The sequence below is a fragment of the Aristolochia californica genome, unplaced genomic scaffold (assembly GCF_029961685.1).
Source record: "Aristolochia californica isolate CCGP_79_NKW_82.1479 unplaced genomic scaffold, dmAriCali1.0.hap1 SCAF_2, whole genome shotgun sequence".
NCBI classification, from domain to species: Eukaryota; Viridiplantae; Streptophyta; class Magnoliopsida; order Piperales; family Aristolochiaceae; genus Aristolochia; species Aristolochia californica.
The window spans coordinates 8,449,451-8,521,539 of record NW_027181881.1 but is presented as its reverse complement, the minus strand read 5'-3'; the positions used below and the strand labels follow the sequence as shown (position 1 = coordinate 8,521,539).

Genomic DNA, 72,089 nt, shown 5'->3' with positions numbered 1-72,089 from the left:
CAGTGCCTTCCCGACGACAGAGCTCAACGGCTCTTTGTCATTCGAGGTTCTAATATGGTATCAGAGCGGATGATCCGCAATTTCTGATTTTCTTTCGGACGAAGGCTCTTCCTTCGCCTCTTTCACCTCTTTTCTGCTATTGTTTCCAGCGGTTTCGCCATTATTTCCGACCAAGGGGTTTTCATCCTCTGTTCTGAAGGGACTCTGCGATTCAAGCTATTGGGAGGCTCTTTTTGGTGTTTCCGAAGTCTTGATTCCGTTGGTTATTCCCGGCAAAGAAGTTAGCTTCCGTTACCCATTTATTTTCCCTCTGGATTCCGTTGTCGAGAGGTTGGGTTTGTTTGCTGCGTTCGTTCTCTGGTTTTTGGGCGCCGATTTTGGACATTTTCTTTGAAGAGGTATCATTTTCTAGATTTTATTGTTGGCCAAGAGGTTCGCACCGGTTGGATTTCTCTGGCTTTCTCTAGTTGGCCGAGAAGTTAGCGTCTTCAGGCATTCCCTTTAAAAATCTCGAGGGCAGTGGCTACTTTGGGAGTTTCTCTGGATTATTTCTGCTCGAATTTTTTTCGAGCTCGCTGGTGGATCCTGAGGTCGCGTAAACGGATTTGATTTCTTTTGGAGAGCTTTGGTGGCAGATCTGATTAAAAAAAAAAAAATTGGAGCTGCCTTGGTGGTCAGTGCTCCATGGAAACTTATTCATCTTCGAATTCCGGTTTGCGTACCAGTTCGACTCATTCAGTTTTTGACAAATCATCAAATCCGTACTATATTCACACTTGGATAGCCCAGGGCAAGTCCTTGTCTCCCAGCTGCTTATCGGTGAAAATTACACTAGTTGGAGTCATATGATGTTTATCGCCTTATCAGTGAAGAACAAAGTAGGTTTTGTCGATGGTTCCATCCTTGAACCTCCAAGTGCTGATCCTATTCTGCTCAACTCCTGGACCCGGAATAACAATGTGGTCATCTCTTGGATCTTAAATTCCGTCTCCAAGGAACTCTCTGCGAGTGTTATTTTTGCTGCCTCTACTCGAGAAATTTGGCTTGATCTTTGGGATTGTTTTCAACAGCGGAACGGCCATCGTATTTTTCAGCTTAAACGGGAATTGATGAACTTGCATCAAGACAAGGATTCAGTTAGTACTTATTTCACCAAATTGAAAACCATTTGGGAAGAACTGCGCAACTACCGTCCTCATTTTTCTTGTGGGAAATGTTCTTGCGGTGGCGTTACAAATCTTAATGATCACCACCATATGGAGTATATCATGTCATTCTTAATGGACCTTGATGACTCTTTTCTCCCATGTTCGTGGTTAGTTTCTCCTCATGGATCCGATGCCCCCTCTTAATCTTGTTTTTTCTCTGGTTGTCCAAGAGGAACAACAACGACGAACTACTCATGCCTCGGGTTCGAATACTCCCACTGACACAATGGCATTTGTGGTTAAATCTGAAAAGAACGAGGTTAGTAAATCTGGGAACAACAACGACAGAGGTTACAATGCTCCCCGCCATCCGCCTTACCATACTTCCCGGACTCAAAATTCCAGTGCTCCTCGGAATCAAAATAAGGACAAGTATTACTGTACCGTCTGCAAGACTGCTGGCCATACCATCTCTCGTTGCTTCAAGCTCCATGGCTATCCGCTTGGATCTACATTCAACACCAAGCAAAATTCTCCTGCTGTTGTTCATCAAGTTTCCCTTGCTGATGCTTGCCCTGGTTCTTCTTCTGTTGGGGGTTTTATTCAGCATCTGGACCCCACTCAATGTCAGCAACTCATATCAATGCTTTCTACACAACTGAGTAGCTCAGCAATGGTCACCACTGCTCCAAACTCTTCTACATCCAGCTGCTTGGTAGGTGCTTGTTTTTTTGTATCCTTACGTCCTCTAAGTTCTTCCACTCCATTCTGGATTGTCGACTCAGGACCTACTCGACATATTTGCTCTCAAGTCCATGTTTTTATCTCCTTGCATGATATCCCTCATACTACCGTTACTTTGCCCGATAATTCTCATATTTTGGTCCATTTTGCTGGTGATATTAAATTGCATTCTCACCTTGTACTTAAAGACATACTATATGTTCCTCAATTCAAATTCAACTTAATCTCTGTTAGTACTTTAGTTACGGATTCTGGCCTTACAGTAAGTTTCTTTCCTGATTGTTTTGTTATCCTAGATCTCTCCACCCAGCGGACGATTGGCAAGGGTGACAAAGTCCAAGATCCCTATGTCCTTCATGCTCAAAATTTGTCTTCTGCTTCTCATGTTTTTGTTAACAATGTTTCTACCCATGTTTGGCATAATAGGCTAGGACATATTTCTTTCAAGAGACTTGATTTTTTGAAGGATCAGTTGCACTGTGATGTAACTACATTACACAAAGCAAATCCTTGTTATATTGGTCCTCTTGCTAAACAACGTAGACTATCTTTTGAATCCCATAATCATTTATCAAAATTTCTTTTTGATCTTGTGCACTGTGATATTTGGGGACCATATCAAACTGTCTCTTATATTGGTCATCATTTTTTCTTAACTCTTGTTGATGATTGTACTCGATTTACTTGGATTTATCTATTGAAGACTAAATTTGATGTTATTTCTATGATACCGCATTTTTTTAACATGGTTTCTATGCAGTTTAATGCCAAAATAAAAAAATTTCAATCTGATAATGCACCTAAGTTATCCTTTGTTGATTTTTTTCACGCTCACGGAGTTTTGCACCAGTTTTCATGTGTTGAAAGGCATCAACAAAACTTGGTTACTGAAAGAAAACATCAACACCTTTTGAATGTGACTCGGTCCTTGTTTTTTCAATCACGCATTTTCGTGTCTTTTTGGACCGAGTGTATTCTTATTGCGGCTTTCTTGATTAATAGAACTCCTTCTCCCCTCTTGCGACACAACACCCCCTTTCATTTGCTCTACAACCACTCTCCTGATTATTCCCTCTTTCGTGTTTTTAGATGTTTAGATTTCGTTTCCACCTTAGCTGCTCATCGCCCCAAGTTCCACCCACATGCTCGAATTTGTGTTTTTCTTGGTTATCCAGCTGGTGTGAAAGGTTATAAATTCTATGATGTTGAGACTCACCAAGTTTTTCTTTCAAGAGATGCCATGTTCCATGAAGAAGTTTTCCCTTTTCATACTATTACCAGTTCAGCTCAACTTACTGACCCCTTTCCTGATTTCGTTCTGCCTCATTCCTCCCTCCAAGCTCTGCCTTTTCCCGACCTTGATTCTTCCCATATTCATGATTCACCAATTATTTTTGGTGTTCCAGTTGATGATCCTTCACCTCCTACTCTTCCCACACTTGTTCCTTCCTCCTCTACTAGTGCTCCTCTTCGAACATCTACTAGGACGACTCATCCACCTCATTACCTGCAGGATTATCACTACAATTTAATTATTGGTTCTTCATCCTCTGCTTCACCCCGTACGTCTTATCCAATCTCTAATTCCATTTCTTACCATGCCCTTTCTGATTCGCACAGACATTTTTTGCTCACCCTATCTTCTCAAGTTGAACCTCAGTACTATCACCAAGCGGTGAAATGTCCTGACTGGAGGTTGGCTATGCATGATGAGTTGGCCGCTCTGGAAGCCAAAAATACCTGAATCCCTGAATTGTCACTCCTCTACCTCCTGATAAACATACCATTGGCTAAAAATGGGTCTATAAAATCAAACTTAATTCTGATGGTTCTATTGAGAAGATAGGGTCTATAGGCTATAGGCTAAATGGGTCTATAGGCTCATTTGGTAGCTAAAGGCTACACCCAACAAGAAGGTTTGGACTTTGTTGACACTTTCTCTCCAGTGGCCAAATAGTCACTGTGAAGGTTCTTCTTGCCCTTGCTGCTTCCCACGATTGGCATCTCGCTCAGCTTGATGTCAACAACGCCTTTTTACATGGTGATCTTTTTGAAGAAATCTATATGGATCTTCCTCTTGGCTACCTTCGACAGGGGGAGTCCTCTCCTTCTTCCACCAGACTCGTTTGCAAGCTTCACAAGTCCCTTTATGGTCTCAAACAAGCTTCGTGGCAATGGTATTCCAAATTTTCTCATGTTTTAATCAATTTTGGCTTTCTCCAATCAAAATTTGATTACTCTTTCTTCGCCAAAGGTCATGGTTCCTCCTTTGTTGCACTATTGGTTTATGTGGATGATATCATCCTAGCTGGTCCTTCCTCTAGTGTTATTGCTGAGCTCAAACATTTTCTGCATACTCAGTTCAAGCTCAAGGATCTTGGTTGTCTTAAGCACTTCCTTGGTCTTGAAATTGCTCAGTCCAAGGCCGGTATTGTGCTTTCTCAATGCCATTACACCTTACAATTACTTGAAGACTCAGGTTACCTAGCTTGTAAACCTACTCGTATTCCCATGGATCCCAAGCTTCATTTAATTGCCACTGACGGTGACCTACTTCCTGATATAACCCACTATCGGCGGCTTGTTGGGAAACTATTTTACCTCACTTTATCTCGTCCCGACATTACTTTTGCCATTCACAAGCTCACTTAATTTATGGCCCATCCCCGCCTTCCTCATCTCCAGGCAATACATCACCTGCTTCGTTATCTCAAGACCAGTCCTGGTCAAGGTTTGTTGTTTTTTTCTACTTCTTCCTTGCAGGTACGCGCCTACTCTGATGCTGATTGGGGATCATGCCTTGATTCTCACCGATCTACTACAGGCTTTTGCATCTTCATTGGTGATTCTTTGGTCTCTTGGAAGGCCAAAAAGCAGACCACCGTCTCTCGCTCCTCCACCGAGGCTGAATATAGAGCACTTTCTTCAACTGCCAGTGAACTTATTTGGTTACAGCAACTGCTTCAAGATTTTCAAGTCAAAGTCGAATCTCCTACGCTGCTATACTGTGACAATCAAGCTACAATACATATTGCTTCTAACCCTACATTTCATGAGCATACCATACATATTGAGATCGATTGCCATTTTGTTCATGAATGGGTTACTTCGGGCGTCCTCAAGTTACTTCCCATTTGTTCTCCGTACCAATTAGCTGACATGTTCACTAAACCTCTTCCCTCTACTCACCTTTTTTCTTTGTTGTCCAAGATGGCTGTCAAGGACATTTATAAGCCACCTTGAAGGGGAGTATTAGAATGTATTTTACTTCTTTAATTATTTTATTATTTCGTTTTTATGTAATGATTGTATTTTACTATTTTGCCCCTTATTATTTAAAACCCCGTCTGTATCCTGTAAATGACATAAATGAGAAAACAGTTTTCTCTCCCATTTTCGTCTTCTCGACAGTGCCTTCCTGATGACAGAGCTCAACAGCTCTTTGTCATTCGAGGTTCTAATAGAGACTTCCTAAAAACAGCAATGAGAATCAGAATGGAATGTTGATCAAGCGACGAAAATAACTTTCGAAGATAGCTAAAATTTTTGGATTTGTAGAGACTTCCACTTTTAACGTCCGACTGCTCAGCGGTGATGAAGACGAGTGAAGAGTTTCCAAAAACCAGTAGTGGAGATATCTCCCGGCGAATCAGCAGTAAATCTTCCTGAATAGAGAAAATATATTCTCAACAATCGTCCCGAAATAAATCAGCAATAGAACGTAAGATGACAGCAGTAAGCCAGATTAGCTGGATAAACTTCTGAAAAGAACACTTCCAATCATCTCAGCAGTTCTGAAGATAAATGGATTGACAAAAATGATGGTTGACCAGCAAAGAGTTTTTGAGAACTTTCCGAATGAAAAATCAATCCAGCAAAAGTTTCCAAAATGGCTGTGACGCTGGAGATCCTTCTGAATAGAGCAAGATCTAATCAAGATTGAAAATAATCTGCCCTAAACAAATCGACTATAGAAGATTAGTTTTCGGATAAAAGTAGCCAAGATTTGTTTCCGCAGCTGGTGATAGACAGGTGATAGGATCCTACTATCGTGACAAGATGTAGATGATGGGAACCTCCACTGGGGATGGAAAGCTGACAGTGGTAATGGCAGTGACTTCGGAAGATTAACTGGCAAAAAACAACGACACAACAACTTTCGTAATCAACAGAAAATAATCTTCCAAGGATTGTAGAGAATCCTCAAAGAAGCAGAAAATCTTGCGTTCAATAGGTCTCTCACAGTAGTCATGAAGTAAACTTTCAAAGTTAGAGCACTTGCTGGTTCGTTGTCTTCGTCACTGGAAAAATATTGAGATTATTTTGAGGCCAGATAACCTGAGTAACAATATAAAAAATAAAATGAAGTTCCAACAATGACAAAAAATAAAAGAAAAAAAAGGGTTTCTCGAATTCTAAAAAACATACTCGAGTCCTGAAAATCAATGCTTTGGTACTATGTTGATTTTCAGGACTCCATCGATTTAGCTCATGGAGAAAAGAAGAGAGGGACTCATTGAGAGAAAACTAGAGGAAGAAGAGGTTATGGACTTAATCCAATCCCTCCCCCAAAAGGTATATTTATAGGTATCAAAACTACCAATATTACAAGTATACACTTTACCATAATAAGAGTGAATAAGAAACAAGATATTTAAACTAATAACATTAATGTCACCCTAATTACATCATATATTCCAACAAACTTCAATGCCCAAAAAATAATTAAGAAGTCCAAGATCTTTGGTTTTAAATTCATGACATATCATGTTTTTGACTTCTTGTATGCAATTTGCATCATTTCTAATTAAGACAATATCATCAACATACACAGCTAATAATACTTTTCCTTTCTAGGTATCTTTAATGAATAACGAATGATCTATGGAGCACTGACGAAATCCAAAAGGTAGTAGTGTTTGGCCAAATTTGTCAAACCAAGCCTGAGGAGATTGTTTAAGCCCATATAAGGATTTTTTTAAGCGGCATACAGACTCCCGCTCAATAACATAACCAGGTGGTTGAATCATATAAATTTCCTCACATATATCACCATATAAGAAAGCATTTTTTACATCAAGTTGATGGATGGGCCATGAAGAGTTAGCAGCAAGTGATAACAAGATACGTACCAAATTTAACTTGGCAACAACAAAGAAGGTCTTCTCATAATCCACTCCATAACATTTAGTGTACCCTTTAGAAATGAGGTGGGCCTTAAGGTGAACTATGGACCCATCCAGATTATGTTTGACTGTAACAACCTATTTACAACCCACTGGTTTCTTACCTATCAGAAGCATTGCTAAGGTCCATGTCTGATTTTCATATAAGGTTGGCATTTCCTCATCCATAGCTTCCTTCCATCCTGGATGTTTCACGACCTCCTGATAGGACTGCAGAATAGAAATGGAAGAAAGAGATGCAAGAAACTGATAACATGTGGAAGACAACTGATGGTCAGACATAAAGTTGGAGATAGGAAGAGAAGTAGTGCAAGTGCGAGGTTCTCTTCTTAAAGAATAGAGCTGAGTATCAAACTGTGGACCAAATGGAATAGGACAAGAATGACTTACCTTGGATGGATCCGAAAACTCCACAGGTGTGGTATTGGCCGATGCTTTGAGGGGCAGAGTAACATTGGCATTAAAAGGCATAAATGGATGGGGAGTTGCCAGAGGGAATGAAAGATCCAAAGGAGCATCATTCAAGGAATAGAATGAGGTGTCCTTAAAAAAGTTCACATCCCTAGACACAAGTAACTGTTGAAAGATAGAATTGTAACATGTATAACCTTTCTGGGTGCGAGAGTAGCCCAAGAAGATGCACTTCATAGAGCGTGGGGCAAGTTTACTTTTTTGAGGAGATGTGAGATGGACAAAACAAGTACTCCCAAAGACCTTCATGAGAAGAGAAAAAAGGGTCTTCACTAGGAAATAATACGGTGGAGTCTTATGACCAAGTACAAATAAAGGTAACTTATTGATAAGAAAGCAAACCATAAGTATGGCATGAGGCCAATAAAAGTAGGGTACCTTCATGGAGTAGAGGAGGCCCCAGGTAACCTCAACAAGATGGTGGTTCTTTCTTTCAACAACACCATTACGTAGAGGAATGTAGGCACATGATGTTTGATGGATGTTAAGTTGGGTCCAAGGCCCATCCCAAAATGACTAACCAACTTAGGAAACCTCTTTTCCAAATAATAAACTCAAGATCTTTGTACTCAATAATCCATGTGGGACTATTCCTTAACACTCCCCCTCACGTGTAGACCATTTTTTGTGGCTCTACAAATGGATAATTTGGGAGTAGACAGTTTAGGTGTAGACCTTCTTTTGTGGCTCTACAAGTAGATAGTTTAGGTGTAGGCCCTCTTTTGTGGCTCTACAAGTAGATAATTTTTAGGTGCAGGCCCATATATGAGTACCTACTCTGATACCATGTTAAGTTAGGTCCAAGGCCCATCCCAAAATGACTAGCAAACTTAAGAAACCTCTTTTCTAGCTAATAAACTCAAGATCTTTGTACTCAATAATCCATGTGGGACTATTCGTTAACAATGGATAAGGCCATTATATTGCCAGAAGGATTGAAATTCACTAGACAAGTACACTTTAGCATTATCAGACCTAAGTACATGAATTTTCTTGCCAAACTGGGTTAATACCACAACATGAAAGGCCTTAAAGATAGAAAAAAATTCATATCGTTCTTTAAACAAATATAACCAAGTAACTTGAGTAAAATCATCAACAAAGGTAACAAAATATTTAACTTGATAAATGTTTGAGATACTCCAAGGTCTCCATACATTAGAGTGTACTAAAGAAAAGGGAGCAACACTTTTATTGGTAGGTCGGGGAGAATATGTACTCTTCTGGTGTTTGCTTAATTGACAAACTTCAGAATTTAAAGTAGACAAAGACTTTAAAGATGGAAATAAATGTCGAAGAGAAGATGTAAAAGGATGGCCAAGCTGGTTGTGCCATAATTGTGCCTCAAATGGAGAGGATAAAAGTGTAGCTAACAGAGGCATGTCCAAGTAAAACAAACCCCCTTGTTCATGGCCTCCACTAATCACCCGTTTCGTTGTTAAATCCTAAAATACACAAGAAGAGGGTGAGAATGTGATGAAGCAATTGAGATGTTTTGTGAGCTGACTTACCGAGAGTAAGTTTAAAAGGAAATGAGGATCAAATAGGACATCTCGAAGTGGGATAGAAGGTGTAATAGAAGATGACCCCTTGCCAAGTACTTTAGTTTGGGAACCATTAGCTATAGTAACAAACTTATTGAGAATACATGGAGATAAAGAATTTAACATATGTTTGTTACCTGAGAGATGTTTGAAGGCCTCTGAGTCTATTATCCAAGTTGACAAGGAGGTGGAAGAAAGCATAATTGAAGCAATAGTGATAGAAGCCACAGGTGAGGATGTAAGGGAAGACCCCATTAATAACCTCCTTTTCTAAAAAAGTTTCATAATCTTCACGACTGAGAGTCATCTTCCTGGTTTGTGGTTCAGCCTTTTCTTTCTATTTATCATTACTAGCAGAGAATGGGGTAGCCATGGCCCATTCCGGTTTGCCATGAAGCCTCCAACAAGTTTCCACAAGGTGGTTTTGACCACCACAATAAGTGCATACTCGAGGCTTTGTGTGAGAGGAACTAGAACCGGTTCTACCATCTCTTATTCGACCTCCTGTAGATGAAGCATCATTATTTGAGTTAGGAGACAGATCAGGAATTCACAGCAATATGGCACTTATACATCAAAGGAAGGAAGTGCGGAGGAGTAAAGAAGTTGAGTCTTAGCAACTTCAAGGTATGGCTTGATATTTATCAAATAAATCATTGTCGCTAAAGCTTCCCTTTGCCTTTCTTGAACCGAAATATTGGTGGAGTATGGTTGAGTGATCTTCCACTCTTGAAGTAAACATTGAAATTGAGCCAAATAATCGTGAAAATTGTCTATTTGCTTTGTATTGAGCATGTTTTGCAATACATCTGTTGGAAGATAGGCCCAAGCCCATACGACCAAGGAAGGCCCACATATCTAAGAGTATTATAAGATGGGTCATACGACCAAGGAAAGCCCACAATATGGGCCCAAGAACATAAGAAGTAGGACCCACCATGATTACCACGAGCTGACATCCTTATCACATAAGTTGGAAGATCAAGAAGGACTCTCAAAGGCATCTTTATCTTATAGTCACGTCCTAGAAGAGTTCTAGTTTGAGTTATGTTTGTCTTTTATCTATATTGAGTTATTTAATTATACTAGGACTTGTCTTTAAGGGTTAGAGTTTGGGTATAATTGGGACAAAGGTAGTTTTATTGTAATAGAACTCTACTACCTTCCTCAATTATAAATAGAGGTTTATGTACTCTGATTATAATAAGTTAATAGAGTCAATGAAGTATTTCTCTTTTCCATAAATTCAACATGGTATCAAAGCAGGTTCTATGAGTTGACTTGGTCAACCCACTGAGATAATGAGATCCTTTCTCTAAACCCTAAACCCTAAGTCTAGGTTTGTAGTTATTTTTTTCAGTCCCTACACCAGTAGATTTCTTTGCATTTTTCACCTCTATACTAAGATTTTCATATTTCAAATTATATATTCACAGAAAGATATATGAGTCTAATTTCCAAGGAAAAATGATTTTTTTCCAATCATAGTTATCTACAGAAAGATATCGATATTTGAATGAATGAAGGTCAGATTGCAAAAAAGGTTCAAACAGCAAAAGGATGATTCTGCTTCCAAGGTATTTTATGCTCTCAAGAACTAGACTTTATATGGAGAAAAATATATATCAAAATAAATATCTATAAGTCTATAATTTTACCTATTCAACCAATTTTTTATCTGAGTTATCTACAAAGAGAAATCGATATTTGAAGCAACAAAGGTCAGGTTGCAAAAGAGATTCGAGCAGCAGCAAAAAACTTCAACTTCTGAGGTATTTTATGCTATCAAGAAAGAGACTTTATATGGAGAATTATATATCAAAAGAAATATATGTAAGTCTATTTTCTTACCTATTCAAGAAATTTTCGCTATGATTTTTTTATAAGGAGATATTGATCTTGAAAGAGTCAATGGTCATGTTGGAAAAAAAGGAGAAACATTACTTAGTTCGGCCAAATGACAGAGACCAAAATATTTAAGATTATTTATCTTCTGATAATTATATTTTATGAAGAGAAGTTATTCTTAGATGAAAATTATTTAATTCTAGTTTCATAATGAGAAAATTTCATGTCAATCTGATCTATTTTTATATATATTCGCATTGGAAGAATCAAAGGTCATGTTGGAATTCTGTTGTATTGAAAAATCCGAATTTATGCCAATTGTTTTGCATAACTTTTTGAGTTGATATATCAGAAAAATATCTCACTTCTCCCTGGTTTGAGGGCTTATTTATACATCTCTGCTATTTAGGCTTATTGCTACATCTATGATATTTGGTTAAAGCTGAGATCAATGCCATTACTCCCAGCTTGAGGGAGAGAAGTAGAAGAAGTACAAGAAAGAGGTATTTTATTCCTTATGTTGTGGAGAAGTTTATGTGACAAAAATATTCAAGAAATGGGGAGCACAAAAGATGAAGCTTATGCATATAAGAAAAAATATTTATATCGAATTATGATTATTTCATGAGTCGTTCTACGAGGTTTATTATTTGGTTCGTGTTATATGTGTTGGAAGATGGTCGGCTGATGCTATTATGTCTCTTTGGATAAAACATTATTATTGAAGAATAGGTGACATCAGTACCTTTTCTCATACCATAATTTATTTGACTCTCAAAAATATCATGGTTGAGACACCATGAGAGTCGGTGCCCGGATTGGGACACCATGATAAATTTAACTCTAAAAAATGCCACAATTGGGATACCATGAGAGTCGGTGTCCAGATTGGGACACCATTATAAATAAACCCACTACCCCCTATAATGGTTTTTATTACTCCTACCACTTGAGAGTCGTTGTCCTGTGGAGGGATACGGTGGTGGACACTTCAGATCAATGGCGATAGACACACTAGCTACAGAAGACGGAGTGTGCTCTACCTCTAGCATTAGGACCGGAGTATGGAGCAATGTCTTATAGGCTAGAAGTGATTTTTACTGTCACTTATATTATGCCAGCCGGGACTCATGGAAGGAAGCAACAGCGTGGGAGGGGGGGGGGGGGGGGGGGGGGGGGGGGGGGGGGGGGGAAGGTGGAAAAAGAAGATATATTGAAAGATATGTCATTTTATACAAAAAGATTATATACATCATTTGTAGCAAGCTAGGAGTTCATGTTGTTCTCTCACCCCCAGCTTGAGGGGGAGTGTTGGAAGATAGGCCCAAGTCCACACGACCAAGGAAGGCCTACATATCTAAGAGTATTATAAGATGGGCCACACGACCAAGGAAGACCCACAATATGGGCCCATGAACATAAGAAGTAGGACCCACCATGATTACCACAAATTGGCATCCTTATCACATAAGTTGGAAGATCAAGGACTCGCAAAAGCATCTTTATCCTATGGTCACGTCCTAGAAGAGTTCTAGTTTGAGTTATGTTTGTCTTTTATCTATATTGAGTTATTCAATTATACTAGGACTTATCTTTAAGTGTTAGACTTTGGGTGTAATTGGGACAAAGATAGTTTTATTGTAATTAGACTCTACTACCTTCCTCTATTATAAATAGAGGTTCATGTGCTCTGATTCTAATAAGTTAATGGAGTCAATGAAGTATTTCTTTTTTCCATAAATTCAACATCATCAAATAACTTTTGTAAAGTTGTTGTACTAGAATATAACTTAGTGCAAGTGTCCCAAATATGTATGGCTGATTCTAAGTGGACAATTTTGTTGGTTGCATGCTCTTCCATACTATTAATAAGCCAACTAATTACCAAATTGTCATCCTTAACCCACTTTAAATAGGATTGACTTTCTTCATAAATCGGTGGAGAAGGCTTGGTTACATGACCAAGAAGGTCTTGAGTAATAAGAAACCTTCTAACCGATTGAGACCAACTAAGATAATTGGATAATCCTCTTAAGGAAATAGTAGTAATTTGGAATATGTCACTCTTACTACTTGTATTTCCTTCAACCATCTTAAGTCAACAAATGCTTAGCAAAACACAAACAAGAAGATGATATGATGAAGATCTATTGAATTTATGGAAAAGAGAAATACTCCATTGACTTCATTAACTTCTTATAATCAGAGTGCAAGAACCTCTATTCATAATAGGGGAAGCCAGTAGAGTCCCAATTACACCCAAACTCTAACACTTAAAGATAAGTCCTATCATAATTAAATAACCCACAAAAAATAGAAGATTAACCTGACTAAAACTCCTTTAAACTAAAACTCTTCTGTGGCATGTGATAATGATAAGGATGCCAGCTCGTGACTATCTTTGTGGGTCCCACTTGATCTTCCAACTTTATGGGTCCCATTTGATCTTTTTATGGGTTTGTGCCCATCTTACACCACTCTTAAATATGTGGGTCTTCCTTGGTCATGGGGGCTTGGGCCCTATCTGCCAACACTCCCCCTCAAGTTGGGGTGAGAGAACAGCATGAACTCCCAGCTTGCTGTAAATGATGTATAAATTTTTTTTTATAATGTGGCACATCTTCCAACACACCCCCTCATGTTGGTGCTCTCATTCATGACGCCCAGTTGGCATAAGAAAAGTGAAAGTAAAATCACTTCAAGTCATATGACATTGCTCTTTAATCCAGTCAAATAACTCATGCTGGATGTTCGTCACACTCTTATCTTTTGTAGGTAGTGTCACTCATATTAATGTAGGTAGTGGGTCTATACCCAGTTCAGAAGTGTAATAAAAAAACTCCTCCATTACCATGTCCCTTCACAGGACACCGTCTCTCAAGTGGAAGGAGTAATAAATGCCAATTCATGGGGGTATAACATAGAGTTAGTAATTAACTCTTCCATCACGGTGAAATAACATAGATGTCCTTACGGGTAGTGGATGTAGTAATAAGCTCCTCCATCATAGTGATGTAACATATATTGAGGCCACTTCTTCTTCAATAATAATGTCTCATCTAATGAGACATAATAGCAACAGTTGTAATGGGTATGGACCCATATAACTCGAACCAAAATAATATAATGCACATATTTGTACCAAATAATGCTGACCAATGAATATTCTATCAATTCTTCAAAAATAAAAATCCAGCCAGAGAAAAAATTTACCAAGTCACACGGAGTTAAATAGTAGATTAATATATTGGAGTCGTGGCAAAAATATGTATAAGCTTTGGTCCAGACATGTATACCGAGGCAAAAAACATAAGTGGCCCGAGTCAGATTGACCAGGGCACAGACCCGGACCCGGACCCGATTTGAGCCTGGGTATACTCTTCTTTATCTTTTTTTTTCTTTGAACTAAGTTGACCCGGTCCGAGTTGGCCTGGGTTGACTCGGTAAGGAACAGAAGCAAGCTTGGGCTTGGTTGAGTAGGCCCGGTTCGGCGTGAGACTCAGTTCACTGAGTTGACGCAGAAAATTTAATCTACAATGTCTTCTTCTTCCTGGCTTCTAATTCTGAACAACACGAGCGACAATAAGTTTAGAAACTTATCTGGCGAGAGCACGATCCTTCAACGTCGTTATCCTCATGGCACTGAATAGGGCAGGCGACGGTCATCCTTTTCCTCACGGCACCGAACAGAGTGAGCGAAAGTCATCATTTTCCTCACAGCACCGAACAGAGCGGGAGACGGTCGTTACAGGTGGCATCGAGCCAAGCCGAGCCCGAACCTGCCTATGTTCGAGCCGAGCTTGATTTAAATATTTCGAGCCGAGCTTCGAGCCGAACCTTGTCTCGAGCCTAAAATTGTTATCGAGCTCAAGCCCAAAAATTTTAACCGAGTTCGAGCCAAGCTCGAGCTTCAACATACATTTAAATTTTTCAAAAAATATATATAAAATAAATTATATATGAAATTATGCATATATTTTACATAAAATTGGGCATGACCTATACATAAAATTGGGCATAACCTATATATATAATACATGTATAAGATTGGGCATGACCTCTACTTAAAATTGAGCATAATCTATGTATATAATACTTATATAAAATTCGGTATGACCTCTACTTAAAATTGGGCATAATCTATATACATAATACCTGCATAAACACTCCATAAAATTGTCTATACATTCCATAAACACTCCATGAAATTATTTATACACTTCATACACTCCATAAAATAGTCTAAACACTCCATACATTGCATAACATTATGAACAAACTCCATACAATAATCAAACACAACAAAATTAAATGAAATATCACTATCAATTTACAATCACCCAAATAAAACTATAAATCCTTTAAATAAAATCCTATTACTATTAGAGACTTGCTAGAAAATTACAAGAAATATTTTAAATGTTTCTTAGGAAAGTTAAATGGTCCTCTTATTGCCTTTTCTAAGGAAATAAATAAAAATTAATAATTAATCTAATATATTATTATACTTATCGATAAATTTTAAATCAAATAAAATGTCCAACATAAAATTTCTATGACAATTGTCTCATGCTAAAAGTATTATATCATCAACTGTCAAATACTTATTCAAAATTTTTCTATACGATTTTCTAACCCATCTTGGCAAGAAAATCTGACATAGAAAATTATATGATTTTTTAACAAGAATTTATAATTAGAAAAATATTTTCAAAAAACATGAGGCACTAATGGTCCCTATATTTCTATTTAAAATGTTATTTCAACATTTATTGAAAAAACCACTAATAGTCTATAGAAACATATTTGTACTAAAATATATTTTCAATTTCTTCAAGAGCCATGAGGAAGGGACAAAGAGTTTTTTTTTTTCCTTGTTTATGATCTCGCACGTAGGGGAGGTTTCGAATAAATTATATATAAAATTATGCATCCATTTAAAAAAAAAAGAATGATAGGGGAAGTTCAGGATTGAATTTCAATAATGGATTAAAATGCACCAATATTAATCTTTTTTACTCACAATTGTTGTCTAGCTTGTTTTGTAATTTTTGACTCTGGCCATAAATTTACTATGGCCTCCTTAGTGCCCCTAGATGAAAATTTATATTCTAGGAAAAACTAGAAATATTTTTCATATGGTACATGTTCCCAAAAAAACTTTAAATAAAATCCTATTACTTTTAGTGACTTATTAGAAAATTAAAAAAAATATTTTAAAATTTTCTTAGGAAAGTTAAATGCACCTTTTATTGCATCTTCTAGGAAAATAAAAAAATTAATAATCAATCTAATATATTATTATATTTATCGATAAATTTTTAATCAAATAAAATGTCAAACACAAAATTGCAATGAAAATTGCTTCATGATAAAAGTATTACAGCATAATTATGTATTCAAAAATTTTTTTTACAGTTTTCTACCCCATCTTGGTAGAAAAATCTTACTTATAAAATTATATGATTTTTAATAAGAATTTTAAATTAAATAAATATTTTAAAAAAACATGAGACACTAATAGTTCATAGAAACTTATTTCTATAAAATGTATTTTTAATTTTTTTTCAAAAGCTATGAGGAAGGAGAGTCTAAGGAAAAAACAATTTCTTTATTTTTTTTTACTTTATGATCTCGCATGAGTGAAATCGATCGTGCGAAATCATTTTTCGCGCGGGGGAGGGGGGAGATTATTTCTCCCCTAATTTCTCCCCTGGTTCTGGTTTTTCGCCGAGACGATGAGGAGGGAAGGGGGTTACGACCCCGGGGAGGACCTGTCGCCAGGGATGACCGTTGTGAGGGAGGCGGCAGCGACGGAAGCGGTAGTGACGAAAATGGCGATGACGGAAACAGAGGCAACGGCAAGGAGAGGAAGAAATCGGAGGAAGAAATCGAACGGACGGCCACAGAGGCGGCTGACGAGCAGCTGTTGACAGCAGTAGAGGCGTCGACAATAGCCGATGGGAGGGGCTCGGCGGTGACGATGGGAGGAAAAAAATCCTCCCCCCCCGCTCTCGCTCATGCTTCCGCTCCTCCACTCCCGATCCCGATCCCGATCTGATACCGATCCTGACTTACCTCGAGCCGGCTCATGAGACGACGAACCGAACCTGGCTTCGGTCGAGCTCAGCTCGTTAATTTAAATGAGCCAATTTCAAAGCTCGAGTTTGGCTCGAGCTCGAGAGATAACGAATAGAACCAATCCGAACTCAAGCCGCTCGCGAGCCGGCTCGGTTCGAAGCCACCCCAAACGGTCTTCCTCTTCCTCACGGTACCGAAGAGAGTGGGAAACTAGCGACGGCAACCCTAATAAAGGAACGACAGAATGGCTCGAAATAACCAGCTGAGGGCTCGGTGATAATCCGGTGGGCTCAGTGGCCGTCATCTTCGTCAGTGCAAATATTTGTTTTCTTCTTCGGCAACGGCGCCGAATAGTCCTCCCTCTTTGGCAATGGCACAAACAGAGAAGCAACTAAACTCCTTCTCCTTCTCTTTCGCGAGCCTCAATAGCAGTGTCTTCTCTCTTTCATTTTTTTTTCTTCTTCGGCAACGACACCGAACCAGTGATAATTTTCTGAAGATAATGCGGTAGAGGAAATAATCTAGCGAAGCAGAGAACAATACCAGACTTGCTTCAGAAAAAAAAATTGCCAACAAGGCTAGTGCCAGTAACAGTGCGTGTCTAGGAAGACGATTCTGATGGCTTTTGAATGTTGTCTTTTGTCCTCCCAAAAATGCCAACTTTCCAAAAATTACTGACCAGTATACAAAACTTTTTGAAAATAGATTATACGCCAGGAAAAACCTTTCCTGAATGATCACAGAGATAGAGTAGCAATGCAGAACTGGACTGGAATTTTTTCAGTAAAACAACGAAAATTGACTAGAAGCTTGCCTGGATAGCAGCGTGATAGAACCAGACTTTTTTACAACAATATTCTTCGTGTAGATCAGCATCTTCATAGGGATCGTCGTTGTCGCCGGTCAAGAACTAGAAACTCCAGGAAATAGAAGCAACTAATGGGTGTATGGACTGAAAAAATAAACATGAACCTAAACTGGTAGAGATAAGAGATCAGAAAAAGGATCACATTATCTCTGTGGGTTGACAAAGTCAACTCACAGAACTTGCTCTGATACCATGTTGAATTTATGGAAAAGAGAAATACTTCATTGACTTTATTAACTTCTTATAATCAGAGTACATGAACCTCTATTTATAATCGAGGAAGGAAGTAGAATCCCAATTATACCCAAACTCTAACACTTAAAGATAAGTCATATCATAATTAAATAACCCACAATAAATAGAAGATTAACCTGACTAAAACTCCTTTAAACTAAAACTCTTCTGTGGCACATGATAATGATAAGAATGTCAGCTCGTGGCTATCTTTGTGGGTCCCACTTGATCTTCTTATGGGCTTGGGCCTATCTCACACCAGTCTTAGGTATGTGGGTCTTCCTTGGTCATGTGGGTTTGGGCCCTATCTTCCAATAAGATCCAATCAAACTGAAATTCCAATTAATATGGCACAATTGCTATAATCCAATATTGAAGAATTGATTGGGACTGAAGTAAGGTCACTTTGTCAAGTTTGAGGAGCAATTAAATCAATGATATGTTGTGCAAAAAAAGAGGTAACCCAAGTGAGGTAATTTTCCTCCCTATCCGAGTTTTAACTCAAGAGAGACCTTTAAGGGTTCAGAAATAATATGAACTTGTATTCAAACTAAAACATCAATCTTGGGAGGCTCATGCTCGCAAAAAAACAGCCATACATCTAATTTTAAAAATAATCCACTTAATCAAATTTGAACAACCTTCTTTTAAATACTAGCCACTTTCAAATAGAGATAAGTTCTTATCCACCACATCAGCCACTAAATCAAGCTCCAAATAAACCAAAAATGTGCCTTAAGTGGACTAGATCATCTACTCATTCAATACCAATTCAAATCCCTTTTTTCTTCAAAAACTCAAGAACTTGTGGCTGATTCTTAAAACCAAGTTTAGCTTAATTCTTCTTTACGATAGGTATCGTCTTTATCACTTAAAAGGACACTTTCTATTACTTATTTCCAAAAATTCTTTAGGCAATGAAATTTCTTATAAGACCTAAAGGGTTGGAGAAGGAATTAGCTACTTCCAAATTTCATAAATCACCAAAAATAACTGCTCTTTGAGCTCGACAAAATCCCACAAACAATTTCTTCATATTTGGAGAATCTGAGTATCATAAACCATAAAACAACTTCATCTAATCCAAAACAAAAAAAAAAGTAAATGGTCTTGAATAATGAGAGACCAAGCTAAGTCTCATGCAAGTCTCATATTATTATTCCTTCATATAACCATCTAGTTCATAATCAATAGGTCTTCATAAACCTTGTAGGCAACCGATCTTGATCAAACTTGCACTATTTTAGTGCAAGAAGATCAAGGTCATAATATCCTCTAAACACCAAGTATTAGCTATCACGACTTCTCATATGAAAGACATTTATTTATTGATGTAATTTAGAGATTATAGGCTCGGTACATAGCATGAATGTATGAAAAAAATAACCAGAAATCACTTGTCTTTCCATGGTTGAATCTCTTCCTTCAAGAGCACCTTGCATGACACCTTCAAAGGTACTTGAGCATCACTTCAATGTGGGAATCCTATATCCTAAGCTTTGATACCATGTAGAATTTAGGACTCCTTAATATTGATCTCAAGCCAAGGAGGGAGAGGAGGAGAAGAAGAAGAGAAGGAGAGAGAAAGGAGAGAGAGTTTAGAGCTCGACTTCCAAGAGAAGGGAGAGGAGAGCCTAGACGAATTTGAGAAGAGAGGAGAGAACTTAATGCTCTGCCTCCAAGTCAAGGGCCTCTATTTAGTTTTTTTAGTGTATGTTACAATAACTACAATGCCCTTAGGGTTACAACCTTTACAAGAGAAGAGACATAAATGGACATATAATTACATATTTATACCATCTTTTTTAGAAGTCTTCTTATTTAGCAAGATGCCACCTCTTGGACGTGTGGACTTTCTTCCTTGGATGTGTGGTCTTGATCCCATATTCTAACAAAAGCCTAATTTAGAAAATTGGCTATGGCATGATCGATCATTATCAAGTAATGATTAATCATACCTTGTGCAAATTGGCAAGTCATATAAATCATGATCGATAAAACAAATGGATTAATCGATCAAATAAAACTATGCCAGAATTAGCTATACAACATGATCAATCATCCCCATCAGATCGATTGATCATACATGTCCAGACTTTGAAAACATATAAGGCATGATCTATCATACCTATGTATTGATCAATCACACAAGACTATGCCAATATGGGACATAAAGCATGATCGAACATACTTAATTTTGCACAACCATAGCTTCAATGCAATGTCGATCAATCAATTTTGATTGATAATTTGATTTTTTTTCTAAAGGTTTCACATTGCATTGATCAATTAAGCCTACATACTCATAAAAATATTATCGTCACACACGATTAATCGATTATCGATCAATCATTGAGCTGTCAGCTTTTTGTAAAATGCTACATAACGGCTTATTTGGCTTGGGAAAGCTGTCAATACCCCCACCAAACGTGTCTTAGAGTAACCATTGAGCTTTTATTTGTAAACCTACTGCATTCAAAGCAATTCACACTTGAAATTCACTTCAAACCCACCTTTGAGAGAAGAGAAAATTACAAATTCCACTTCTCTCAAAGTTTTTCTCCTTACATCATCGGAGTTTAAACTCTATAAATCTTCTCTTTTGTGCATCAAAGGTTGGTGGCTTGGATATCTTAAAAGAGAATGCTATCTCTCCATGAATTCAAAAGGTGTAAGCTTTTCTTTCTTTGCATTTTCACTTTCTTATTCCATAGGTCGACCTAGGACCTTGAATTCTAGATAGAAGAACTTGCTAGAATTAGAATCTAGCCAATTAATCTCTGAGGATATTTATAAAGTCATTATTTGAGTATACACGCGGCTTAAAAGAGAGGCAAAATCTCTTTAATATTATTTCCAGCTAATAGAGTTTATTAGTGAAATTTCCCAAGCAAGGTTTCTTGGACGATGAATATCAATAGGTGAACATCGATAACAAAACATCCTTGTGTTCAATTTTGTGGTGTGTGCATGTTTCATATTATACTTACATTAATTTTTAAATTTTAATAGTAAGTTTTAATTTGAAATATCTCAATTCACCCCCCTCTTGAGAAGCCAAATGGGCCATCAATTGGTATCAGAGCAGGCTTATAGACCTTTGAAATCAAAATCTATCTTGATTTCATCCCTTTGATTTCATGGCATCTCAAGATAAATTATTCCTTCCTAAAGGATAATCAGTCAACCATCCCCCATTATCCAATGGAACTAACTATTGTTATTGCAAGGTAAAAATGAAGTTCTTCCTCTAATCCATGAATTGGGATATTTGGCTTGTGCCAAAGAATGGGCCATTAAGAGTTCGATTTTCACAATTCATGTCACTCAAACTATTTAGATAATTTTCATTTAGTTTGTAGCTTTGCTAAGAGAATACAACCCTTGCTTAAAGATCAATTGACCTTGGGTACCCAAATTTTTTGGGTCCAACCATCTAAACATTTGAAGACAAATTTATACTTCCCTTAGGAATCCAAATTTTCTTTACTTCATTTAGCTTTGATCTTCTAGCTGAACACTCAAATGCATGATGGGCATTGGTTCCACATTGGAGATTGATTTATGCATAGGTGATGATGCAACCTTTGTCACATTTGTCCTATGAGAACTACTAGATCTTCTTTCTATTCTAGTCACATGGACCTAAGTTCTATATATCACTTTACTCATGTGATGTTCTAATTTGTTTTGATGAGTGAGTTTTTCTAAAGTTAATTTCTCTAGAGCAAAGGATTAATCAAGGGCTTTTCTTTCAGCTACACATTTGTCTAATTTTTTCAAATCATTTTCTTTTTGAAGTTCTAAAATCCTAGAGCAAAGGTTATCATTTTTTGTCTTTCAATTCATGAATGTTTGAAGAAAGGAGTTTAAGTTTCTTTCATTCTGATATGAGCCTATCACTTTCTTTTCTAAGATCATCTAGCTTGGAGGAACAATAAGTTTTCAAGGATTCAATATTGATAAAACCCAAATTTATGTAAATGCATACATGTAACAAGACAAGGGAGGGATACAAATTGCAATTTGGGGGCATTTCTTTTTGAGAAGTCTAAGGGGTGCTGCCTGAAGGGTGAAAGTGGCAAATTAATTTTATTTTCTAGAAAATCTAAGGGGTGCTGAATTCCTTCTATGATTTCCCAAATTTCAACCTTGAGAACAAGGTTGATGCTCAAGATGGGTGGAATGATAGAGACCCAAAATTACCCCCAAAGAAAAAGATAAGAAAAAGAAGATAAGAGGAAGAAGCGAAAAAGAAGAATAAAAGAAGAAAGAGAAATAGAAAGTGGTGTCACTATAAAATGGAAAGTGATTCCACCTCCAAGAAAGAAGGGGGTGTGAGGCATGAGGTCAAAAATGGAAAATGCCCAAGGGGAGTGGAGTTTGAGGGAAAAAGGGATTTATCTTTAATTGTTGTAGTCTTTCAATTCCAAAAATCTCTCCTAGATTGACGTAATTCTTTCCTAGAATCTCTCCATGAATTATGTAATCCTAAAGTTTCCCAAACAATGCTATAAATAGTGGTGTTGGCTAAAGAAAGAAATTAGTCAAGCCTTTTTTCCAAATCTCTCTCTCTCCTCTCAAATTCGTACCTAGAACCTCTCCCCTGTTTTCTCCTCTCTTCTTCTCTTTTCCTTCTAGTGGTTTCTCTATCTTCCTCTCTTCCTCTACTTAATGTCTCTCTTATTCCAAACCTCTTTCAACGCTTCCTTCACTTTTAGAAAAGATAAGGACCTCACAAGTGAGGTTCATATCAAATTTTCATTTCTAATTTTGAAAGTTGCCTCAACTTTTTGTTTTCCTTTTGTTTTCTTCTAAGTGAGGACATAGATTCATCTACTTGTCTCATGAGTTCTTCCTTGTTTGATTCTTCATAACTATCATTCTCCGAAGTTTCATCTCGATCTCAAATGATTTTTCCTACTAAGCTTGAGTGCATACAATCTTCAATTCTTATAATGTTACTATATGTAGTGCCTTCGGAGTGTGAAAAACCATATTCTTTTCCATGTTCCTAGAAAAATCAGATTCTAGTTTATCCCATAAATCCTTTGTTGATTTACAAGATGAAAAAGAATCTACCAATTCATCATTTAAGGAACTAAGAATGAGTTACATAGCCTTTGTATTGCCATCAACTTTTGCAATGTCTAAGTCATCCCAATCACATACTTGTTTTGGAATAGATCTTCCTTTTACATTTTGGGATGGGATGAAGGATCCACTCATAGTTGTTTCCCATAATTCAAATCCAATGGATTGGAAGAAGAATTCCTTTCTGATTTTCCACCACTGGTACTGTGAACTAAAAAGCATAGGTACGGAATAGGGATCATGACCCACTTGGAACTTGAGGTGCCATTGAAATCAATTAGGAAATCAATTAGAATTTTGATTTCAAGATTTGTCCTACATTGATACCAATTGTTGGACTAGATGGCTTCTCTAGAGGGGGGTCAATTTAGATTTAAAACTAAAACCAATAAAAGTAAATGATAACAAAAATTAAAACATGTGCACACAACCATAGGCAATGATTTTTTTTCTTGATGTTCCCCTATTGGTAGTCACTGACTAGAACCCTTGCTCATGAAAAATTCCATTAATTACTCTATTAGATGAAAAGTAAAAAGAGATTTAAGGCTTTCTTTAAGCCACGTGTAATCCCCAATTATACAAATTGATCTCTCCCGTAGATATTTGATACTACTAGATTCTGGCTATAGCAGGCCCTCCCTTTTCTAGATATCTTGCTCTAGAAAGCCAATTGATCTAACTTTAAGGTACTAGAGATTCTCTATAAAAGAATCTATAAAAATAAAAAAGAAAACTAAACTCACAATCTTTCTTATGGAGAAATAGCCCCTCTCCAAATGAGATCCAAGTAGCCAAAACTTTAAGCGCAAGATGTGAGATGTATAGGAGATTGATGGAACTACTGAATGTAAATAGAGTAAAGAAAAAAGAAAGATTTGGGAAATTTTGAGTTTTTGTTATCTTCTAAAGGGTAAAATCAGAATATGAAACTCAAAAATAATCTCTTAGAGGTTAGGTATGCCAATATAAGCTTAACCGTTGGTCCTTTACAAGTTTGGAGGTCTATTTGTAAGTTCTCATCCAAACTAGCCATTTTGTGCTCATTAAAAATATATATATATATATATAAAAAGTGTTGATCAATCAGTGGAAAGGTATGATTGATCAAACATGTATATATAAAATATATTTTTTAGGTTCCTTCAGCCTATTAATCAATCAGGGCATCAATGAACAAGTTTTCAACCTTTCAAATAACTCATTGATCGATCAAAGCCAATTCAGTTGATCGATCATGCTTTTTAGAACTGGCTATGCAGAATTCTATATGATCGATCATGTAACAAGGGGTGATTGGTCTTGTAACAAGGGGTGATTGGTCTTGTAACAGGAGATGATTGATCATACTTTATAGCATCTTCCTGGCAACATTTTATATGATCGATCATGGTTGGGTCAATGATAGATCATGCTTTATAAGTTATACTAGACTGCATTTTTTATGACTAATCATGCCACAAGTATGATCGATTATGCCATATGTCAGTATACTATTTTGACATATAAGTATGATATAGGATTTACCACTTTAAAACATTTCTATGCTTTCGATCAAAGATGGTTTTAAAATATATCATACGATGAAGCTCCATAACATGGGTATGCTTACACAATCTAAGTTTAATTGTCTATCTACTTACATAGCTAAAATTCTTGATATGCTATTTGACTTGACTCTAGTCTTCAAGTCTTCAGTCTTCTTTTTGTAAATTATTCTCAACAATAATCTTCAATGTATTTTACTACGAATCTTGACTTGGCAACTTGATTAATTATCCTTTCATCTGAAGTTTTTGCCATAGGCCTCATAATATTTTTGTTGGAAGGTATTTGTCTAACATACATTGGTAACACCGTTACTAGTAGACTTTCGAGTTACCCATTGTGTTGTCATCAAAATAATGAAGATCTACATAATTGTACCATTTGATCTAATAATAGATGCTATTGGGACCTAAGATTATATTTCTTAATTTCTCTAGGAAAGATAAGGTGCATGGATGCATAAAGGATGCACTCATAAAATTAAGGGTAGACGCCAGTTAGACGATTAGTGTCAAGCTTGTCCTATGTAAAACATCAACCAAATTTCAATTTCTCCTTATGAGTTCATTGCAATAGATGTCATGTTATAGATTTTTGCCCTTGCTTAGTTCAAAGAAGCTATTGGGACTTGGAATATATTTCTTAAATTTATAGAAAAGAACTAATTGGATGTACAAAAGATGGACTCAAATTCAAGGTAGGCACCTGTAAGATAACTACTACCAAACTTGATACTCTTTGTATTTTTATAAGTTGAGCTGCTATCCCAAATTTGTTTAAACTATGGCTTTCAGGTGGTGCTTTGTTGCCTCTTTCCAATAGTAAATTTTGTTTCTCACATTTGAATTCTTCAGAGAATGTAACATTAGGAAGCATGGTTCATATATGTGCTAAATTATGTACTCTTCATTCACTTGATTATAAGTTGACATTGTATGATGGTGTACTTCATGATATTACTTGGGTTTCTCTATTAGTAGATCTTGATTTTGAATTTTATTTATTTCACAAATATTTTTAAGGTAAGAGGGGTTTTAAAGTAGTATTTGCATCATAGTCATTGCTATTTTTAAATAGCTTGTATTGGTTGTAATTTATATTTTTCTTTTCTCTATTTATTGTATTTGGCTAGTGGGCTACTGAGGTTTAATGTGAACCTTGGGTATTGAAATGAACAATTAGACGTGTGGTTGTAAAGAGCAATTTTCGGTTGTTGTATGTGATGAGTGGGCTCCACAAAATTTCATGCTTAGAATGGGCTTCGTTAACATCTCACAATTTTGATAGTGGATCTCAAATTGTAGCTTGAGTGTTGATTAAACCAATTTTGGCCCAATCACATAAAAATTTTATTTGAGAGGACTCTTGTTTTAGCTCCAGACATAATAATTTCCTCTACTTAACATGTTATAGTGCTACCATCTGATGATGGTATTCTTCTTAGTATGGATGACATAAAAACTTTCTTTAAGGGAATCGTTTTGTCTATTTTGGTGAGAAAACTTATTTTTAGATTCTCCCATTTTTGTTGCCATTTGACAATTTTTTGTTAGTTATGCCTAATGACATCTTATGTATTTATTGATCTTTAGACTATCTAGTGATGTAGTACTTGTTTGTGTACATATCAAAATAAAATCAACAAATTCATTTTTATCTCAAAATCCATGTGTGAAGTTTTATTTGGACAATGTCAAAAGAGGGAGAAGCATTGACTTACATTGAGTTTACAAATTCAATTTGGAATAATTAAAGGATGCATAAATTGAGGAGTAAATCATAGAAGTTTCAAAAACCATTGATCAGAGTTAGGAAAGAGGCTACCTTTGAAATTTTGACCAAAGATTTCATCGTGCATCGTGCATCGTGCATCGTGCATCATGCCCATTATAGTTTGTGATCATAAAAAAAGGGGAGAACAAAGGGTTGAAGTGGTGTCAAGTTCGTCATTAATTTTGATTTTATGATAACAAATCAAAAAATTCAATCATGACATGCAAGTTTAATTTTTGTGGAGTCTGTAAAATTTTTATAACTCAGAGACGATGCAGTGGACTACTTGAGCTATAGTCAAATGCTTCAACATATGAAACCAACTCTAAGATGAAGCGCCTCACCTACAATCAACTAACCAATAAGCAACAATTAACTAGCATGAAACATAAAGTTTTTAAATTTTCTCAGTAGTTATCTATCAAGGTGCATCTAATTGCCTGGTTAGTTCAATTTCTAAAAGTAGCCAACTCCCCATATAGAAGTCATCGACTAGTGAAAGTCAAAGAAATTTTGTAAAGCCAAATATTACACCTATAGTTGATCGCCCAAATGAAGAAGAATATCAAGTAGTTGACTACACAATAACCAAAAGTTGACTACAAAGAAACATTTTTTTTTGTACTTGCTTTAGTAGTCAACCAATGAATTTGCAATAAACTGTACAATCCAACAAAAAAGGCATCAATAGTTGAAAACACAACCAATAGTCATATGCCTGAGTCTAACCGAATCCAACAAGCAAGTTACGAGCAATCAACCATTGAGCTAGCAATCAACTAATGTTAGAGAAAAAAATCAAATCTTCATCTTGAGTCCTTCGATTCAATCTTTGTAGGTCTACAAAATTTGTAAGTGACCTACCATTGTGATTGTAGATCAAGACAAATATATTGCCTATCTTTTCATATTTTTGAGATTTTTTTATAAATATTTACTAGAAGAGAAAGAGTAATATTTAGGCAAAATTACTAGTTTTTTCTTTAACATTGGAAGGATTTCTATAAATGACTTGCATCCACAAAGTGTTCTAATGTTTTGATACAATGAATTTGTGCCTTCTCAAACTCTCCCACTTGATTTGAAACACTTTGTGCAACTCATATTAAAAAAAAGGAAGTCCTACTCAAATTTTCAAATAAGAACTAAGTATATTTTTTTGTTTGATTTTAAAATCTTGATATCATACTTAGATTTTGATTTTTGAAGGTGTGTTAAACTATTTTTGGGTAATTTCTGAATAAGTCTTTATTAGATGTCGTAAATTAGTAATTATATTTTTAAAATATTTAATCTTAACTAAAAAAATAACAGTAAGGGCTCGAAAAGAGGGAAAGAGCTTTCATTCTCCTGTGCTCCCTTACATATGAGATAGAAGGGGGAGCAGAGGAAAGCTCTCCCATTTTTCTTCACTTGGATGGATGAAGGGACAAAATCCATCGATGATAATCTAGTGAAGTGGAGAGTAGTGAAACTAAACCTAAAGTTGTCTTTTTTTTTTTAAAGCATTTGTAAATCTCTTTTGTTGGAGCCAAAAACATAATAAAAATAACATTTTTTCTTTGTTCATATAATAGTTTTTTACCTCCAGACAGTCTCTAAGATGTTGAACCTTCCTGCCAATTTTTCGGTATCTAAAGACCCATCTCATTATCTTGAAGGAGGAGGATGGAGGTTAATAATTCATCCTCATTAATTAAGCCATCCTTCAAAATTCAAACATCTCTAACATATCTTCTTTCTCCATTCCCCAGTCTTGCCAAATAGCTCCAATAACTCCATCGCAATCTTTGAGTGAATCATACGAGATTCGATACTCCATGTTGACTTCTACACTATTGATGATGAAAGATGATCGAAAGTTATTATCTTTCCAATGTATTTTAGTTTTTTCTCAGTACAAAATTGTTGATTGAAGTTAAGAGAAGGTACCTTAATGTGTAGATAATTTGTGGTTTTTCCTTGATGATAAGTCAAATTATATTTTATATAATTAAATCTTAAATTCAGTTAAAAAAATAGATTAAATAAATTTTAAAAAAATTATAATTAAGTTAATTTTATTCATATTAAGATATAATAACTATAAATAAAAAATAGAATTAAAAGCACAAGTAGTACAAAGAAAAATGGAATCAAAAGGAAAAAATGGGCGTTGCTATATCCTAATTAAGATGACTTTGAATTCCTTTTTCCCAAATAGTGATATCCTCAATTAGGCAAATCAACTGACGTCCACTTAAAGAGCTGCATCTCGAAGTTGTGTATAAAATTTAAAATTTTTACATCTGGCATTTTTGATTGTTTAGAAATTTAGGGGAAAGATGAAAGAAGAGGTTTCTTTATCGGTAATGCATAAAATCCCATATGAAACAAATGTCGAATATGGAAAAGAGATAAAAATAGATGATGGAGTCGGAAATTAGTAACTGCAATAAATAGAGGGCGCAGGGGGTCCATTAGCCTTAGTTGCTCCCATTTTCTTCTTCCGTTTTCCCTCCGATGCAGAGAAACGATTCGAAAATAAATACAACGTCTTCTCTCTCTAGTCTGTACCAGCCCTCTTTCTAAAAACGGTCACCGCCCCTTCCCAAAATAGCATACATTCATTTTTGAGACAAACTTGACAATAAATCTCGACATTCATCCCTTCTCCAAATGTGGCACTTCCCACTCTGTACCCGAGGAAACGCTTCCATGCAGCCTTACCCTTCTTTGCCCTTTTTGGAATCCCTTTCTCTTTACTCTTCTCTAATTTTAGAGCTATCATTACTATTTATTGAATCTCATTCGCGTGGGAAGACAAGGACGGTAGAAGGGGAAGGGAGAGCCGGAGAGAGCTCTGAAGAAACATGGGGAGGGGGAAGATTGAGATTAAGAGGATTGAGAATGCCACTAGCAGGCAAGTCACATTCTCCAAGCGCAGGGGTGGTTTGCTGAAAAAGGCTCATGAGCTTGCTGTCCTTTGTGATGCGGAGGTCGCGCTGATCATCTTTTCCAGCACTGGGAAACTCTTTGAATATTCAAGTACCGAGTACGTGAAACGTGAATGCCCCATTCGTTTCTCATTTCCCATCCTGATCCCTAGATGCTATATATTTACTCAATTGCTTGCATTGTGATGCATGCTGCATGATTAATCCTAAACTCATGGATTGTGGTTAGTGGACGTGAGATGGGCGAAGAGCAATATATGATTTCAAATTTTCAATTCACGGCCATGCTTTAAGTAGTATGAAGAGATGTGGAGAGATAGCCGAATGTTTTTGTTTTCATTAATTTGTTGATTACTATTTTTTAACTTTTTTGATGTAGGACTAATGGAGGTGCTATAACAAGTTTGTAATGGAGATTATTCATGGAAATTAGTGTGTTGTTACTTTCAGGAATTAGCTGATGATAGGAATTGGAAGTCGAAACAAAATATTTAGAAGCCACCTTGGTCATACATATATGTTTGTCAATGAACTAGCTCATGTTTGACATTATCATGACCAGCGTCGTTAGTGGCTTCAAGAACATTATGACTTAGCTGTAGAGCCTGGCTGGACCTTCTGTATGGAGTTAGGTTGGTGATATATGCATGCTGAATTTTAAGATCCTATATAAGCTCTCAATGTAGCTGTAGCTTCTTTGATTAGCAAACATGAAAATGAATGCTTATCCTTTGTAGAACAAAAGATTCCAAGCACATCATATAAGTTTAATGCTGTTACTAATCATTATCATCTTCTACCTTCACTATTTAAGAGAAAGACAGTATGCAATTTTCCGTATTGAAGATGAGATTCCTTTTTTTTTTGTTGAACTTCTTAGATGAATTTTCATTAAAATAGATAAGCATACACTACCAACTGAAAATCTGAATTCTTTGTAGAAAAATCACAAGGTAAACTAACTTGTCATTATCTTTATGTTCATTGTGAAGCATTAAAAGAGTGCTCGCGAGATATAGCCGGTGCGCTAGTGGTTGTGGCCCATCCTTGGTGGATTACAAAACAGAGGTAGCCTCTACTTGAGTGGATCATCATATTATCTCTACTATCCTGAACATTTTCTGTCTTTTCTATGTATTCAAATCATTTTTTGAGTTGAAAAATGACATGTCTTTTGGATGCATGATGATTTTCCTGCATGAGGTACATGCTGTGAAGAGTTTTTGTTTTGGTGATAGCACTGAGTTGTGAAATTTACTGACCTTGGTTGCCAAAAGAATAGGACTGGTAGCAGGGCAGGTTAAGTTGGATCGTAGAAAGACCTGAATCCACACCTGAGGAAAACCCTGCAAACCCATTCTTACATCATAGGGTGAAAGTCCTCCCTCTCTCTGTGTGCTTCACCCCACCCTTCTTCCCAGCTCATTATTAATATATACTAAAATATAATTTTTCAGTTTAATATTTTAAAGTTATTTTTAAAACCATAGATTAGTGCAGTTCTTAAAAACAATGGAAATAATATATCAGATAGTAAAACATTATATAGATTGATTTTGTTTGAAAGTAATATTCAAAAATAATTTAAATATTATTTTTTATGGTGGGTATGAAACCTGACATGCCTCCCTCATTCAAAGGTGTGGGGTGTGTTCTAGTTAAATGCCCCTCTGCTGCCATCCATGTGGCAAAAGATTAATGTTTTCAAATTCAAGGAGGCAGGGGAATGAAATCTTCTGGTGATTTACATGGTATGATTTTGATGACATTTCTAAAGTAATGTTTGTTTGGTGATATCTGGTTGGTTCATTTAGCTATGCTTGTTTCATTTCTGAAGTTTTCTTTCTTATTAGTATATTCTTGTGAAGTTTTCTACTGTCCTGTAAAAGATACAATGGGGCCTTGATTGCCTTCATGTGATTGTGTTCTACAAGGATCTTCTTTTATGCTGTTAGTTTTTATGTTTAAATCCTAAAGATTAATCTGTTGGATTTATGCCAGGATCTCAATAATCTTTACATTTTTCATCTACTTTAGTTCATTTTGTGTATATTCTTCATATGCATATATCTGTATATTTTTGTATTTTCTATTGGTTATGTCCTTGAGTGTCTCTTATAACTGCTGATATTGTATTTTATCTTATTGTATTTACTATTTTATTGCTTTTGGCGCAGAAGCAGCAATGCAAGGAGATCAACACATTGAGAGATGAAATCAGGAAGCTTCAAACAGTTAACTTGTATGTCACTCTGTGTATTAATGTGTTTTTTGTTAAAGTTTATTGTTTACTTCTGTTATATGGTCTGAAGAATGTGTGGCACCAGATCTCAATTCTTATTATTTTTCTCTATTTCCTTCTTCTTCTTTTTTTCCTTGTAGGCAGATGATGGGTAAAGAGCTCACAGGTTTGACTCTAAATGAATTGCAGCACCTGGAACATCAACTAAATGAAGGGATGCTATCTGTGAAGCAGAGAAAGGTATCAAAGAACTTAAGAGAAGTTTCTGTATTGGTCATGTGAATACTTGGACTATGTTTTCAAAAAAGTGTTTTTTGAAATGTTTGACTTCGTTGTCAATGATTCTGGACAAAATGGATACTTAAGCGTATTTAGATTATGAGTTTTGTGATATATTTCTTTTACATCTTTGTCAATGTTTCTGGACTAAACCTGCTTTTTTCAGGAGCAAATACTTTTAGAGCAGCTTGAGCAGTCGCGCCTACAGGTACTCGACACTATCTTATAATTTGTCATATTCATTTTGGTCCTACTATATCATTTCTTAGTTAATGTTCTTGCTATTCTGTTAGTTGTTAACAACCGAAATATTGTTTTTCCTTTTCTCTTTTAACTTTTTTTCTGTTTTTCAAAAACATTTATTGACTTTAGAATGTCCGGGTGATCTCAGTAATTAATTTTGCATTGTTAGATAGCTATGAATGTCCAATTGAGCCACCTAGTAGAGTGAATATCCCTAATCATGTGTTATAAGACTGATTAAATGCTCAATAAAGAAGGGGAAAATGTTTCAAAGAGGGGACCCTGTTAACTATTATCATCTAGGAGAATGTGGTAATTTGGAAGAATTGTCTATTTGAGAGATGATGACTGGCTGCATTCTCTTAGATATTTGTTTATCTAGGAAAATAGACATTATCTATTGTTTATCAAATATTGGTTACGTGTAACGTGGAGGATTGTCTATTTGACAGAGGATGATTGCATCAGATAGGCATTATCTTCAATATTCATTTCTGAAGAGTATAAGCATTATCAGTCTATATATAGTGCCTAACTAATCTTGGTTAAGGTAAAGATCAAATGTGACAATCTGGTACCTCTTCCCTTTTCTTCTAGAAATAATATAGGGCTGCATTTTGCACTAAGTAGCTTGGTTTTATGAGGCTTACTTTAAATTTTTTGTAATCTCAACTGTAAGCCCAAACCTATAGATGTAAATGAACTACCTCTACCAAGTTGGCTTTGTGAGGATTATTTATTGGTCAGAAGTAAACCAAACCAACCCAGTATATCTTATGTGATGCATCCATGGCTAATTACCTCCATTTAGATCTATTTTTTTGTATTATTAGATCCTGAATTTGAAATCCTTCCTTATTTGCACCGTTCAATCCTTTTACTGTGTAGTTAGTTGTGGTTCTTTTAAAAATCAATTGCTTGAGAAATTCTCCTGCATCTATCCTGCTTAGGAGAGAGAGTGCCAGTACAATAACTGATTGGCTATATCATATTGGGATTTGGTTCTGAGAATGTACGGAACTTGGTTAATTATTGGAAGGTCATACAAAAATAAATAAGAAAATCTTCTTTGGTGTAAATTCAATTTTTTGCAAATTAAACATCATTTGTTTTCTCCATTTTTATTCTAAATGGGCCGAACATTGTCATATTCTGTACATGTTGACTTAGTGCCCAAAGCAGCGGCTATGCATTACAAATATTTCAGTTTGTTAATAAAAATAAAAGACATTATGAGAATGGAGATTATCACATCCTGTGCTCTGGTGATGACCCTTGCAATGTCCAGAAAACAACTCTATTGAAGTGTAGCTTCAAGAGACAGTCAGTAACTCTTCTGGAGAAACGACTAGACATGATAACTTGGCATATGATATTGTGTATTTTACTTCCAAATAGCCTAATAAATATGTACTAATAATATTGAAGGAATAGGTTTTGTCTACCTTCTGCTTAGTGTGGAACTTGGCTCTCTGTTTGGCTCTCTGTTTGGCTCCCAGTTCTTGAATAACTCCAGTTGGACTACCATTGGCTAAAATGCATGTGACATCCGATTTCTCCACAGGAAACCATTACTGTCCTGGTCAGTATGTAGCAAAATGACCCCATGGAACTTAATGTTTCTGGAATTTAAATCTTGTTTCAATTGATAATTTCAAGCTTGGGGTGATTCTTTCTGAAGGTGAGGAGATAGACCCTTGAAGGTCCTTTGGATGGATGAGAGAGAAGTAACCTTTTATTGAAAATTTCACTTTTGGGACATGTCTTATATTGATCTAGTTGAATGCAATAAAACAAGAATTGAAGAACAAGAGAAGACGTGAATGAGGTGATTGAATCTGGAGCAACTGGTTTGTGATTGTGGTTTTCAACCTACTAGCTTTCGATGCTTATGAAGTCACCAAAACTTCAATCAATTGCATTTCTTGTTTGCTGCTTCTAGCTGTTGCACTCTTACCTGGAAGTTAGACTATATATGTCTCCTTGTTTTTTTAATTGGCAATGTTTATATGAGTTCTTTCATCAAATATATAATTAATTTGTTCATCTCATGTGCTAACTACATTATTTTATGGATAATATGTAGTTTATGGCTTTTTCCAGTTGTCTTTGGGTGATTTACTTTGCTTTTCTTATTAGGAGCAACGAGCCACTCTGGAGAATGCAAGTTTGCGGAAGCAGGCAATCCCTCACTTTCACAATAACAATTTTTTCATGAAAATCCATATTAAGTGGCAAGAATTATTGTTTTTTTGTTGGCTTTGTTGTTTGATAGGTTGATGAGCTCAGAGGTTTTCGAAGCTCAACTTCTCTGGCATCATACCTTGAGATCAATCCCTTTGATAGAAGAAAACCTCTGATCAAGACTGACGATACAAATTCAGATATGATGTGCAATGATACATTTCAAATGCAGAGAGAGTCAGATACTTCTTTGCACTTAGGGTAAAATTCGTTTCTTTTTGTGTAGCATGTATGAATGATACCTAGAGTTCAAGCTCAAGCTTGTTTTTATACATTTCAGCTCATGAAGTCAAGGATTAGATCTTTCTTGCTTCAGAAAGTTTGTTTGTCTTGTCCTGTCAAGAGGACCATGCCAAGAAGTGGAATAATGGCTGTTGTGCAATAGAATGGGTGAAAGGAGAGTGGCTCCCTTTGATGTGGGGCAGAGTGTTGCAACTGCATGGCAGTAAATTCATGAGAATACTTCACCACTTCCCTCAAGGAGTGATGATGGCATCTTGGATTAGAGAATTCTGAATAATTGTGTCTTTGTGACGTGCAATTGTAGCTAAGGTTCAACTTGTACCTGGTTATGGATGATCCTAATATCTTTATGTTAGAGCTGCATTGACGAAAAGGGCTAGCAGTGTATGGATTTGTAATATTAGATACTCTCTCTGTTTCTCTCTCTCCTGCTTGGTGTTCTCTCATTAGATTATATTTCATATGATATATATGGCTGCATGTTCTGCACATATTAAGATGATTGAAATAGATAAAAAGGAGGACGAATCAGGCAATGGGATGAAGAAACTAAGAACACAAGTATGATGTTCTAAATAAGCCATGCGCTCAGCTATTTTAATATTAAAAAGCCATTGGTGTATGATTCTAATGGCACTCTTGGAGTTTGTTCATGCTTCTGGGAAAGTATAGATGCTAAAAGTGAATTACCAACTGTTGCTGACATTCTGATATACTCATAATAAAAAAATTAAATCTTTGCAGTTCTGATGCCTTTTTTCCCTTAAGTTTTATCTGTCTATACCTGGATTTGTTATTTGATTGATTCTAGTGAAGGTTGGAAGCTAGTTTGATGCATTTTCTGATCAAAATCGTAATAGGCGAGTAATATTGTCATCCTGTGATTATTTCACACTGCAGGTTGTCAGATGTATACCTCAAAGAGAAAGAACCTAAGAAAGCATGCCCTGATGATGCAGAGATGCAAGCAGCCCCAGAATGAAGGAAGTTACAATGTGCATTGCAAGGCCTAGCTTTGGCTTGGCTTGGATTAAATGTGATGTGCTTGAAGCGGGCAGATAATTGGAACTAGGGATATTTTTATGATAATCTGCGGCTCCAATCTTGTGGAGAAGAACAAGTTTCAAAGATTTAGTACTGTTTCTTTTTATCTGGGTAGGTGTAGGGCGACAGTTAGTACCCATGGAATACGGGGATAGATTGAAATTTTTGGGGTTTCAGACAGGTTTTCGAAAGGATACTAATTGGCTTCTCAATGGGTTTTGTAAAAAAACAAAAACAAAAAAGAATTATTAGCATCAGCAGGATAAAAGCAATGAGATTGTTGAAGTAAGAGCTAATTTTTGGAGAACTGCATGCTGCTTCAGCAGGATAAAAGCAATGAGATTGTTGAAGTAAGAGCTAATTTTTGGAGAACTGCATGCTTTAATATCGTTTTATGTGTAAGATGCAGGCAATCTCTCAGGAGCACAGATTCACAGCATCCATTTGTTTTTGTTATCCTTTAGCAACTTACCAATTCAATTAGTGTTGTAGTATGTGTCAATTCTACCAAGGGTGAATGCATCTATAGCCTTCTGGTTCATTTTCATGTTAAACTCTGAGCATTCGGTCAAACTATAATCAAGTTGCAACTGCCTTGGAGAATTGATTCTACTCCATGAAAGAGGTAAGCAGAAGTACAAAGAAGCTTTAATCTAAATCCAATTTGTTTTCTTTCATTTGCTTGTAATCTAAATCCATCAATCCAGAGACAAGGCAGTCCTGTTGATCCTGAAAGCATCAAGGGCGGCTCGTTTTGGCTTTCATGGAGGTGGTGGAAGTTTCCCTTTCAGGAAGGCATCGATATAGAACTGTGCACGTTCCGGTTGGTAGCTCGGCACTTCATGCCCGGCTCCTCTTACAGTAACTAATGTCAGGCCTCCCTGGTACACTACACCATACCCTCCTACCTGAACAATTTTTCAAGAACAGAAACTATTCGGATCAAAACTTCGAAAAACATCTAATAAAGCGTATAAAATTTCCGGTCTATTATAGGTGAGAATCTTGCCAGGTTTTCTGTAATATCTACAAGATTTAACGGCGAGCTAAAAGAAGGTTCTGGGATAGGAACTCAGAAATTTCATTACCTCTCCATTGACGGACCAAGGTGCCCATGGCTTTTTCACTGCGAGTTTGAGTACTCCCAAAGAATATCTGGTAGAAGTAATGGGAACCCTTCCGTCTGTGTCACCGCTGCATTTCGATCCGGAATGATCGATCGAAATCGAAACTCAAAACATGTTATCGGATTTAACATGACTGAAATGAAGTTGAAAATATTTGTAAAATTTCAATTATCACTAACCTGTAGACCCAAACTCGAATGCCATTCTTAATCAACTCCTTTAACAACGGTAACGTGCTCGACGGGCTATCATTCCAGTCATCGATTACGATACTACATCAGATTGCCAAAAAAAAAAAAAAAAATCGTTAGCGAGAAACTGGTAATTAAGAGATATCTGCCATTCTAATCGATCCTTTAAAATTTGAATACTCCATTACCTGCAGGGTGACCAGGGATGATCCAGTTTGGTGACATTGGCATGAAGTGCCTTCTGTACTTGAGGCAGATTCAGATAATTCTCAATGTAGTAATCGCTGCATGGATCGAAGTCCACCACCTGGATTTACATACATAATCGGCTTAACTTAACAAGATAAAAGCAGTGGAACGATCGGCCGGAAAAGAAAGAAAGAAGGAAGGTGCCACTCACGGAGGCCTTTTTGGGAATGGCAGTGAGATGAGAAGAGCGGCAGAGAGGAGCATAGATGTTGTAGATGTCGAGGGGACGGACAGAGGAAGAAACCTTGGCGACAGCGTCGTGGCAAAGGGTGGTGACTGTGGCATTGGGAGTAAAATCGCACGAAGTGTGCACTTGATCGATGGTTTCATCCGAGATAAGCGCATGGGTCCAGAAGTAATCGAACATCCCTCGAGTATCTGTTTCATCGTTTACGGCGGCATTCCCGATCTGCACATCTTACACAAACTAGTTCAGTAAATTCTTATGAATTATCTAGTATATTCTTTGATGAAAAATTTACTCCGGAATACGGAATCACAGAAAAAAATACATATCAATTCAATTATAGGCATGTAAAAATGAGTTTCCAATTGATCTAATACGAATCAATTTCAAAAACTAAACCACGAAAAAGAAGGTAAACCCAAGAGAATTTGTAAAAGCAAAAAATTGATGCTCCACTGTCCGTGAAAAACAAACGAGGAAAAATAAACAGTGAAAAGATCAATGCAGAAAGACAGTAGAAATTACAGCAGTAACAAGAAACGGAGCTATCATGGATTGATGCAAATTATGAGAGACAATGCGTAACGCAGCTTGAAGAATAGCGCGACTTTGGGACCCAAACGCAAAGCGACGATGTCCTAAAACAAACTACAAGCAACAAGGACACCCAATTGTCGATTATTCGAAGAAAAGCCAGACGAAGGTCAATTTCAACTTCCAGGGACACAGGCAGTATGGGTTCTATCCCAACTCGCTTCACCGTTAAAACTGATTATTTTTTCAGAAAAAAAGCAGGAATGATGTGGGTCTCCTTTGTTGCGTGAACGAGTAAAGTTTCTTCGTTTGAAAAGAAAGATGATAAGAGGCGAAGAAGAAGATCGGCCTTCTTCTGAAGATTCAATTTCCTAGCTCCTTGTCGTATCTAGTAGTCAAGAAAAGGATTTATACTTTCACCTGGTAAAAGAAAAGAACCCAAAGAGAAGAGAACCTTACAGTGATCCCTTTGAGATTTATGATGCTATTCTTTCCCGATTTGTTATGTAGCAGTATGGTATGTGCAAGCTGTGGGACGTAGTGTCCGGCATAGCTTTCCCCTGATAAGTACAAGTCCCTGTTCTTGTATTCTGGAAATCTCTCTAACCAGTTTACCAGAAATATATATGCATCTTCTGCAGTTCTTTGGTCACCACTGAGTTTGTAATCGGAGGTGGTGTTGGAGTAAGAATAACCCACACCGGCCGGAGATTCCAAGAATAACACATTTGCTACTGAAAAAACCAGGTACCCAATGGAAAACGATATGATCAGTTGATGCCTCCGCTTGTTCAAATGGTTGCTAGAGATCAGAGAAAATTGCTTACCATTGTTCCATGCATATGGGTTTCTGTAAAGAGTTTTGCCGTCACTCATTACTCGAAAGGGACCCAGTTCTTCCATGGCTCCGTATCCGATAGAGGAACAGCCAGGGCCTGACAATTCGAGGGAGAAAAAAAAAAACACAAATAAAAAAGAAGATCACATTTGACATGAATGCTTGCTGTATAGTTTGCTGCGAATGAGATGATTTACCTCCGTTCAGCCAAAGCAGGAGTGGCCTTGAAGACTGCTTCTGACCCACGGCTTCAGCAAAATAATAGAAAAGGGCCCTGCCAGACTCGTCATTGACGGTTATGTAGCCTCCATATTGTGCAAAATCAACATTTGCAGGTTGTCCTGGCAATTTCATGATCCTGTCCTTCTCCTTTGATCCAGCCTGACGAATTATAACTCGATCGGGACTGAACAATCGAGTTTCGAACAAACCCGTTTTGCTGTCCTTCTTCTTAGTCTTGAGCAGTCTTGCAAGAGCATCCCCTTGCCTGGCTTGGCTTCTGAACACAACGCTACTCCCCAGAAGAGAAGCAAAGAAGAAGAAGACCAGGCCGGACTTCATTTCCCCTGATCTTAATTCCTCTCAGCCTTGTATATGCAAGCGCTAGCACAGATCGATGGGGGTCTATATACACTCAGAAACTGAATCTTCTTCCTGAAAATTTGTTAAACTTCTGCATCGTGGATGGGACCAGTTGGCTTGCAACTACCATTAGTTATTCGTCTCAATTGAGTCAAAACGAAGCTGATGAAACTGAATTTAGTCATTTCTCAGAAGAAGGGAGGAGTTGAGAGACGAAAGTGACCAAACGCATGCGCAAGGTCCATTATGATTAAGAATTACCAGTTACAGGTTTGAAGTCGAAATCTCTTTCCATGTTACTGTAAATGTTAAACCAATCGACAGTAGCTCGTCCCTACCATGTGAGGATTCCATGTCTTTCCTTACTCTAAATATGAACTCCTCTAAAGCAATTAATCGATGATCTTGCTATCACATAATAATAATAATAATAATAATATAAGACAACAAACACATTTCTTGTATTTGAAATTCTTTGTTGTTTATTCATTACAGCGTTCGAGTCTCAGAAAGAAGGAATCAACCATCTGAGGACCCATCCAACAACTACAGGCGAACGAAGTGGAGTTGGGCTACATCAGAATACTCATGATGGTTCTTTATGACAAAAAGCCTGAGCAACCGACGACAGCCTCCCATTAAATGTTTTATTTTCTTAAAACTCGCTTTCTCCAATTCGTTCTGGAATGATTGTCGAGTACATAACTGCCGCCATGTTTGAAAGATGGAAGCTGTTGCATTTTCTTCCTTAGGGTTTAGGATTGTTGAGGTGATTGGAGCTTTTACTTTTGTATTTTAAATTGAAGGATTTGAGCCTTGAAAAGAAATATTTAAGATTTAAACCACAACCTAAGTCGAAATAAATTTTATTAAAGCCATTAAATTTCATTTGAAGGTAATAAAACTGGATTTATTTACCGGAGGAAGCAAGGTGATGGTGTTGGTTGAAAGTGTTAAGAAATAATCCAACATGAATTAGTGAGTACAAATATTTTGAGTTTATTAGTTCGGTAAGAGGTTTCCGAAATTGGTTAGTCATTTTGAGATAGGCCTTAGACCCAACTTCACATGTATCAAAGTTGAATTGTTACAGAGAAATGCAACCCGTCTGATTTTCCTTTATCCGTTACATTTAGATATGGTGGCTTATATGTGTGGAACGTGGCAACTTTGCCCTATGGTTTAAATCTCCCTTGTGAGAAAGATGACTTGCCACAGTTCCGGTAAGATAAACAAGATCATTTATTGAACTAGAAAGCTGGGTTTGGTCGATCGGATTATGATCAAGTTCTGCATCTTATATTGAAATCATCTAGACGAGGAAATTGAACAATTGGCCAGTCTAGTTAAGTGTTAATACATTTTTTTTTCCATTTACAGTGATGGATCCATGAAAGGGAAGATCAGCATACCCTTAAACTGGTGTACTTTTTTTAAAACTATGTTTTGTCTATAATTGAAGCAAATGATTCTGATCTTCCTTTATTTTTGCATTTCTTATCCTTTTACTAAAATAATCAAGACACAGAAATAAGAATAATTTTTTTTTCAGTTCTCTTGGTTATATAAATATAAAATAAGAAGATTCAAGAAATCATTTCATAGATGCACTTTTTATATCTCTGTGTCTTCATTCTCCAACATTAAAAATTCATTTGAGCTGTTACAGTTTGGAGGGACGTGAAACTCTCAACTAATTCCAGCACCTCTTGTCATCAGATTCCTTCCCCATGTTCCTTCCTGCGGAAAAGGAACAACAGAAGGATAATCAGTTTCCAGATAAGAAAGCATCTGCAAGAAGCTGCTGGACCTGGGGTCGTGAATCGCGCCATCTGTCCTTCTGAGAAATACATTCTTCTGATTCGAGTCGGTCAGTAACAAACCTTCATCGCCGACCTTGAAAGAGATGTCTGATAGAACAGCTTGTATTTTTCCGTTTGCTCGTTGTGGAAAAAAAACCTATCGCGCTTGACGGGCGACACTACTGTCGGTTCCAATGGGACGATGCAAGTTGTGTTAAAAATTCCCTCCATATTGGACGATGCAAGCATGACTTCAGCACAGCGTAGCTAAGTGCGTGCAATAGGCAAAAGCTTTTTATGGTGGCGATTAGGGACAGTCGACAGAGGGTTTGATGGAAGTTTGCTTTTGACAGGAAGGATTTAACATTTGTGGACAATCACCTGCTTTTGCATTTCCGTTTTCCCTTTTAGAATGATGATCAGAACAGATCCGTGCATGAAGAATGATGATTTGCTGAATGTGGATTTCTGGGTGTTTTATGACAGAGAAGAAGGAATAGGCTTTCTATGTAGGAATGATTGGGTGGCTTGATTGCTTGGCAGCAAGCTCCCAAGTCCTCTTTTTACTGTGCTAGTAATTCTTAGTGTTCATTTTTTACTGATCGAAGCCCTAATGGCAAATTGCCAAAGGAGTAGCATGCACACGTGGATAAATATTTCCTTTGAACTAGTGACAAGTAACATAATAGTTAAATATGAAGTGAAGCGGTAAAATTACAGCTTGCATTATTTTTAAATTAATTTAATATTTTTTTCAAAAATACGAATAATGATATAGGTACCTCGTGATGGTACTTTGACTCTCTACATCCTTGTTTGATGTGGCAACCCAAGTTAAATCCGATTTCCTATGATAACGTTGATAGAACGATAATCTTAAAAGTAGAGATATTTTGACTCTGTAAAAACTTCATATGCATGAGATTAGCTAATTAGTTGAGTCCTTCGTAAGAATAGGACTCCTCTGAATCACCCTTCTGTTTAGGTAATTCTTGTTGTAAATCGATACATAAAAATGACTCTAAATCAAAACAAAATTGTGATTCAATTCAATCAACAACAATCTCTCATATGGTATTAGAGCAACTCCCGTAACATCGTCTGGAATTTCCTTTTTTTCAAGATCTCTAGTTCTTCCTCTCCTCCCGTGACATCATCTCTGCAATAGCCAATGGCACCGTCATCGGTGCCCGCAACTCATTGTTTTTCAGCAACCCGTTCGAGCCTCTATCGTCATCAATTGTTCCTCCTCTATCGCCTACACTAGCGTGCCCAATGCGATGACAAGGCAACAACAATAAAAAAAAAAAAAACCTCTCATGCTCGAATATTGTGTGCTCACTGTTTTCAGTTCCAACTCACTGCCTATTTTACATATGTCGACTCAGCCAGATCAATCACTATGACCACTACAAACGAAACTGCAAATGCTCAACACAAACGAATTTCATCTTATTACTATCAATATTTCCGCACAAGCTCCTCTCAAACTTACTCTATCAACTATCTCTCATGGAAGCTTCAGTTTGAAACTCTCTTCATCGGGTATGATCTCCTTGGGTATATTGATGGCTCCAAACCCTGTCCACCGAATACCATCACTGCAAACCTCTCTCCAGATCCAACTTACAATGTCTAGATCCGACAAGATCAATTGATCCTTAATGCCCTCATCGACTCTCTATCTCCTACAATTATCCCATTCATTGCTCGAGCCACCACCACTCGAGAAGCATGGACTATTCTTGCCAATACATACGCCAAAACATCTTGTGGACTCATTAAACAAGTCAAGAATCTTCTCAAAAATTCCACCAAAGATACTAAGAATATCATTGATTTTCTTCAATAGATTAAATCTCATGCAGATGAGATTGCCATACTAGTAGCAACAATGGATGAGGAAGATCTTATAGAGAAGGTCTTGGATGAACTGGGAGATGATTACAAAGAGTTTTTTTGTTTTGTTCAAACTCGATACACACCCATCACCTTTGATGAGCTTCATGAGAAACTTCTATCTTTTGAAGCATCCATTCATGCAAGCATAACACCTAATGCACATCTTCCAATCACTACAAATCCAACGAATCGAACAAATACCAACATTTCAACCCTCGCCTAACAACCCTGACCAACCACACATGGCTACAAACTTAGGTGCTCCAACTTACAATAGCCATCCCCGACCTTGTCTATATCTAAGGTTTTTTCAGATTTGTGGCATCTGAGGGCACTCGGCTAAACAATGTTCATCATTTCAAGTCGTACCAATTCAACCAACCAACAGAGGATTTCCACCTCCTCATACTTTGGCAACACCATGGTGGCCACAAGTTCATTATGCTACTAACGTTACCTCTAACAATCCGGCTTGGTTACTTGATAGTGGAGCATATCACTATGCCACAATAGACTTAAGCAACTTATCTCTTCATGTACCCTATACTGGCTCTGTTGATGTTATGATTGGCGATGGCACGAGTCTCTCCATCACCCACACCGGTTCTATTTCTCCTCCAACTTGCACTACTACCTTTACTCTGAATGATGTTTTCTATGTACCTGTCAGAGTGGTTCCGTCCACTCTTGTTAGAGTTTGTGGTCTGAGTAAGGTATTTGTTTTCCGCACCTTAAACGGCTAGTCTTTTCGGGTTGTATTGGCTAGGTATCTGACTCAGAACTCCGAAGTTAAGTGAGTTTGGCCAAGAGTAATTCTAGGACCTCATGGGAAGTACTCTTGCCTAGGACTTTGACAGTACCAACCACGCAAAAGAACTTAATTTATTTTGCACTATTGATAATGCTTCCATTGAATTTTTACAATCTTCTTTTCATGTGAAGAATCTTCCCACGGGGGCAATCCATTTGAAGGACCGCATTAGAGACAGAGTGTATGAGTGGCCGGCTAGTAAGTCTATGCTTTCTCCAATTCTTGCCTTCTCTCAAGTCAAAACCTCATCATCCAATTGGCATCATCAATTAGGTCATAACGCTCTTGCCATTTTGAAACATATTCTTTATACTTATCCTTTAATTTTTTTTACTCCTATGCCAAAAGAGTTTTCATGTAATTCATTTGCAATAAAAGTCATAAGATGTCTTTGTTTACTTCGTCTCTTATATCTACACAACCACTTGAAATTGTTTTTTTTTCTAATGTATGGACTTCTCCTGTTTTTTCACAAGATGGTTTCAGATACTATGTCATTTTCGTTGATCATTTTACCAAATACATATGGTTTTACCCACTAAAATGAAAATATGAAGATTAGGAAGTTTTTCACCACTACAAAGCCATTGCAAAAAATTACTTCAAATGAAAAATCATCACACTCTATTCAGATAATGGGGGAGAATATATAGGCATCAAATATTACCTTTCTTTAAATGGCATCTCTTACCTAACCTCTTCACCCCATACACCTTAACACAATGGCTACTCCAAAAGATAACATCATCATATCATTGAAACTGGTCTCACCTTACTTTCTCATGTCTCCCTTCCAATTACCTTTTGATCTCATGCCTTTGCCATTATTATCTATTTAATAAATGAGATGTCAACTACTACAGTCAATTTATCATCTTTCTATGAATTAATTTTTCACAAAACGCTAAATTATTCAAAACTAAAGATTTTTGGTTGTTTATGTTATCTTTTGCTTTGTTCATATACATCTTACAAACTTGATCAAAGGTCTAAACCGTGCGTATTTCTTGGATACTCGTTATCTCAAAGTGCTTACTTGTGTTTTGAACCATCTACTTCAAAAATATTTGTTTCTCATCATGTCAAGTTTGTAGAGTTAGTCTTCCCGCACACCTCTCTTAATAATCAACTACCTCGTCCCACCTCTACCACCATAGATACTTGGATTCCTCCAGTGCTTATTATTTCATCAACTTCTTCACCACAACCGACTTCTAACACTTTACCTCAAGGGCGCCCTCAACAAATGCCTCCTTCTGATGATAATTCACAAACCTCTAAGAAACCAACACATAAAAAATAAAAATAAATTGAGCAGCAACCACGACCCATCCATCCATTGAAACACAATCTATCACCCAACAACTCACCCAACATCGCATGACCACTCGGGCCAAAAACAATATTCGTAAACCAATTCAAAAACTCTACTTTCACACACACCTAACATCCTAACCCGACCTTGAACCAACTTCCATGACTCAAGCCCTCAAAAATCATAACTAACATCGAGCTATGTCTAAAGAATATGATGCTCTTGCTCATAATAGGACGTAGGAGCTAGTTCCTGTTGATGGTATCACTAATCTTGTTGGTTGTAAATGGATTTTCCAAATCAAAAGATACTCTGACGGATCTATTGATAGATTTAAAGCTCATCTTGTGGCCAAAGGATTTCATCAATGAACAGGTGTGGATTACCATGAGACCTTTAGCCCGGTTGTTAAGCCCATCACCGTGAGACTTGTACTTAGTATTGCAGTTAGCAATGGTTGATCTCTTCGTCAACTTGATATCAACAATGTCTTCCTTTAAAGTCGGCTATCAGATCATGTTTATATGGCACAACCTTCAAGATTTGTTGATTCTGATCATCCAACTTATGTATGTAAACTTCATAAAGCTATCTATAGACTCAAACAAGCTCCACGGGCTTGGTATCATGAACTATGTCAATTTCTTATAGATTTAGGATTCAAGAATTCTCACTTTGATACTTCCCTATTTATTCTCAACACTGGCATACATGTTCTATTTCTATTGGTGTATGCCGATGATATTATTATTATTGGTAATAGTGATAATCTTATTTCTCAATTTTTTATCTGACTCTCTCAACATTTCTCTCTTAAAGATCTTGGCTCTCTTTCTTACTTCCTTGGAGTTGAAGTTGCTTCACATCGCAATGGCATATTATTCTCTCAATGAAGATACATCCAAGACCTGCTCAAAAGAACTCATATGGAAGATGTTAAACCTATTCTCATCCCATTGCCAACGAACTCTTCATCACTCACCATGACTTCAACTCTCCTCTTTCTGATCCTTCTCAAATTCATGCAGTAGTTGGCAACCTGCAATATCTCTCTCTCACCCAACATAATATTTCCTTTTTAGTCAATAAAATATCCCAATTTATGCATCAGCTGACTAACGAACATTGCGTACTTGTTAAAAGAATTTTGTGGTATTAATGTGGCACATTGGACATATGGTTTCTTCTACATCGTGAATCTCCTATATCACTTCATGGGTTCTCGAATGCCGACTGGGCTGGCAACAAAGATGATTACTCTTCCACCAATGCTTGCCTGATCTATCTTGGGCGTAATCTCATTTTCTGGAGTTCAAAGAAGCAACATATTGTTGCTCGTTCTGCTATTGAGGCTAAGTATTGATCAGTTGCTACTACTGCTACAAAGCTTCGGTGGGTGTGCTCTCTACTTGCTGAACTCGGTGTGATTGTGCAGTCATCTCCTATTGTCTACTGTGATAATATTGGTGCCACTCAATTAAGCGTCAATCCCGTATTTCACTCCAGAATGAAACATGTAGCAGTTGATTACCACTCCATCTGTGATTTTGTTCAATCAGGTCTATTTCGTGCGGCTCATGTTGCTTCTACTGACCAACTTGTTGATCTCCTTATCAAGTCATTACCATGTTCATAGTTTCAGTTGCTAAAAGACAAGATTAGCCTATCAAGTTGTGGCCTATCTTGAGGGAGCATTAAGAGCAAAGATACTTTGACTCTGTAAAAATTCATATACATGAAATTAGCTAATTAGTCGAGTTCTCCATAAGAATAGGACTCCTCTGAATCACCCTTCTATGTAGGTGATTCTTATTGCAAATCGGTATATTAATATGACTCTAAATCAATACAAAATTGTGGTTTAGTTTGATTAACAATAGTCTCTCATTTAATCTACCTCAACCAAAAAGTTACAGTTGTTGTAGGTAATCTTGCAGCTAAAAATTCGAAACTTAGAAGAGTAGGGACAAAGATAAATTCGTAGGAGAGAAGGGGAAGTTTGAAAGGCATAGAGATCTCCCTTTCTCATTGGTCAATGCCCTTGCGGGTGTTTATCGGTCGAGGACACTGGATTTGTTTGTCGTTGTCTTGATTGTATATTGTTTGTCTCTATCTCTCCTTCTCTGCCTCTCTCCCCATTGTTATCTATGGTGCTATGTCTTCGCCTTTCCCTCTATCTTATTGCTATTTCTGTCTTTTAATTTCAGTGATCGGTGATCTAATGATATGTTTAAGATAAAAAAGGCACACTTAGACCCTGTTAGTGCACTCTTAAAGTGAAAATTGTTGATTTTCAAGACTCCATAGATTACATCTTGGGTAAAGAAGAGAACATATATTGAGGAGAAAAGAGGAAGAAAAATAGGGTTATGAACTTGGTCCAAACTCACCCTTTTGAGCTCTATTTATAGATACTAAAAGTACCAATATTATAATTATACCCTTCACCTTAGTAAGAGTGAAGAGACAAAAAATATAAGCCAATTACATCAATGACCCTCCAAAATATTCATTACTTCCAACACTCCTCCTCAAGTTGGGAGGTAATGGAAGAGATCCCAGCTTGAAACAAATAACATAGATATAGTAATAATCTCCTACATCATGGTATCCCAAGGATAATTACAAAATCGACCACACACTCTCAAAAGGTAGAAATGGTGACAAAACATAAGTTGAAACTAACCTCAAATGATTTCAACCAAATATAGTGATAATAATTATTAAAGTCGGTAATGCCCGTTATTCACAAGATGGCGATATAATACACAATCTTAGGATAGGTGGGGTAGGTTTACATTGTATTCGGGGTTTTGTTTATTTTGGTTCAATGGAAGTTTGAAGCATGCGATGATATTTTTAAAAATTGGAGAAAAATGTTTACTTTTGGGTTTAAAATTCTGAAATGAGGTTCTTGAATTGGATTAGGTTAATTTGGGTTCTGAAATGTCATATTTTGTTTGATTTAAGCATGATTAAAAATAAATTCGGTATAGAATTCTGAAATTGAGTTTCTTGAATTGGATTAGGGTTAATTTGGATTTTAAAATGTCATGTTTAGTTTGATTTAAATATGACTCGAAATAGATTGAGTTTAGAACTCTGAAATTGAAGTTCCTGAATTGAATTAGGGTTAAATTGGTTATAAGATATTATGTTTTGTTTTGATTTAAGTATGATGAGAGATATACAGTGTTTAAAATTTTGAAATTGATGTTCCTGAAGTGGATTAGGGCTAATTGGATTCCAAGATTTCGCTCTTAGCTTTTATTAGAGGCATATTGAATTCAGACTTTAAATTTAGGTTTCTAATTAGGACTGGGGGTTAATTGGGTTCTAAACTTTCATATTGTATTGCAATTCAAGCATGACGGGAAGTATATTTGGCATAAGATCTGAAATTGAAGTCCTTATTTGGATTTATATTAATAGTGTTCTGAAATTTCATGACTTTTTCTTATTATAACTATGATTAGAAGTGTATTGAGTTTGGATTTCTGAAATTGATATCTCTGAATTGAATTAAGGTTAAATTGTTTTTTCAATTTTTTGTAATTTGTTTTGAGGAAGCATGACTAGATATGCAATTGGAGTAGGGCCCGAAATTTAATGCCTTAAATTTGGATTTAAGCTAATATGGCTTTGAAGTTTCATAGCTTGTTTCAATTAAGCATGCTTAGAGGAATATTGGAATTCAAGTTTCGAATTTGAGTGTGTTTTATTTGGATTTAAGAATGTTATGATTTTGAAGCTTCATTTATCATAACTAGAGCTCTATATCGTTTCAAAATGGGCATAAATAGTCATAGGATTTTCTATATGAGTGATGGAAAGACTCTTAGTGAGGTTAAATTTTCTGTTTATTTCACTTTTAAATACTTGCTGATGTTCATAACCTTCATGGGTGAATTTGAGATTGCGGTAGCTTCCTGTCATCTTTTTAATTTATTATGAAATAGTGGGAATGTCTCCCACTTCGTCAGAATTCTATAGCTATTTGATATGCATATATAAATTCAGATTTGAAGTTGGGCAAGATTGGGCTATGCAGGGACCTGGAGTTTGTGGGAGCCTTCATAATTATCTTTATTTCTTTCCTTCATTTGCATAATATTGATTTTAGGATCCCATGATGATTAATGAAGAACAAAACACTCTAGGAGAAACTTAAAAAGAAGAAGAAGAAGTGGGAAGAGAGAAGAGAGAAGAAAGAGAGAGGGACAACTATTGAAAGGAGAGAATGAGAATGTGGGAAAGCAGATTAGGGCTGGAAAAGCATTCCTAGTCCTCCCCCTCAACCACTATTTGTAAGTGTAAAAGTGTAGTAATTACATCAATGCCCTTTACCTTCAGAAGGGTGGAAAAGGGATGAGAAAGAACTTTTACATCAATGCCACTATAAGTAAATTAAATCTTTTAACACTTCCCTTCAACTTGTGGGAGAGAAATGTCATAGGTACTCATCTTGGCGCATTTAGTGGTCTGAATTTTGGATGTGACTGGCTTTGTAAGGATATCTACAACCTGCCCTTGAGATTAAACATGTCTGAGAGATAATGCCTACTAGTAATTTTTCTAGTATGAAATGGTAATCTACCTCAATATGCTTCGTTCTCTCATAGAAGACTGGATTGGAAGCAATGTCAATGGCTTCTTGGTTGTCACAATGAAGTTCCATAGATGCCTCGTTGCAGAACCTCAATTATGTCAAGAGAGATTTGATCCATAGAAGTTCACTTACCGCACGGGCCATATCTCCATATTCTGCCTTGGCACTGGACCCTGCAACAATATTCTATTCTTTACTCTTGCATGTGACAAAATTTCCTCCAACTAAAGTGCAATGACCAAAAGAGGATTTCATGTCATCAGGTGATCTAGCCCAATTTGTATCCATAAAGCCTTCAAAGTTGAAATCACCATGACATTTATATAAGAGTCTGTTATCTGGAGCTCTTTTTAATTATCTAAGAATCCTCTCCAAAACTTACCAGTGAGTAAGTTATAGTTTATGCATATACTGACTAACCACAATTACTGCATGGAAAATGTCTAGTTTGGTCAAAGTAAGATAAATAAGTTATCCCACCATTCTTTAATATTTTCTCACATCAACATATTCACTGAAGTGGGAACATATTTGTATTAGCATCCATAGGAGTATCGGCCCGTCAACATCCTATCATTCTTGTATCCTCAAGTAGATCAAGAACATATTTCCTCTGAGATAGAACAATACCATGTTTGGACTGGAAAACTTCAATACCGAGAAAATATTTGAGAAGTCTAAGATCTTTTGTTATGAATTCATTGCATATCTTCTGTTGACTTCCCTTATGTTGAGTGTAACACCAACAGTCAAAACAATGTCATCCAAATATACCGCCAGTAATACGATTCCCTTTGAGGTATTTTTTACAAAATACTGAATGATCTACTTAACATCAGTTGAACTCAAATTGAAGCATTTTTTGGCTAAACTTGTCAAACCAAGTACAACGAAACTGTTTTATACCATACAAGGATTTTTGCAATATGCATACCGACTCTCCCTCAACCACAAATCCAAGTGGTTGATGCATATCAATCCCTTCCTTAATATCACCATTGAAGAAAACATTCTTCACATCAAGTTGATATACTGACAAAGAAGAATTAGCAACAGGTGATAACAAAATATGTACTGAATTTTACTTGGCCACAAGGGAGAAAGTTTTCTCATAGTCAATTCCATAACATTGAGTATACCCCTTCGCTATTAGACAGACTTTGAGATGGGCCATGGAACCATCTAAATTATGTTTAACGGCAAAGACTCATTTATAGCCCACAACTTTCATACTAGGAGGAAGTGGAACAAAAGTCCAAGTCTGATTCTCCTATAAGGCCGTTATTTCCTCTTCCATCGCCACTTACCATCCTGGATGTCTAAAGGCCTCCTGATATGACTAAGGAATAGATAATGAAGAAATAGAAGCAAGAAAATGGCAACAAGAAGGAGACAAACGATGGTGAGAAACAAAATTAGATATAGGCTGAAAAGTAGATGACCAAGTACAAGTCTAAGGTTCCTTACAAAGAGTAATGGGCCTAGTATCAAAAAGTGGAAAAAAAAAAAGAGGGGGAGAAGAAGGAGAACTTACCTCAGAGGGATCCCTAGATGCCACAGGTGTAGTATCGGCCAATGCTTCAGGGGGTTGTAGAAAGATATCTGCATCAATGGGTACAATAAGTTTAGGGGCTATAGGAACTGAAGAAAGACTTGAAGGAACAACCTTGGAGGAGTAAAACGATTGGTCTTCAAAAATTTCACATCCCTTGATACAAGCAATTTTTGAAGAAAAATGTCATAACAAACATATCCTTTTTGGGTGCGAGAATAGCCCAAAAAAATACTTTTGATTGCACATAGATCTAACTTAGTGTTAGGTGGAGATGTGACATGTATAAAACAAGTGCAACCAAAAACCTTCAAGGGATGTGAAAACGGGTCCTCACCAGGGAATAATAACAAATATGGAGATTTATTATTGATTATGGAGAATGGCAGCCTTTTAATGAGAAAAAAAGTTGTTAGAATGGCATGTGGTCAATAAAAATAAGGCACAATCATAGAATAAAGGAGAGCACGAGCCACTTCAAGGAGGTATCGGTTTTTTCTTTCAACTACACTATTCTGTTGAGAGGTGTAAGCACACAAGGATTGATGAATAATGCCATTATCCATAGAAGGTTTGTGACTCTCCTGACATATATTATTTAGCATTATCAGAGCGAAGTATTTGCAATTTATGACTAAATTCATTTGAGACCATGGCATAAAATGATTTAAAAATATAAAGAACTTCATACTTATCCTTGAGTAAGAATAAGCATGTCACTTTAGTGAAATCATCAACCAATGTAATAAAGTATTTAACTTGTGAAATGTTGAAAGTTGTTAGAAGATGGGACCAAGCCCTTCATACCCACACGACCAAAAGAGGTGGCATGAGGTGTCATGTGGTGGAAGATGAGTAATCTTCCTTGATTGATGAGGTGGAAGATTTGTAATCTTCCTTGATTGATGTAATTTTATCTTCCCTTGATTGATGTGGTTTATCTTCCTTGATTGATGTGGTTTATCTTCCTTGATTGATGTAATTAGGGATCCTAATTGATTGATAAATTTTTCTAAATATGTAATTGAAAAAATATAAATAGGGGTCTTAGTTGAAGGGTTTCAATCAAACTCTCATTTTCTCAATTTGTGGAAGAATCTTTCTCCTAGCCTAAAGTCTCTCTTCTCCCTTTTCTCTTCTCTCCACTCTACCCAAGCTCTCTCTCTTTGCCTTTTTCTTCTCTTCTCTCTTCTCCCTCTTCTCCCTCCCTCATCTTGCTCGAGGTTCCAAGCATGGGGTCCTAAATTCAGTATGGTATCAGAGCATTGAATTTAGGATCCCCACAACAAGAGTCTAAGAAGTTTATGATCAAATTTACTCATAGAAGGCTCTTTATGAAGCAAGATTCAAACTCGTTGAGATAAGTTTTTCATTCTTGTTATAATGACTTCATGCTTTCGGTTTTCTTACCTCTGGAAGATGGTTCAGAGGGGGTTTTCTTGTTCCCATATTATATGAAAGTATTGGGATATATGTATCTCGGATTGGAAGAAGTTTGTCGAAAGTGTTTTTGTCGATTTGCAAGCTCTTGGATGAAAATCAATTAATGTTGAGATTTTTTGCATAAAGGGTTATTATTTTGTGGGAACAAGATTTTATGATGAAGAACAATGTTTTGAGCCCATGATGAGTGGTTTTTTTTATTCATTGGATTTTTAAAATCTTAATACTTAGCTACTATGTTAAGCTTCTCCATTAACCGAGTTGTTTGAAGAGTTGGAACTCTACTCGATTTTGTGTCTTTTTTGGAGGATCTTTTTTTTTTTTTTGAGATCTTGGCCCTCATATGAGCATTATAGGGGGTACGCTCGTCTCCCAAGCCACAGTTCATCGATTTTTGAAAAAAAAAAAAGAAGAAAAAGCTGAAAGAAGAAGGTTGTTTGATTCAAAGCCACGAGTTAGGTTCTTGTTGTTACCTCAATCTTCACGAGAAATCAAGATTTGAAGAATGTGTTTTACATTAAAAGAAGTAAGCTCAAAATAATTAATGAAGTAGTCTTTTGGAAAGCAAAGTTGGCGCCAATCTATTTGAAGCAAGATTGTTGATTTTTTTAGATCTTACATTGGTGTCATATCCCCTTGATTAGGCCTGATTTATTTAATTTTCAATCAATCATATCTTGCCTAATTCATGAGGGATTGAATCTAGACCGGTTTATTCCAAGTTAGTGTCAAAATTATTTTTGGAATGATTTGGGAAAGATCTTATTCGGCATGACATCTTACCTTGATTTCATGCTTGTTGATTAATTTTTGTTATTCTCTAAAAGGAAAATTATAGAATTGATTATAGAAATTTTTGGCCAAGCAAGTTACTTGCCTAAGTGGGCTCTCCTCCCATATATTTGAGCTAGTATTAGGCTTCACTTTGTTCTACAAGCCTATTACTTAGGCTACTTCATATTTGAGTAAAGTATTACCCTTGAATTGTCTCTTATGGCTAAAAAATACCTGGGTAGTAAGAATGATATTATCAAAATCACATGAGTTGGTCCAAATCAGTTCAATAGTTTCTTATTACAATGGACCTATTGGGTCACCTAACCAAACTTGGACCACCCATTGATGAAGAAAATGTTGCTTAAGCTAAGTAGTTAAAAATGATACTTTGGTGATTAGTTGGCTCAACAATAGCATGGAAACGCTTGTTTCCAATAATGTGGTTAATCTAGACACCACTAAGCAAATTTGGGAGACATGTGTTAAGTTGTACTATATCTTACAAAGGGTATATGATATTCTCCAAAGTATGTTTAGTACTAAACAAGGAGAGTATTGAAGAGCAAATATAAAAGAGTTTTACATGACTGTCACAATAAGAAGTCTTACAAAGCCAAAATTATTATGGAAGCAGGTCTCATAGAAGAGTTTCAGAATAAAGGTACTTTAGTTATGTTAGTTTTCTATTTACGTTGAGTAATTTAATTATGCTAGGACTTATCTTTAAGTGTTAGAGTTTGGGTGTAATTAGAACAAAGGTAGTTTAATTGTAATTGGACTCTATTACTTTCCTCTACTATAAATAGGGGTTCATATACTCTGATTACATCAAGTCAATGAAGTTTTTTTTTTTCTATAAATTCAACATGGTATCAGAGCAAGTTTTGTGAGTTGACTCGGTCAACCCACAAAGATAATGTGATCCTTTTCTAATCTATTATCTCTAGCAGTTTAGTTTTTTATCTATTTTTTTCTCCTTTCAGTCCCTATACCCATAAGTTTGCTTTGTGTTTTCACCTCTATACTAAGGTTTTCATATTGCATATTATATATTTATGGAAATACATTCGAGTCTACTTTCCAACACAAAACAAATCTTAGCAATCAAAGTTTTCTACAAAGAGAAATCTATATTTGGAGCAGCAAAGGTTAGGAGAGATTTGAATAGTAGCTGAAAGCTTCAACTTTCGAGTCATTTTATGCTATCAAGAACGAGACTTTATATAGAGCATTATATATCCAATCAAATATTTGTAAGTTTATTTTCTTATTTGTTCAACCAATTATCTATCTGAGTTTTTTATATGGAGATATTGATATTGGAAGAGTCAATGGTCATGCTCGCAAAAGGAGAAGGAATACTTTGTTTAGCCAAATTATAGAGACCGAAATCTATCAGATTATTTATCTCAAAAGAAGTATATTTTCTGAAAACTTGGATTAAAGGTATTTAAGTCTAGTTTCAGAAGGAAAAAATTTCATGTCAATCCAATCTATATTTAAGGATATATTCGCATTGGAAGAATCAAAGGTCATGTTGGTATCTTGTTGCATTGAAAAATCTGAATTTAATTCGATTTTTTTGCATCACTTTTTGAGTTGCTGTTATTGATCAACTATATTGGGAAAATATCTCTCTTACCCCTTTTTTGAGTTACTATTATTGATCAACTATATTAGGAAAATATCTCTCTTACCCCTTTTTTTAGTCACTGTTATTGATCAATTATATTAGGAAAATATCTCTTCTACCATCCTTTTTTAAATTTCACATACCCCTTTGCTGTTATTGATCAACTATATTAGGAAAATATATCTCTTTCCCCTTTTTTGAGTTACTGTTATTGATCAACTATATTAGGAAAATATCTCTCATACCCCTTTTTTGAGTTGTTGTTATTGATCAATTATATTAGGAAAATATCTCTCCTACCATCCTTTTTTAACTCTCACATACCCCTTTGGGCCAACCTCTTGTGTGTTGCTTCAGTTAGTTTACCTTTATATATATATATATGTGTGTGTGTGTGTGTGTGTGTGTGTGTGTGTGTGTGTGTGTGTGTGTGTGTGTGTGTGTGTGTGTGTGTGTGTGTTTTATGTCCATTGAGACTTTTTATTGGTACCCTTGGGTTTTTTCGTGTCGTCTTGTGAATGATAGGCACTACCCACTTTAGTTATTATTGTCATTATTTTTGTTCAAATCTTTAGATGTTGGTTTCGACTTATGTTTAATCACACATTTTTACCTTTTGAGAGTCTGTGTCTAGTTTCGTACTTATAGAGAAGATTAATACTACATCTATGTTATTTGTTTCAAATTGAGATCACTGTCATTAGCTCCCAGCTCGAAGGGGGAAGTAGAAGAAGAAGTTTTCTACATTAACCAAGTTGTTTGAAGAACTCTACTCGATTTTGTGATTTTTTGAAGAATTTTTAGAGAGCCACAAGGTGGCTGTTTGTTCTTAGAAAATCAAACATCAAATATTGTGTTTTACATAAAAGGAATCAAGTACAAAATAAGAAAGGAAGTGACTGGTTGACGCCAATTCATTTGAAGAAAGATTGTTGTTTTTGAAGATCTTACAATATCTATTTGATTAGGCCTGATTTTGTTTGATTTGTTATCGATTATATCTTGCCTAATTCATGAGGAACTGAATATATACCAGGTTCTCCCAAGCTAGAGTCAAATATATTTTTGGAATGATCTTGGAAAGATCTAATTCAGAATTGCTACCTTGCCTTACTTTATCTCATGCTTATTGATCGATTTTTGCTATTATATACAAGGAAGACAAGAGAATTAATTATATAATATTTTTACCAACAAGTTGACTGGCCAAAGAGAGTTCCCTCCTTGCCTAAAGACTTGATATGCTCGGGTTCTCCTCCCATCTACCCGAGCTAGCCTTGGCTGGTCTTCAATCTCCATGCAACTTTCTTAGGCAACTTCAAATTTGAATACATTATTACCTTTGAATTGCCTCTTATAGCTTAAGAATACATGGGTAACAAGAATGATATTATCAAGATTACTATCGTACCCTTGCAAGGGATATCAAATTTCTTGAGCTGGTCCACATCAATTCGACGGTTCCTTATAACAAGGGATCTACTTGGTCGCCTCACCAAACTTAGGTCACCCATTGATGAAGAAGATATTGGTTATGCTAAGTGGTTAAAAAATGATGCTTTGGTAACTAGTTGGTTCATCAACAGCATGGAAGAACATGTCTCCAACAATGTTATTCATCTCGACACCGCCAAACAAATTTGGGAGACATGTGTTAAGTTGTACTCTAGCTCCGACAACTTACACAGGCCATATGATATTCTCCAAAGAATGTTCAACACTAAACAAGGAGAAAATATCCATGAATATCTGGCTTGTTTCAGAGGCCTTCTACAAGAATGGAAGCTAGCTCAGCCTAACTCCACTGATGTCTTTGTCCAAGACGAGCAGAAGGAAGTCTTAGCCACTACCATTTGCCAACCAAACATTAAGCCATATCTCGAAGATGCTAAAAGTCAACTCCTTAGCGCCTTTGCTATTCCCACCTTTAATGATGTATGTGCCTTATTACTTCACATTCCAGACTTTTCTTCTCCTTCTCTGACGGAAATGTCATCCATATGTACTCTTGATATAAGGGAACATCAACCGACTACGTTCAAGGCCGTGGAATAAATTATAGAGGAGGACGGGAAAGAAGTGGAAGGAATGGTTTTCTCAGAACAGACGGCAGGGAATGCACCCGTTGTGGGAAATATGGCCACACTATATATCAGTGTTTAAAAATCCATGACATACCGGATTAGGTTAAGGCTAATCAAGCCTTAATAAGTGATACAATGGAGGACCAGTCTACCCCATCAACAGAAAAGAAAACTCTTACTGATGATGAATATGACTTATTCTAGAAAATGAAGACAATGATGATCTCCCCTCCCAAGTCCTCCTCAATTGTTGCTACCACCACCACTTCAGGTATGCTCTTTGCCACTTCTTCCTCTACATTTTGGATAATTGACTCAGGGGCCTCCAAGCATCTCATAGATAATAAAAATCTACTCCACTCGGTTTCTCCTCGTCTCTCAAATAAACTTGTTACCATAGCTGACGACTCCCAAACTAAAATTCTTGGGAAATGATATTTTATATGTTAGTCAGCTAACATAACATTTTAATTGCTCAATTACCCTCTCACCCACTTCTTGTGTCTTTCAGGATCTTATAACGAAGTAGGTAATTGGTAGAGGTCGTGAACAAGGAGGGCTCTACTACCTCAACGTGCCTAAAATAAATGTTGTCTCAACCAAGGAAACTGAGACAATTCTATGGCACAATCAGTTGGGACATCCATCAGCACAATCTCTTCATGTTCTTTTCCCTACCTTTAAGGATAGGTCCAATTTAAATTGTGAAGTGTGTCAATTGAGCAAACACCAGAGGACCACATACTCACCTCGTCTAGAACTTAAAAGTGTTGCTCCTTTTTCATTGATCCACACAGATGAACCTTGAGCGTCTCAAATATTTTCCAGTCAAATACTTTATTACCTTTATTGATGATTTTACTCGTACCACATGGCTATTTATTTTTAAAGAGCGATATGAAATACCATCCATATTTAAATCTTTTCATGCAATGGTTATCACTCAATTTGGTCAGAAATCTAAGTACTTCAATCTAATAATGCCAAAGAATATACTTCCAGTGATTTGGACTATTTTTGTCAAGGGAATAACATTATCCATCAAACATCTTGTACCTACACCCCCCAACAGAATAGTGTAGCAGAGAATGACAATATCCATCAAACATCTTGTACCTACACCCCCCCAATAGAATAGTGTAGCAGAACAAAAGCACAATCACCTTCTTGAGGTAAGAATGAAAGAACAATCACCTTCTTGAGGTAACTCGCAATTTATTGTATAACATGAAAGTCCCATACTTTTATTGGCCGCATGCCATCATTACTGCACGGTTTCTTATAAATAGGCTACCCTCTTCCATTCTCGGTCATAAATCCCCATATCCCTTATTGTTTCCACATGGTAATCCCTTGTCACTTCCCTTGAAAGTCTTCGGTTGTACATGCTTTGTTCATATTATCTCCTCACAACAAAGTAAACTTGATCCAAAATCTGTCAAATGTATCTTCTTAGGATACTCTCGCACACAGAAGGGTTATATTTGTTACAATCCTACTCTCCAAAGGTTACTTGTGTCCAGGGATGTAAATTTTTTTGAAGACTCTTCATTCTACTCTGGCAATGCTCCTCCAGATCTCTCTTTTGTTCCAGCCTCTCCTCGACCGGTTGTACCCCATGCTACGGAAACTGTTCAACCCCCTAATGCACTGGTTGACACCACACCTGCAAAGTTTGCGGATCCCATTGAGGTAAGTCCCTCTTCTCTTGTTCCTTTTGGACCACAATATAATACTTGACCCATTGCCTTAAGAAAAGAACCCATAACTTGCACTAGGCTCTCTACTTCTCACCCCATATCCAATTTTGTGTCTCACAATCGTTTATCCTCTTCTTGTTGTCAATTTCTTGCGTCTATCTCCTCCATCTCATCCCACAATCCTATCAATGGCTCTGAAACATCTAGGGTGGAAGGCGGCAATGGACAAAGAAATGCAGGCCCTCTATAAGAATCAATCATGGGCTCCAGTTCCTCTTCCATCAGATAAAAAACATGTCGGTTGTAAGTGGGATTTTACTGTTAAACACAATCTGGATGGGTCAGTTGCTCACCTTATGGCCCGCCTCATTGCTAAAGGCTAAACGCAGTGTTATGGGGTCGATTAAGAGAAAACATTCTCTCCGGTGGCCAAAATGAACTTTGTACGTATTTTGTTATCTCTTGTTGATAATTCTTCTTGTCCAGTCTATCAGGTTGATGTGAAAAATATTTTTCTCAATTGGGATATACAAAAAGAAATTTATATGCAACAACCACCTAGATTTGTGGTTGAGGGGGAGTTGGTATGTCAATTGAAGAAATCCCTTTATGGTCTGAAATAGTCTCCTCGTGCATGGTTTGATAAATTTAGCCAAACACTCATACGGGCCGGATTTCACAGATGTTCCGTAGATTACTCCATTTTTCTTAAAGACATACCTAAAGGCAAAGTGATTTTGGACATATATGTTGATGATATTGTCTTAACTGGTAATGATCCCAAGGGCATTCAAGAAACCAAGGAAAAGATATTTGAAGAATTCAAGACAAAAGACATTGAACTACTTAAATATTTTTTGGGTATTGAAGTATTATTGTCTAAACATGGTATTATACTATCTTAAAGAAACTATGTCCTTCATCTACTGGAGGAGACAAGAATGATGGGGTGTAGACCAGTAGAAACCCCTACGGATTCAAATACAAAATTATCTGCAGGCAGCGGAAAAGATGTGAATATCAAAAAATATCAAAGACTTGTGGGAAATCTCATTTATGTCGGTGTAACAGTGTAACGAGGCCAGATATATCATATGCAATAAGTGTGGTGAGTCAATACATGCACAAACCACAACTTATTCACTAGCAAGCACTAGAAAAAATATTGCAATATTTGAAAGGAGCTCTAGGAAGAGGGCTTCTCTATAAGAACAATGTCACTTCAACATAGAAGGGTTCTCAGATGCAAACTGGGATAGATCCTCGGATGACAGAAAATCTACTTCTGGAAATTGTACAATGGTTAGACGGAACTTGGTTACATGGATAAGCAAGAAGCAGAATGTAGTAACAAAGTCTAGTACATAAGTATAATACAGGGCTATGGCATACACAGTTAGTAAGCTTCTATGGATCATATCTCTTTTCACTGAACTGGGATTCTATAAAGAAACCCCTATGGATCTACATTGCGATAATCAGGAGGCAATACGTACCACCTCAAATCTAGTCTTTCATGAGAGAACAAAGCACATTGAAGTAGACTGCCATTTCATACAAGAAAAATTCCAAACCAACATATTATCTCTCAAACATATCTCCTCACAAGGGCAAGTTGTAGATATTCTCACCAAAACAGTCACTTATAAGATCTTGTCCACCATCTGCTGCAAGCAGGGCATTTACAATTTTTCTCAGCCCCAACATGAGGGGGAGTGTTACAAGGTGTGACCCACCATGATAACACAAGCTGGTGGGACTCACCATGATCATGTGAGGTGGCATGATGAGTCATCACATGAGTTGGCATCCTTATAAAATGAGTTGGAAGATTTGGCAATCTTCCTTGATTAATGTAATCGATTTATCTTCCCTTGATTTATGTAGATTTGGAAAATCGTGATTGATGTAATTAGGGATATGAGGGATCCTATCGTGTCTCTAAATATGTAATGAAAATAGTATAAATAGGGGTCTTGGTTGAAAGGTTCAATCAAGCTCTCCACTTCTCAACTTGTGAAGAATCTCTCTTTTGCCTAAACTTTTTTTCTCCCTTTTCTCTTCTCTCCTCTCTATCCGATCTCTCTCTCTCTTTCCTCTTTTTCCTTCTCCCTCTCTCATCTTGCTCGAGGTTTCAATCATGGGGATATTTTCAATATTACTACCATACCCTTACGAGGGATATCAAATTTCTTGAACTGGTCCATTTCAGTTCGACGGTTCCTTATAACAAGGGATCTACTTGGTCACCTCTCCAAACTTGGGCCACCCATTGATAAAGAAGATATTGCTTATGCTAAGTGGTTAAAAAATAACATTTTGGTAACTAGTTGGTTCATCAACAGCATGGAACATGTCTCCAACAATGTTATTCATTTCGACACCGCCAAACAAATTTGGGAGACATGTGCTAAGTTGTACTCTAGCTCCGACAACTTACACAGGCCATATGATATTCTCCAAAGAATGTTCAACAATAAATAAGGAGAAAATATTCATGAATATTTGGCTCGTTTTAGAGGCATTCTTCAAGAATGGAAGTTAGCTCAACCTACCTCCACTGATGTCTCTGACCAACACAAGCCGAAGGAAGCCTTAGCCACTACCATTTGCCTAGCAAACATTAAGCCATATCTCGAAGTTGCTAAAAGTCAACTCTGTAATGCCTCTGCTATTCCTACCTTTGATGATGTATGTGCCACTTTACTCCAATTCTAGACACTTCTTCTCCTTCTCCTACTGAAGTATCATCCGCTATCTACTCCGGGCATAGGGGAACATCAACCGACCGTGGCCGAGGTCGTGGACGAAATTATAGAGGAGGATGAGGAAGAGGAGGAAGGAATGGTTTTGTCAGAACAGACGACAGGGAATTCACCCATTGTGGGAAATATAGCCACACTATAGATCAGTGTTTTAAAATCCATGACATACCGGATTGGGTTAAGGCTAATCAAGCCTCAGTAAGTGATACAAAAGAGAATCAGTCTACCCGAGAAAAGAAAACCCTTACTAATGATGAGTATGACTTATTGCAGAAAATGAAAACATTGATGGTCTCTCGTCCAAGTTCCTCCTCAACTGCAACTACCACCACCGCTTCAGGTTTGCTCTCTACCACTTCTTTCTCTTCATCCTAGATAATTGACTCAGGGGCCTTCGAGCATCTCATAGGTAACAAAAATCAACTCCACTCAGTTTCTCCTTGTCTCTCGAATAAATTTGTTACCATAGATGATGGTTACCAAACTAAAGTTCTCGAGAAAGGATCCACATCTATTACACCATCACTTCCACTCACAGATATTATTTTTGTTCCTACTTTTGCCTTGAATCTTTTATCAATTAGTCAGGTAACACAACATTTTAATTGCTCAATCACCTTCTTACCCACTTCATGTGTGTTTTAGGATCTTACAACGAAGCATGTGATTGGTGGAGGTTGTGAACAAGGGGGGCTCTACTACCTGGACGTGCCTCAAATAAATGCCGTCTCAACCAAGGAAATTCAGACAAGTCTATGGCACAATCGGTTGGGACATCCATCTGCACAATCTTTTCATTTTCTATTTCCTACCTTTAAGCTTATGTCGAATTTAAATTGTCAAGTGTGTCAACTAAGCAAACACCAAAGGACCACATACTCGCCTTGTCCAAAACTTAAAAGTATTGCTCCTTTTTCGTTGATCCACACAGATGTATGGGGACCCTTGAGCGTCTCAAACATTTTCCGAGTCAAGTACTTTATTACCTTTATTGATGATTTTACTCGTACCAGATGACCATTTCTTTTTAAAGAGCGATTTGAAATACCATCCATTTTTAAATCCTTTCATGCTATGGTTGTCACTCAATTTGGTCAGAAAATCAAAGTACTTAGGTCTAATAATGCCAAAGAATATACTTCCAAATATCTTGACTATTTTTGTCAAGAGAATGGCATTAACCATCAAACATCATGTGCCTAGGGAAGAACCGTCACCTTCTTGAGGTAGCTCGTAACTTATTGTATACCATGAAAGTCTCATACTTCTATTCGCCCCATGCCATCCTTACTACATGCTTGCTTACAAATAGGCCACCATCTTCCATTTTCGGTCATAAATCCCCATATTCCATATTGTTTCCACATGGTGAACCTTTTTCGCTTCCCTTGAAAGTTTTCGGTTGTACATGCTTTGTTCATATTACCTCCCCACAACATAATAAACTTGATCCAAAATTTTTCAAGTGTATCTGCTTAAGATACTCTCGCACGCAGATGGGTTATATTTGCTACAATCCCACTCTCCAAAGGTTACTTGTGTCTAGGGATGTATCTTTTTTTGAAGATTCTTCATACTGACAATGCTCTTGCAGGTCTCTCTTGTGTACCAATCTCTTCTCAACCGATTGTGCCTCGTGCTATAGAAACTTTTCAACCACCTGAAGCACTGGTTGACACCACACATGCGGAGTTTGTCGATCCCATCGAGGTAAGTCCATCTTCTCCTATTCCTTTTGGATCACAATATTATACTTGACCCATTGCCTTAAGAAAAGAACCCAGAACTTGCATTAGACCCACTACGTTTCACCCCATATCCAATTTTGTGTTTCACCATCGATTATCCTCTTCAAGTTGTTAATTTCTTCATCTATCTCCTCCATCTCAATCCCACAGTCCTATGAGAAAGCTCTAAAACATCAAGGGTGGAATGCACCAATAGACGAAAAAATGCAAGCACTCTATGAGAATCAGACATGGACTATAGTTCCTCTTCCATCAGGAAAAAAACATGTCGGTTGTAAGTGGGTCTTTATAATTAAACACAATCCGGATGGGTCAGTTGCTTGCCTTAAGGCCCGCCTCATTGCCAAAGGCTATAGGCAGTGTTGTGGGATCGATTATGAGGAAACATTCTCTCTAGTGGCCAAAATGAATTTGGTACGTATTTTATTATCTCTTGTTGTTAATTCTTCCAGGTCGGCCTATTAGTTTGATGTGAAAAATGTTTTTCTCAATGGGGATATAAAGGAAGAATTTATATGCACCAACCACCTGGATTTGTCATTCAGGGGGAGTCAATATGTTGATTGAAGAAATCCCTTTATGGTTTGAAACAATCTCCCCGTGCATGGTTTGATAAATTTAACCAAATACTCATACAAGCCAGATTTCATAGATGATCCGTAGATCACTTCCTGTTTCTTAAAGATACACTCAAAGGGAAAGTAATTTTGACAGTATCTGTTGATGATATTGTCTTAACCGGCAATGATCCTGAGGGCATTCAGGAAACCAAGGAAAAGATATGTGAAGAATTCAAGACAAAAAATCTTGAACTACATAAATATTTTCTAGGTATTGAAGTACTACAGTCCCAACATAGGATTATTCTATCTCAAAGGAAGTATGCCCTTGATCTATTGGAGGAAACAAGAATGATGGGGTGTAGACCAGCAAAAACCCCTATGGATTCCAATACAAAATTAATTGTAGGCACTGGAGAAGATGTGGATATCGAAAAATATCAAAGACTTGTGGGGAAACTCATTTATCTTTGTGTAACAAGGCCGGATATATCATATGCAGTAAATGTTGTGAGTCAATACATGCACAAACCACAACTTACTCATTGACAAGTACTAGAAAGAATATTGAAATATTTGAAAGGAACTCTATGAAGAGGGCTTCTCTATAAGAAATATGGTCACTTCAACGTAGAAAGGTTCTCAGAAGCATACTAAGTCGGATCCCTAGATGACAGAAAATCTACTTCGAGATATTGTACAATGGTAGGAGGAAACTTGGTAACATGGAGAAGCATGAAGCAAAATGTAATTGCAAGGTCCTGTGTAGAAGCAAAATATAGAGCAATCAAAGAAGTTTTTCTCTTTTCCATAAATTCGACAGAGAAAATATCCATGAGTTCTGGGCTAGATTATGAGGTTTTATTCAAGAATGGAAGTTAGCTCAACCTAACTCCATTGATGTCTATGTCCAAGACAAGCAAAAGGAAGTCTTAGAGCCATTGCCGTTTGTCTAGCAAATATTAAATCGTATCTTGAGGTTGTTAAAACTCAACTCCTTAGCGCTTCTACTATTCCCACCTTCGATGATATATATGTCACATTAGTCCACATTCCAAACTCCTCTTCCCATACTCCTACTGAAGTATGATCCGCTATGTACGTTAAGTTGTAGAGCCTAATCAATGTCTTGCGCTAAGCCTAATTTGTGATATATTGACTGTTGTTTCATTAAGAACAGTTTGGGGATTTCACCCTAGTTTTCTCTTTATGTTTGGGGTGTCGCTATTAGGGTTTATGATCAGAGAAGGATCTTGAGTTGCAGCCCGAGAGAAGTTAGAGAAAAACACATGTGAGTGTGTGCGATTTCTCTTGTAAACTATTTATCTTTATAGTGAATTATTACAATGGTAAAAGACAGGTCGTAGTGTCACCATGAGGCGAACCTGTATAAATTTTGTGTGCTATTTCCGTGCTTGATTTTCCTTTCTTATGCTATTATTATTATTGTTCTCCTTAGTTTGGAATTAGGGCATCTAATTCCCAACAAGTGGTATCAGAGTTTTCATTCGTAATTAATAGCAATGGTTGGTGGAGAAGGATCGACATTAGTAATCAACAAGTTTGATGGTTTGGATTTTGCGTTTTGGAGGATGCAGATCGAAGATTATCTATACAGTAAAAAGCTACACTCACCGTTTCTGGATATGAAACCAGAAGGTATGAAAGATGGTAAGAAGAATCTCATTGATAGACAGGTGTTGGGAGTAGTCTGATTAACACTAACGAAGAACATTGCACAACGTGGCATCGAAGAAAACGATAACGGGAATGACCGACATGTATGAGAAGCCTTCTGCAAATAATAAGGTATATCTCATGAAAAAAACTTTTCATTTTAAAGATGACATAAAAGACATAAGTGGCAACGCATTTGAATGAGTTTAACACGATTGTCAATCAATTGATCTTCGTTCAGATTAAATTTGATGATGAGGTCCATCCCTTAATTCTTATGGCGTCTATGCCAAATTGTTGGGAGCCTATGAGGGTTACAGTTGATCTTTAATGATATTCTGGATACTATTCTTAATGAGGAAGTTCGTAGAAAGGACTCTGGAGTATCGTCAACATCTAATTTTGCCCTAAATGTCGATACTAGGAGCAAGAACTTCGAGAGGAATTCCAACAAGGGCAATAGTAGAGGGAAGTTAAGGAATGGAAAAAACGCGCCCAAATTTGGAATGAATGTGGAATGCTGGAATTGTGGGAAGTCTGGTCAAATAAAGAAGAACTGCAGAGCACCAAAGAATGATGAAAAGAAAAATGATGTGGCAAATGCGGTGACAAAAGAAGTACAAGATGTTTTACTCTTGTCGATTGATAGCCCTATTGACTCTTAGGTGTTACATTCAGGAGCTTCTTTTCACACCACTGCGCACTGTGAGATCATGGAGAATATGTTGTTAGAGATCACGAGAAGGTGTATCTTGCTGATGGAGAACCTTTGGATATTGTCGATATTGGTAATGTCAGTTTGAGGATGTCAAACGGGTCAATGTTGTTAGGGCACCTGATGATGAAGGTCATAATGTAACATTCAATGGTGCTACCTGGAAAGTCAGTAAGGGAGTAATGGTTGTAGCACGAGGAGTTAAAACTAGAACTATTTACAACACTCCCAATTGCAGAGACACGGTTCCAGTTGTTGATGTTGTTACTGATTCTGATTTGTGGCATTACAGGCTCAATCACATGAGTGAGAAGGGAATAAAAGTGCTTTAGTCCAAAAGGAAGCTACCTGGGTTGAAAACTGTAAACAACAATTTGTATCAAGGCCGTTTCGACAAGCAAAAAAGGGTTAGCTTTTCTAAGGCTAGAAATGAACAAAAGACAGCAAAATTGGAGTTGTTTCACACAGATGTGTGGGGGCCTTCAACTGTTACCACCCTTCCTATGTGATCTTTATTGATGATGCAAGCAGAAAGGTATGGGTTTATTTCCTTGGAAAGAAATCTGATGTTTTTTATACATTCAAGAGATGGAAAATAATAGTTGAAAATGAGATAGATTTGAAGGTGAACTGCATGCAGTTAGATAATGGGGAAAAATACATAGATGATGATTTCAAACGGTACTGTGCTGATAATGAAATCAAGAAGAAGAAAATCATTCTTAAAAAACCTCAACAAAATGGTGTGGCTAAAAGGATGAACATGACCTTGAACGAGCGTGTTAGGAGCATGAGATTACATGCGGGATTGCTAAAGTTGTTCTGGTCCTAGGCTATTAGCATCGCTGCCTATTTGATCAAAGAGGTCATCCAACACCATTGGATTACAAAATACCAAAAGAGGTTTGGAACGGCAAAGAGGTGTAAACCTTTCTTTCTTGAAAAATTTTTGTTGTGTTTCTTATATTCACGCTATGGGGGTACCGAGTTTGGTTATCGTTTATGGGATGATCGAAGTCATAAGGTTATCAGGAGCAAGGATGTGATCTTCAATTAAGGTACCCTATATAAAGACAGGTTGAGAATAAATTCTGAGAGTACAAGTAATGAAGCCAAGAAGTCTGAAGTGATTCAGTTGAGAGATCTTCTTGTTATTGAGATAAAGAATATTACTTAGAAAGACCAGGAAAACATACCCCTTAAGTAAATCAGAACATTCTTGTGATTGAACTCTGAAGATCTACCAGAACTAGCAGACCACCACAGAGGTACTCCCCTGTGCTGAATTATATTTTGTTGACTCATAAAGGTGAACCAGAGAGTTATGAAAAAATCATGCAAGTTGATGAATCAACCAAGTCGGAGTTGACCATGAGGGATGAGATGGATTCACTATTATCTAATCAGACATTACAGTTGATTGAGTTACCAAAAGGGAAGAAGGCAATGCAGAATAAATGGGTTTACCGAATCAAAGACAAACATGATGGCAACAAGCGGTACAATGCAAGACTCGTTGTAAGGGCTTTCAACAAAAAGAAGGTATTGGTTACACTAAGATTTTGTCTCTAGTAGTAAAATTGACTAACTATTAGAACAGTGCTTGGACTAAGGCAAATGAAGACTTGCACTTAAGATCAGTTGAATGTAAAGACAACTTTTCTTCACGGTGATTTGGAGGAAGAAATTTACATGATGAAGCCACAAAGTTTCAAAGCACAAGGAAAGGAAAAAATGTTGTGCGAACTTCAAAAGATTTTGTATGGTTTTAAACAAGCTCCTGGATAAGAAGTTTGACATCTTATTGAGTAGTATTGGTTTCTTGAGGTACCAGGCAGATCATTATTGTTATGTGAAGAATTTTGATGACGCCTACATCATCCTAATGCTACATGTTGATGACATGTTGATAGTATGTGCTTGCAAACAAGAAATAGATACGTTGAAAAGGGGGTTGTCCACAAAGTTTGTAATGAAAGATTTGGGTGCTGCAAAACAAATCCTTAGGATGAGGATTACAAGGGATATTGATGTCTTGAAACTGTCACAAGAAGAATATGTGAAGAAGGTACTACGCAGATTCAACATGAATGATGCTAAACCAGTGAGTACTCATTTGGCTAGTTACTTTAAGCTATCTAAGGAGAAGTCACCCTCTACATAGCAGGAGAAACTGTCATAAGAAGAATATGTGAAGAAGGTGATGGGCAGATGCAACGTAAATGATGCAAACCCAATGAGTACTCCTTCGGCTAATCACTTTATGCTATCTAAGGAGCAGTCACCATCTACATAGTAGGAGCGAGCCTACATGACCAATGTGCCTTATGTTTCTACTATTGTTCTTCTCATGTATGCTATGGTATGCACTAGACCAAACAGAACTCATGCAATGAGAGTTATGAACAAATATATGAGTAATCAGGGTAAACAACATTGAGAAACAATGAAGTGGATTCTCACGTATTTGAGAAGCACTGTAGACTCAGCCTTATGTTTCAAAAAATCAGATTTGGGATTTTAGGTTCATGTAGATTTTGACATGGTTGGAGACATTGATGGCACGAAGAGTGCCACTGGATATGTATACACATTGGGTGGTATAGCAGTTAGCTGGATCTCTAAGTTACAGAAGATAATTCCTCTTTCCACTACTGAGGCAGAATATGTCACCGTGACCGAAGCCAATAAGGAGATGGTATGGTCGCAATCTTTCTTAGAAGAATTAGATCTCAAACATTGAAAGAATGTGTTGTATTGTGACAGTCAAGAGTGTTATTCATTTAGAAAATAACTTTGTTTATCATGCCAGAACAAAGCACATACAGGTTCGTAATCATTTCATTAGATCAGCTCTTGAGGATGGAATATTAGTATTTGAGAAGATTCAAGAGAGTCGAAATCCAGTTGATATGTTAACAAAGACTGTTATGAGACTTTTCTTTGAGGATTGAAAAGTTGTTGCTGCTATAGAGGAGAGATTGATGATGGATTAGTCTACAAGTGAGAGATAGTTAAGTTGTGAAATTTAATCAACACCTTACTTTGAACTTAATCCACGTTATTTTGACTGTTGTTTTATTAAGGGCAGTTTAAGGATTTCACTCTTGTATTTTTATTTTTATTTTTGGGGCACAACTTTCAAGTTTATGATCAAAGAAGGATTTTGAGTTGCGGCCCAAGAGAAGTTCGAGAAACACCTGTGAGTGTGAGTGATTTATCTTGTAAACTATTTCATCTTCATAGTGAATTACTGCAGCGGCGGACTAGAGACATAGTCTTACCTTGAGGCGAACCTGTATAAATCTTGTGTGTTATTTTCGTGTTTGTTTTTCTTTTCTTCTGCGATTATTATTATTATTATTATTATTAGTTTGAAATTAGGGCATTTAATTCCTAATAATGTACTCTAGTAATAGGGGAACAACAATAGACCGTGGCTGAGGCCATGGAAGAAATTATAGAGGAAAAGGAAAAGGTGGAAGAAATGGTTCTTTAATAATAGAAGGCAAGGAATGCGCCCATTGTGGGAAATATGGCGACACTATCAATCAGTGTTGGAAAATCCATGGCATGCCAGAATGGGCCAAGGCTAATCAAGCCTCAGTAAATGATACAAAGGAGAACAAGTTTGCCCCACCAACAGAAAAGAAGACTCTTACCAATGATGAGTATGACTTGTTCCAGAAAATGAAAACTCTGATGATCCTTCCTCTAAGCTCCTCCTCCACTGCTACTGCCACCACTGGTTCAAGTATACTCTCTACCACTTTCTCCTCTTCATCCTGGATAATTGACTCAGGGGCCTCCGAGTCAATTATACAGGATGAAGAGGAGGAAGTGGCAGAGAGCATACTTGAAGCGGTGGTGGCAGTAGTAGTGGAGGAGGGGCCTCCGAGCATCTTGTTGGAAGATGGGCCTAAGCCCACACATCCAGGTGTGTTAGAAGATGGGTTCAAACCCATAAGACCAAGTAAGGTCCACACATCCAAGAGATGTAAAAGAAGGGCTCAAGGCCCACAGGCCCATATAGTGATAGCAAAATGGTAAATAAAGAGTCGTCTCATAGATATTACATTAATGTAATTAGTTAAAGTTTTAGGGGTATAATTATAATATTGTAGGTTCATTCATCTATAAATTGAGTTTCAGGGGGAGAATTAGGACACAAGTCTATAACTTTTTCTTCTCTCCTGTTTTCTCCCAATGAGTCCTCTCTTTTTCTCCACGATCATTGACTTTTAGGACTCGTAATATGGTTTTTAGGATTCCAAAAACCTATTATTTTTCTTTTCTCATATTGGTGCTTGATTTTAATATTTAATATTCTGTATGCATAGCAAGTTAGCTAGTTGATGGTGGCTTGTTGGTGTAAAAACATTCAGCTATGCTCAAATCCGACAGGTTTGACGGATATTTTTGCCATCATTGAGGCTCCATGGATTTTCCCTCCCTACCTTGGGCGTTGTAGGTATAGCTTTAGTTTCTTGAATTGGGTGAACTTGCAAGACAAGGTTGAAATCTCTTCACATCCGATATCCGAACATGCTATAGTAAGAATTCTTCAACTCCTTCAAAGCACACGTTTGACATTTGTGGAAATGATATTGTCGCTGGTTTCTGGCAAGTACATGTAAGTTACGGAGAGACTCTTGGCATTTTTTTCTCTTCTCTAAGCATATCTTTCTCTACACTCAAGCACACGGCACATTCACAATCGAGTCCTCGAAGATTAAAAAAGTCTCGATGACGGCGGATCGAGACCGCGGGCGACGAGGCACAATCGACCACCATGGTCAGCCTGAGAGACACCGCCACCAGCCAAACTGGATTAGTCGGCGCATTAGCGAACGTAAATAGAGAAGAAGCCCATGAAAAAGAACACCAAATTGCTGCCTATCTCTCTTGCGAAACAACGAGCATTACTCTCTCTGGAAATCAAAATTGTATTGCTCTGATTGATCGAGTCAACTACCTAGTTTTTTTCTGGAAGTCTCTTGGAAGCTGCGTTTCTATTTATGCTTATCCAAGGTATTACGGCTGATAATCCAGAAGTTCCCGCTCTATCTCTACTGGCTTTCTTTGAAATTATTACGGCGGTCAATCAAGAAGCGTCTATGTTGGATTTTTTTAGTCGTCTCTGCTGGATTTTTCGAGTCATCTCTGCAATCGTTGCTATCCTGCTTTGTTCGAAAGCAGGGAAGATGACTTGCCGAAATTAAAATTTTGCCAAGTTAGGAAACTTGGTTTTAATCGAGGACCAAACCTTGCGCTAATTACGTTGCAGGTTGACTGATGATTTCTCGTCTTCATTGTCGTTGTGTTGCCCATTTTGGACGACAAGTCTCCTGCTCCATTTCTGATTCTGAAAACCGGGCGAACTCTATTTTTTCACTTCGGTTACTGTTTTTAATCTAAGTCCAATGTTGTCTTGGATAGTCTCAGTTGCTGATCCATTGCTGCTGTGAGAAATTCTATGCTAGAAGTTACCATTTCTAGTGCTTGGTTTATGTAGGAG

The 72,089-nt window shown here is 36.9% G+C and overlaps 2 protein-coding genes across 3 annotated transcripts; one reads left to right on the top strand and one right to left on the bottom strand.

The window, feature by feature from the left end:
* Positions 1-29,351: 29,351 nt before the first annotated feature.
* Positions 29,352-36,066, top strand: LOC137955271 (agamous-like MADS-box protein AGL15). 2 transcript variants are annotated; one of them, XM_068802132.1, is made up of 8 exons: positions 29,352-29,573; positions 30,468-30,543; positions 31,653-31,717; positions 31,858-31,957; positions 32,163-32,204; positions 34,379-34,420; positions 34,515-34,684; positions 35,627-36,066. In XM_068802132.1, exons 1-8 carry the CDS (start codon positions 29,392-29,394, stop codon positions 35,706-35,708), a joined length of 759 nt encoding a protein of 252 aa, XP_068658233.1. In that variant the 5' UTR covers positions 29,352-29,391; the 3' UTR covers positions 35,709-36,066. The 2 variants fall into 2 exon arrangements, with proteins under 2 accessions (XP_068658233.1, XP_068658234.1); XM_068802133.1 differs by lacking the exon at positions 35,627-36,066 and adding an exon at positions 34,764-35,173.
* A 267-nt stretch (positions 36,067-36,333) lies between these two features.
* LOC137955270 (serine carboxypeptidase II-3-like) lies at positions 36,334-39,595 on the bottom strand. Its single transcript, XM_068802131.1, has 8 exons — positions 39,094-39,595; positions 38,886-38,993; positions 38,518-38,792; positions 37,489-37,746; positions 37,277-37,395; positions 37,077-37,169; positions 36,859-36,964; positions 36,334-36,678 (listed from the first exon to the last, which is right to left on the bottom strand). Exons 1-8 carry the CDS (start codon positions 39,455-39,457, stop codon positions 36,532-36,534), a joined length of 1,470 nt encoding a protein of 489 aa, XP_068658232.1. The 5' UTR covers positions 39,458-39,595; the 3' UTR covers positions 36,334-36,531.
* Between the last annotated feature and the right edge of the window lie 32,494 nt (positions 39,596-72,089).

What these genes read in the sequence shown, in the direction of transcription:
- LOC137955271 (XM_068802132.1), top strand. Translation starts at nt 29,392, where the DNA reads ATGGGGAGGGGGAAGATTGAGATTAAGAGGATTGAGAATGCCACTAGC. An exon ending in TTTGAATATTCAAGTACCGA is followed by an intron (nt 29,574 to 30,467) that starts GTACGTGAAACG and finishes TTCATTGTGAAG; the next exon opens with CATTAAAAGAGTGCTCGCGA. An exon ending in AAGCTTCAAACAGTTAACTT is followed by an intron (nt 31,718 to 31,857) that starts GTATGTCACTCT and finishes TTTTCCTTGTAG; the next exon opens with GCAGATGATGGGTAAAGAGC.
- LOC137955270 (XM_068802131.1), bottom strand. Translation starts at nt 39,457, where the DNA reads ATGAAGTCCGGCCTGGTCTTCTTCTTCTTTGCTTCTCTTCTGGGGAGT. An exon ending in ATTCGAGTTTGGGTCTACAG is followed by an intron (nt 36,965 to 37,076) that starts GTTAGTGATAAT and finishes ATCGAAATGCAG; the next exon opens with CGGTGACACAGACGGAAGGG. An exon ending in CTTGGTCCGTCAATGGAGAG is followed by an intron (nt 36,679 to 36,858) that starts GTAATGAAATTT and finishes AAAATTGTTCAG; the next exon opens with GTAGGAGGGTATGGTGTAGT.